General features: G+C 49.9%; 2 protein-coding genes across 2 annotated transcripts in view; one reads left to right on the forward strand and one right to left on the reverse strand.

Moving 5' to 3' along the window:
* Nucleotides 1-4,508, forward strand: part of Insyn1 (inhibitory synaptic factor 1) — a 10,315-nt gene extending 5,807 nt beyond the window's left edge. Inside the window, exon 2 of the mRNA XM_059266938.1 lies at nucleotides 3,786-4,508. Within this exon, the coding sequence (XP_059122921.1) occupies nucleotides 3,786-4,508 (723 nt within the window). The remainder of the gene's footprint in view (nucleotides 1-3,785) is intronic.
* A 23,457-nt stretch (nucleotides 4,509-27,965) lies between these two features.
* Nucleotides 27,966-45,098, reverse strand: Cd276 (CD276 molecule). The gene is given in 11 exon segments (XM_059267998.1): nucleotides 27,966-29,639; nucleotides 30,897-30,932; nucleotides 32,283-32,324; nucleotides 34,520-34,654; nucleotides 39,527-39,823; nucleotides 40,015-40,207; nucleotides 40,209-40,339; nucleotides 40,874-41,134; nucleotides 41,137-41,176; nucleotides 41,354-41,688; nucleotides 44,819-45,098. Coding segments are annotated over 11 exon segments (1,572 nt in total). The 5' UTR covers nucleotides 44,898-45,098; the 3' UTR covers nucleotides 27,966-29,616.
* Nucleotides 45,099-71,701: the final 26,603 nt, after the last annotated feature.

The raw sequence follows: 71,701 nt of genomic DNA on the forward strand, positions 1-71,701 counted from the left end.
CTGGAGGGGAAAGGGGGTGGTGTTGGGAAGGCTCAAAAGTTTGGGGAACAGGGAAGGGCTGGAGGCAGAGGGGTGGTGTGGTCCTGATGCTGATCAGGAAATCTAATGCAGAGCAGGGATCAGCGCTGGCAGGAAGTTACTGTTGGTGGGCAAGGCTGAGATCAAGACAGAGGCTGGGGACACCCTTGGGAGAGGGCCTCGGTTCTGTCTCAGCCCTGTCCTCCCTCCCAAGCGCTCACCCTTGGCCTCTCTGGAACAGATGAGTATAGTTTGTAAGACGCCAGACCCAGGAGTCAGACTCCACTTCTGGCTTTAACTCAGCTCTTTCTAGGTGCTGGGCCTCAGTTTCCCTGTCAGCAAGGGCAATAGCACAGGTAGATTCAGCAGTCTCTCTCTAGACCCCCAGTCTAGAGATTTTTCTGGTTCTTCCTCCTTTCTCCCCCTCTTTCCTTCTGTGTATATAATTATTTCTCTGCACTCCAAGACAATCCCAAATTATATGTAGGCAAAATGATTATTAAATCTCGGAGAGAAATCACAGATTTCAAGACAGCCTGAGCAGAGAGGCAGGTAGCTCAGGCCTGTTCCAAACTTGCTCTCCACATTGACCTGGGAAACAAGACACCAGGGAAGGATTAGTGGGTTTATGAGCTAATCATGGCCCTACACAGAAGCTGGGTACTGCGGGCACATGGCTTCCCTTTCTCACCCTGACTTCTGGCATTTGTCAGGTCTTGGGGAAACCACACCTGCCTGTGAGCTCACAGCCATAGGCCTCATGGAGCTCTTCTAGTTCTGTTCTGAAGGGACACACCCACACTTCAGGCAAAATGGGCAGTGCTGGCACATGGGGCCATGGAAGGCATACCTACCATATCCTGGCATTTTGAACAGGCATTGAAACTTGCTCATCAGTGTGGCATTTCTTAGGTGAAGCCTGAGTCCCATCTGCTCTTGGGCCTGGGTACGTGCTCATGCTCACTGGTGCAAGGTAGATGTTGCTGTTTTACATTGTTCTGCATGCTTTCCCAGGGGCATTAGGTTAAGTCCTCACAGCGGCTCTCAAGCAGAGAGAATTCTCTTAGAATTCTCTGATGAAGAAACAGAGGCTAAAAGCGGAGTAACTTGATTAAGGTTGCGCAGCTCGTAAGTACTGAAGTCAGGGTTGGAGTCCAGCATTGGCTTCAGACTCTAGGTACTGACGGGTTTGTCTGTCCTGACGCTAGAGTTTAAAATATGGTGATATCTCATCCATCTTCATCCCCCTGAGCAAGGAGAGGAGTGTCAGAGTTAGAGACCACAATTCAGAAGTGGATTAACACCTGCCTTCAGTTCTCCTGCCGAGAGGGGGCAGACGTGAGACCTGAAGACCACATCCCTCTCTCCCTTCCTCCATACCCAGTGTAAAACCAAAAGAGGGTGCTAATGAAGAAGAGAAGGGAGCCAATGAGAAAGCCTCTAGAACAGGTGGCCAGCCAGGGCTTTCCCAGCGAGAGGAGCATGTCTGGGCTCCAAGGCTTCTAGGCTCCTGTTGGGCCTACCTGGGATATCCCTGCTGTCTATCCCTCAGGCCTGGGGCCTGATGGTGCTCTTTCCTGATGAGCTTCAAGAAGCTGGACTTCTCTGCTCAGCCTAGCCTCAGCTGAGTCTGTGGGATCTCAGCCAAGCCTTTCAACTCCAGCTTCCTCCTCCTGGCACCCCCAGCCTCAGGCTGCAGCAGCTGGTGACAGCTCTCACTGATCAGGGAGTCCCCTCTGAGCCTGTGACTGCCTGCATGGCAGAGCCACTCCTGAGGCTGCCCCAGCACCCAGGCCACCAGGCCAGTGCCTTTCAAAACAAGAGGCAGCCACTGGGAGCTGGAAAGTGGAAAACGTGGCACGTAGTAGGTGATCCAAGATATGAAATGATGTCACTTGGATACCAGGGTTCCTCTGAGTCCTGCCACCATCCTCACTGATCCCTACAAAGCTCTGCTAACTTTGGCCAGGCACTTGATGGAAATGATTTTGAGTTCCAGCAAGTGTATGTGACTTGCCCAAAGTCTGTCTCCCCCCCCCCACCCCCACCCCATGTCCTGACTCCTCCGATTTGCTGCAGGCCTCTTAGCAGAGAAGTTCTTCTATCCCTGGCATCCACCACCTAAACACCTTCTCATACTGACTCTTAAAGACACAGATTCCTAGAATCTCCCTTAGAGGTAAACTAGTTCACGCACTTCGGTTGAGAAACAGACCTTAAGAGGAATAGGGACGGTCAGGTCACTTGCAGCTAGAGCCCATCTCCCACCGACGCAGATGCTGCAGGCAGTGTCTTTCTGCTTTCCCTGGGGGCGGTTGCCACCTGCCCCTCACCGTGCATGCAACAGTGGTAGCAGTTCCCAGTAATGAGGACTGAATTAGGGCTTGCTTAGTTAACTTACTAACCGACCACCCTGAGCCCAGGCAGATAATGCCAGCCAGATGCTGGAGCTAGATACAGTTCCTGAGGTCTTTGTCCCCGAGTCTCTGTGACTCAGACACTTGTTCCCTCCACTGGTTTTTCTTGTTTTATGTTTGAGTCTTGGCCTGACTCTGCTCTCTTCATCCTCCTCATGCTCTGTCCTATCCCTAGGCTTTGCCTAATCTGCGCCCCCCTCTCTCGATGCATTCTACCCTGATGTATGTGCTGGCAACCGCACAGGCAAGTGTATATCTGCCTGCCGGGCCTGCCTGCTCAGAGGCCAAGAGCTTCCCTCTGGGTTGTTGGGAGATGGGCAGGCAGAGCAGGGTACAGTGACCTCCACAGATGAGCTGCCCCATGAGTGACTTTAACAACCATCCCTGGGCCAGGATGGATGGTCTCTTTATTGCTTCCCGAAGAATGCTGGCTTTATTCCTTTTCCCAACAAGCTGAGATTGATCTCCACTCATCAGTGGGCAGGGAAGGTAAGGAGGGAGGAGGTTCTGGAGCGTGAGGGTAGAGGAGGAGGGTGACTCAGCCAGTGCCACACACTTGTTGTTCCAGTCCCCGGGGTTGGAAAGAGATCCCTGAGTGAGTCACTAGCTGATGGGTCCAGGATGCTTTAGTAAGACTGGGCAGAGTCTTCTTTGTGACTACTCCGTCATTTCTCTCCACTGACTTCAAGTCCAGCTACCACGTTCTAGAGTCAGCCGGCGGGAGGCCTCCAGGGCTTGCTGGAGTCCCTCAACCCCTCCTATCTGACCCCCCCACCCCCACCCCCCCCCCCCGTCTCAATCAGTACAAGCTGGAGCCTTGTTCACTACACTGTCCTCATTCCAAATAGCAGCTGTACTTGAGAGAAAAGGATGTGCGAATGGACAGGGTGCCTGGTGGAAAGCAGTACCCCCCGCTCCAGTGGACAGCACAAGCTGTCCATCCTTGTCCAACTTGGCCTTGTGTATGCTTGAGACTGAGTCTCTCACTGGCCTGGAACTTGCCAAGTAGGCTTGGCTGGCTGGCCAGCAAGCCCCAGGGATGCTCCTGTTTCCACTTCCCCGGGGCTAGGATTATACGCATGCACCACCATGCCCAGCTTTTTTTTTTTTTTTTTTTTTTTCCAAAAGGTGGGTCCTAGGAGTCAAACGCAAGTCCTCATGCTTGTAAGGCAAGCTCTTCACCAACTGAGCTGCCTTCTCGGCCCCAATGTGGGCTCTTAGCAGCCAAACCTGTGACTTCAGTTCAGCCACCATCTTTCAGAGTCACCTGCCAGGAGGTGTCCAAGGGCAGGGCAGAGGCACACATACACACACCTCGCCCCTCTCATCTCCTCTCCCTTCCCTGGCCAGGTGGTGAGTCAGATCGACAAGCTAACCTCTGACTTTGACTTTGAACTGGAGCCGGACGACTGGACCACGGCCACTGTGAGCAGCACCTCCAGCAGCGACAAGGCGGGAGTGGGCGGCCCCTTTGACCTGGGCCACCTGGACTTCATGACAGCCGATATCCTCTCAGACAGCTGGGAGTTCTGTTCTTTCCTGGATGTCTCTACCCCGTCAGACTCTGTGGATGGCCCCGAGGCACCACGGCCAGGCGCAGGCCCTGACTACCAGCTCATGAATGGTGGTCTGCCCATCCCCAATGGGCCACGCGTGGAGACACCAGACTCCTCCAGCGAAGAGGCCTTCGGCGCTGGCCCTGCAAAGGGTCAGGTGCCCCAGCGGACCCCAGGGACGAGGGAGAGGGTGCGGTTCAGTGACAAAGTACTCTACCATGCCCTGTGCTGTGACGATGAAGAGGGGGATGGTGAGGAGGAGGAGGCAGAGGAGGAGGCAGGCCTAGCCCCAGAGCTGGCCCATGTGGAGCCACACTCAGGCCCCCTCAAGCCCTCCCCAGCCCCCCACAAGACCAGGCGCTCTCCGTTGACTACCCGACGCTTGGGCCCCACATTGGCTCCAGAACAGACCCGGAGGGTCACAAGGAACAGCAGCACCCAGACAGTGTCAGACAAGAGCACACAGACAGTGCTACCCTATACGGCCACCAAACAGAAAGCCAAGGGCAAGAACTAGGGGCTGGGGAGGGGGGAATGCATAGAGCTATAAATATATATATATATATATTTAAACAAACACAGTCATAATAAAATTCATAAATACTAAGGATCCGGGCCCACAGGCCCCAAAGCCTTCAAGAAAGCTCATCCTAAAACAATTAGAGGCCCACGATTTCCCTTCCCCTCCATAGGGCAGGGTTCCTGAAGGGAGCTGAACCCTACCATTCCCACTACAAGTCCCCAGCACCATAGAGGTCTGTGAGTGCTGGCCTGGGCCATGTCCTAGAGGGAACTCAGCAGCTGGAGGCAAGCTAAAAGAAGCTCACCTGGAAGACTAGGAACTTGGAACACAGGGTTGGTGTCACTGTGGCTAGATGCAGAAGCTCCTCTGTCCTCCTGGGCAGAGCTACATGGACAGACAGCCCCACCTCACACACGCCCCCCACCCCCCATCCTGAATCTTAGGGTTGCCCCCAGACACTGAGAAGGACACCCTGCCCTGAGGCAGACTGCACTACCAGGAGCCTGGCAGCCACGGAGCAGATCCAAAAACCCAGTCCACTCCCGATTCTTTCAGCTCCCATTCTTAGCTCTGAAGTTCAGAATTCTCAGATCTTGGCCTTGAGCAGATCCAAGGTGTGTGGATAGTTGATAGCAGCCATCAGAGTGCTGGGAACCAAGACCCAGATGTACTTGACCATCCACACTATACAGGTAGAGGGGAGGAGGAAATCCACTGTCTTCTCCTGGCTCCTACTTCTTCATGCCCAACCCCTTAGCTCACCTTAATAAGTCCTGAATAGCAGCAACAGCTTCATCTGCAGTGTGACCTCCCAACAAGTGCATTCAAATGTCTTGAGGGTGATAATGTTAGGCACTGGTCACATTTATTGAGCAGACCACTGTGCTGAATGCACCATATAACATTATCTTATTGCCCCATTTTTCAGATGAGAAGACAGGTTCAGAGAGGTGAAGTAAGTGGCCCAAGGTCACCGAGCTTCTGCTTTCCTGTCCCCAAGAACAAGTACTTTACAGGCTATGCCTGGCCCTGTCATATAGCAGCCATATCACCTTGGGCAAATCCATTTGCCTCTTTGAACCTTTCTACTCCAGCTGTGAAATGGGTCTGATAGTCTTGACCACCTCAGTTGCAGTCACAGGGATTCAGCAAGTGGTGAGTGTACACACTTGAGATAAATTGGAGGCACTAAATGCCTACTGTGGTCAGTGTGGGTCACCCCACATCTCCAGTGACTTCCACCGTAGAGGGGCTGAGTAGAAGCCATTCACACCCGGTCAAAAGCCATCCTGAGTCAGAAGTATCACATGGCTTTGCCCCTACAAACAGCTTGAGGCCAGAAGATAGCCACAGTGTGACTCATTACCCTGCCTGGAGCAGACAGGTAAGGTCGGTGAACCAGTGAGAACATCAGTCCTGAGGCCTTCCTGGGGCACATTTCTATTAATGCAGAACCATAACCCACCAGGAGGGGCCTTAGGATCTGCTAGTACCCGCTGCCCCTGCTTGGGGAGGTGCTGTGTAACCCGAGTAGGGACTAGCAGGCTAGTCTAGGGGGAATACAAGGACATGACATAGGATGAGACCTGTCCCAACTGTAGTGAGGTCAGAGCCCTACAAAGCCCGTGTGGTGCAGCCACCAGAGTAGAAGTCCAGTGATGGCTAGCTGGGGCTAGCTGAGACCAGTGGGCCAGCAAGGTCCTGCCCTCCCTGAACTCAACAGTTCCCATTTATCCCATTCTCTCTCTGAGGCTGGTTTTTTCTCATCAGTGGTGAGATTGTTTTTCTCATCTTTTCAACCATTATGGCAACGAAACCTACAGGGCGGTTCTCATTTCACAGGGGAAGAAACTCAGGCCCAGGGCCAGGGTCTCTGAGAGTCCTGAGTGAGGGATTTTTTTTCTTCCTTCCTTTGACCCAGGTTCATATGACTACGTTAGGTCACAGATAACCTCAACCACTTGTGTGCCCAGGTGGGGCGTAGAGTGTGTGTCCTGGTTTTGAAGTAGATAGAAGTCCACCATGGTAAAGGCACAGAAAGCCCTTGACAGTGGGATAGGATCACCAGGACTTTTCATGACTTGAAACACAGACTGTGTCCACCCAGGGAGAAAAGGCATTCTGCACATCAAAGCAGGTGCTCCTGCCCTTAGAGCACACAAAGCCATCCTGGGTTCCTCCTCCACCAGGTCAGCCATGCCTCCTGCTCCTCCCTGCCTCCAGGCCTCTGCTGGTGTCTGGTTTTTTTCATGGGGAGTGCATCTGCTTCTGGGAAGTCAGACTCAGCTGCCACCTGCTGGGTGCACTTTCTTGTGCTGTAGGTGCTCTGGAGGAGGGAGGAGGGATCCAAGGTGGCCCTTGTAACAGAGAGGAGGCTAAGCAAAATAAATAGCTCCATTTAATGGGCACATACTATGCACTGGAATTGTGTAAGCATGTGCCTTATCTCATTCCTCACAGAAATTACAAGACATGTCATTTTAACTTGTGCCTATTTTCCATCTGGGGAAACTGAGGTTCTGAGAAGTCAAGTCACTTACTAAAGGACATACAATATGAGTTAGGGAACCAGTATTCAACCCTAAACTCAGCTTCTTAGCACTCAAATATGTACTGGCGTAAGAATAGACATTAGGTGTCCCAAGAACCAGGTGAGCCTTGGAGCGTAAGAAATGTGTGGGAAGAAGGAAGCTGGTGGACCTTCTGTTTGGGGAGAATTTGGCTACTGTCAACCTGTGTGTCAGAGGCCCTGACTTAGCCTGAAACTGAATGGATCATAGATTTGATAAATATTTGTCAAATGTATTAATGATCCCCCCTTGTTACAGGGACATCCACTGTGCATTCGTTCAGTCAGCCAACATTGAAGACCTCCAGTACGCCAGATCTCACTTTGCTTGCATGTGCATGCATGCACAGACATACACATGCATACACTCCCACATGCACATAATCTCTCTCTCTCCTCTGGGATAGTCTCTCCTGTGGGATATCTGGAAGCTGGACAGGAATGAAGAATATGAAGTTTCAGCCTTGACAAGTCAGAGGTGTTTACTGGGTCTACCCTTGCCAGGGTGCCTAGGGGAAAAAAATGTCAGAAGCTAGGGGGCGCCACTTTGGTGAGGAAGCCACTCAAACATGTCCTCAGGGCTGGAGGCTCCTCAGGCTGACCACTTTGGTAGGATAGGCACACTACAGTGTCCTTGAGTGCCTGAGAATAAGGAAGATCTTTATCTCTGTTTTCTAGATGTGGGAACAAGGGACCAACTCTGTAGCAGACAAGAGGTGGTTTGATGAAACCAGGCAAAAAACTGGGCACGTCATTCAAAGACAAGGACAGAGCCAGGCCATGTTAACAGGGGAAGGGGTTGGGGTGGGAATCCAAGAGGCAGCAGGCCCAGCCCTCCACACCCCCTCTTGAGTCCCCTTTCTCTGTCCCCACCTCTCCCTCCTCCACCTATCACCCATTTCTCCTTCCAAAACCGAGACATGAGTAAGAAACCCGGCATTTATTGACAACCTGGTGCATGCCATGCCTTTTAACCAACACTAAATAACAGATTCAGCTGGGCCCTGTTCAGAACAGGTCGTTCAATACTTATTTATTGAGCAAATGGATTAACCACAACCGTCATTTTACAGGTCAGGCAGGGAAACAAGTGAACAAAGGCGGACTTTTCAGAGGTACAAAGCAGGATCTTGGTGTTACTAGAGTTTGTGAAACCTATGAGAACAAGTGTTTATGGCTCTTCCCTTGGAATGGGGTCTCCCTGGGTACCCAGAAAGGGGAATGAGGGTCATTTGGGGCTGCTGGAACTTTAAAACAAAGATGGCTGGAGTGACCATATGCTAGGTAACAGAGTAAGGTCTTATTAAGGCAGAGAGTAGATGCTGGAGCAAAATAAGGCAAAATGGAAAAGCTGAGGGGCACTCTCTGTTGGGAACTTCAGACCCTGTGGCCCTCACCAGTCCACTCCATCCTCTTGGCAAGGGCTGAGGCAGAGAGGGAGAGCATCTGCCTAGTCTGAGATGAGAGCCTGTCTTTAAGACAAGTCAGTAACTATCCAGTGGCCTATCACGGTAGGGATTCATTCAATGCATAAATGAAAACGTTACAGTTAGCACCTTGGTAATGAGGGTATACTAAAGCCCTTGAGAACCACTGCATCCTACCGTCTGTCCCCCACAGGCCAGCTAGGCAGGATGCGGAGGGTGTATCCTTCTGATACACATGAGCCAGCTGGCATTTTCATGCGACCTGACTCTGCCCACCGGCCTGCCCTGCACCCCAGCCACCATTATCCTTTACCTCTTCTCCGACACTGGTCCCCAGCAACCAACTGAGGTGCTTGGGAGGGGGGGTCTCTTGGTTAACCTCAGGCCAACATGGCTTAAGGCCTGGGCCCCATGCTGATCGGATCTGACTCCCTGCCAGGAAAACTTAAGCTCACACACCTGCCTGAGGCCTTGCTGTCTCTCCCTCCTGTTTCTGCTGGGACAAGCAAGGGTCAGGAGCTCTGTGAAACAGGCTCACCATGTGACAGGGACTCACTATGGGGCCTCTCTGCTGCCACCTCAGAAGTGCGACAGAAACCCAAGCTCCAGATGGCTGCTTCACCCATCTTCTCCCCAGAAGACGGCAGAGTGGGGCTCACTGCAGGGTACAACCACCCATGGAGGAGGTTTGGAAAGAGGTCTGGGGCCCTGATGCCTTTTGGTTCTTTTTATTTCATTTCTTTAAAAAAAGTTTTTATTAACATATGTTAATTATACATAATAGTGGGTTTCATTATGACATTTTTATACATATATAATGTATTTTGATTAATATATATATAATGCATTAATTCCTCATTACCCTCGCTTGGCCCCTCCTCCTGCTGATCCCCTTACTCATCTCAACTAACCCTCCTTCTACTCTCATGCCCTTTTCTTTCTTCAAGATTTATTTATTATGTAGACCGTGTTCTGCCTGCAGGCCAGAAGAGGGCGCCAGATCTCATTATAGATAATTGTGAGCCACCATGTGGGTGCTGGGAATTGAACTCAGGACCTCTGGAAGAGCAGCCAGTGCTCTTAACCTCTGAGCCATCTCTCCAGCCCCCTTTTCCCTATTGTTTTTCTTCCTTCCTTCCTTTCTTTCTTTCTTTCTTTCTTTCTTTCTTTCTTTCTTTCTTTCTTTCTTCGTGTGTGTGTGTGTGTGTGTGTGTGTGTGTGTGTGTGTGTGTGAGAGAGAGAGAGAGAGAGAGAGAGAGAGAGAGAGAGAGAGAGAGAGAGAGACTCGGTTTAATTAGGTCTGTTGACAGGAGCATGGGAAATTTACCAGTGGCTACATCACTGGAAGAAAAATGTTTCTTACTCACCAACCATTAGCTACTTTTAGATCCTAAGGAAAGTCTGGGGCTCCATGAGCCCCTCTGGGAGCCGCAACCTTCGTGGGGTTTTCCATACTCATCCTAGTCAGGAATGCTCCTGTGAGAATGGAGAAATGACTGAGCCCACTGTGGAGAAGGTTGATCACGTCTTTGTCGTTGACGGTACACCTGAAAAAAACACCTGAGGGAGAGGGAGAGTTTACTTCAGCTTACAGTTTCAGAGTGATTCAGTCCATAGTTCCCACTGAGGCACAGACGGAGAGTGTCGTGGGTTGCTCATCTCAGGGCAGCTGGGGAGCAGAGATAAACAGGAAGGGACCACATACAAGATATACCATTCAAAAGCAACACACACACACACACACACACACACACACACACACACACCCCACCGGCAGCCTACTTCCTCCAACCAGGCCCCACCTCCTAGTTTCCAGCAACCTCCAATAATGTCATCTGATAATGAGTCTGTCAGTGTCACCTCTCAATGATTGGATCTATCAGCTGTGGGCCAAGCCTTCCACATGTGAGCCTTTTTAGTACGTGTGCTGTGGAAGCAAGTACAACACATGAGCCTTTTGAGGGGACACGTCGTATCCAGACTGTAATAAGAAGCTAATAGGTGACCCAGGAGCTCGGGAAGAGTTACCCAACCCTGGTGATCCCCCTCCCCAGAGTCAGCAGTCTAAGTACGATCTCTGTTCCTTGTCCCCTGAAAACTGACAGTGTCTGGCATCATTGCTAGGAAGAGGCCCATTTGCCCCAAGCCTCCGGGGTGGAGAGGGGAAGTCACCTGTGAGGGCGGGTGAGTCTGCAGAGTGATAAAGCAGCCTGCAGGAGGTGATGGTTGCCAGTGGCCTGAAACCCCAGAGGCCCCTAGGGGACATGGTCAGGAGCAAGGCCGGAGCTCAGCTTGGGAACTCCCACGTGGCTCCAGGACTGTTCCCAGGGGTGTCCAGCCTGCGACACTTTAACAGGAGGGCCCACTGAATTGTTTCCAGAGCCTGAGAGTAGGACAGTAGCTCCTGCCAATAGAGACTTACCTCCAGGCCAGGTATAAGAAAGAGCAGATCCCCAGACATGGAGTCTGCAGTGCCCACCAGCATGTCCATCTGCCCTAGGGGTTCAGCTTCGTCAGGAGGCCCTTCCCTCAGGCTTCCTGACACACTTAAGGGCACCTGGAAGTAGCATCAGGGTGGTGGTCTTCCTCTGCCCCATGGCAAGAGGACCCGAGAGCCCCAGGAACTCAGACAGTCCTTGGTCAAGCTAACCATGTTCTGCTTCCTGAGCACATCCCTGCCCCTCAGTCAGAGTTCACACACTGGAAGCCTGCATACCTGTTTTACTTCCTGGTGGGTTTGTTGTTGTTGTTAAAGACAATTTTATACAAAAAAAAAAAATTTAGATTACCTGGGGAGAGGGAATCAGTATATGTGGCAACCCTGGCGTGCCATTCTCACACAAAACCAGTCAGACGGAGTAGGGCGGGAGACCCCTCAGGTGAGCCAGGCACTCACCAATGTCCCTACGCTGACTGATAGCCCTTTCATTGATGCTGGCACCCTGGCCATGTGAATGCGATTCTCCCCAAATGTTACCATCACTGCTTGCTTCCTTTCTGCCCCGGCCATGTCTGAGCATCCCTGACACCCACGCTCCTCACTTAACGGAAGTTCGTCTCCCGTACCCCAGCTGTCTGAGGGCAGGAAAACCGGTGTACTTCTGGGAGCATGACAGGTTCCCGGTGAGCCCACATTCAATAAGCTCCCCTCTTGTCTTGACTCCAGCCTTCCATGCAGAGTCATAAGGGTTTTCTGATTCTGGGAGATTTCCTGAAAAGAAGGAAATGCCATGTTGAGGCTTGAGGGGCGTGGAGCACATGAGGCCATGTTGCCTGAATCTCCTGCCCTTTGAGATGGGAATTTCGGAAGCCCACATCCAGTCTGGAATTTTGATTGGTTGGGTTTGTTTTTTTTTTTTTTACTTTTCCTTATTTGGCTTTTTTAATTTTTCTTTTAGTTTTAGAGCATCATCTCAGGGCTGAGAAATGGTTTTACATATAATAATAATAATTTTCGATAATAACTAAAACTCACTTCAAACCCTTGTAATTCTGCCACCCACTAGAAGACCAGCCATGTAGATGACTCATTCCCTAAGCAATCGCCAGTCATCAGGGATGGGATGGGATGCAGTGAAGTGAATGTGAGCTGAATCCAGTGCTTTTGCCCCATGAGACGTCTGTTCTGAAGCTCCAGACAAGCAAAGGCTAGTTAAATATGTCCAAATGGCATCCTTCTGCTAGTTAAATACGTCCACATAGCATCTTACTGCTAGCTAAATAAATCCACATAGCATCCTTCCGCTAGTTAAATACATCCAAATAACATCTTACTGCTAGTTAGATATGTCCACATAGCATCTCTCTGCTAGTTAAATATGTCCACATAGCATCTTACTGCTAGTTAGCTACATCCACATAGCATCCTTTCACTCCCACAATGCTGGTGGCCTGGGAGGCTGTTCCTAACACCCTCTGAGACACCTCACTGAAAAATCTTTACCCATTCCCAGATGCCTCTGCCTCAACCCTATCAGAACTGCCTTCACTGGGAGTATTAAGGGTCCTATGTGAATGGCCCTCAGCACAATGTCCCATCAGGTGCTACATAATGATTTTTTCCAGGAGTTGGGAAGCTTAGGGATTCTAACACCTGCAAAGATCCATAGTCCCGAATATAAGCTGATACTACCAGAACAGCTTGGATGTGAGAATAGGGTGTCCTCATACAGAATCCTTCTGTGGTCCAGGTGCCTTTGGCATCCTTGCCCTGTGCATGGTGGCTGGGAGACATTCTAATAAGAAATAGAAAGGAAAGAGGGTTGTTTCTCTTGCTGAGTCTGTTGCTGTGATAAAAAATATTCTGGCAAAACAATTAGGGGGAGAAAGGGTGTGTTTCAGCTTACAATTCCAGGTTACAGCCCATTATTGTAGGGAAGATAGAGCAGGAACTCAAAACATCGAATCTGCAGTCAGAGGCAAAGGGAGACAAAACGTATCCTTGCTCGTTTGCCTTCTTGCTATGCACTCAACTTGCTTTCTCTACTCAAGATGACCCAGGGTGCAGCCTAAGAGATGGTGCCACCCACATTCAGGGGGGATCTTCTCACCTCAGTAAACAATCAAGACAATCCCCCCTACAGACATATAGGCCAACCTGATCTGGATAATTCCTCACTGTCTATGTTGTGGCAAATTGGCAGCCTAAGTAACCATCACAGAGGGGTCTACTGAAAAGGTCCTTACCTCAGACTGGTCCCAAAAGGACCATAATTACCTCCCCACTCCCCCAGCCCTAGACTTTGGCTAGAACTCATCCCAATGTTTCAGATGCCAAGAGCAGGTGCCATGACAATTCAGATCCGGCGGATCTCTATCCCAGATCGTGAAGTTCACAATCACCGATTCTCCATGGCCAGAGTTAGAAGCTGCCTGTAGCCTGGACCAGGAGGTAAGAAAGCTACAACCTACATGTGACCCACTGCTAGAGTCCCAGACACTGGATCCAGAGAGACCTGAGTGTGAACGAGGATCCGACTCCTGCTAACTCTGCGCCTGGCACTGGTTACTTAACCTCTTGGAGCTTTGATTTCTTAATGTCACAAGACCTATCAACAGCCCTACTGTGGAGGCTCAATGGCAAGTTACATGTAAAGACCCTTGGAGGGACTTTCAGCTCAAAGACTCACTGCCTCCCTGCCACATTGGCCCTAGGAAATGTCCTGAGCTCAGGATCCAGCAGAACATTCCTATGGCTGCTGTCAGGGTCAGTGAACTAACACACCACACACACACACACACACACACACACACACACACACACACACACACACACGGGAGGGGGGCAGTTGTCACAGTGGAGGAAGGTAAGGCTGGAGCAGAGTCTCTCAGGATGGCTGAGCTTTGCTGATGACGGACTCCAGGGGAGGGACTGACTTTAACTAGCTGTCGGTTAGAAAGGGTTCACACCTTTCCTTATCCCTGGAGGCTTTAGGAACTGGACAGAAACCTCCTAGACTTGTGATAGACAGGAATCTGCACAGAGGCGGGCAGCCATGGCCCAGGTGAGCCACAATGAAAGGGAAAGTAGGAACCATGGGACCCAGAAAGCCAGGGACATCTCTAGCACCTGCCACTCCAAACCCTCCTGCTGCCCCAGCTTTGTGAACGTCTTACCTACCCGTCGTTAGACGGGATATTTTCTAGTCACAAGGTCTGACTCTACCTGCAGCTTCCTCTGACAGGAAGAATCCTACTGCCTCTGCCATGCTTCCTAGGGCCTGGCCAGTAGATGCCAGCACAGGCTTGGTTTACCCTACTGAGCAGGGTCCCTCAGTCCTGCCCTCATTGAGACCCCATTGGCCTGGGGCTGAGGTCCTGGAGCATGAGCTCTCCTGGAGGCCCTGCAGGTAAAAGGCCAGAGTGCATATCACCCAGGCTGCAAGTGCATCCTCCCCAATACCCATCTGGTTATTGGGGAACTCTTAACACCCCATCCCAGTGAAAAGAGAAGCTGAATAGTCAAGGAACTCACATTCATTTCCTCTCCTTCCTCACGCATGCTCCTCCTCCTTCTGTTCCACCTCCATTTATCAAATGCTAAGCAAGCGTTGTCCAGTCATCCTTCACCTCCTAGAAGCTGACACTGTTTAAACTGCTTAAAGATGTGAGCTCTGGGCTACAGACACAGCAGTAGTAAAGGCAGCACTACATGAATCATTCTTTTGCCGGACAGCCTCCATCATCAAGGGGTCATCAGGGGCCTTGATGGTTCCAGGATGGTTGCAAGAGTTCAGTTCCAGGAAAGGCCTGTGTCCAGCCAGAGTGCTCAGGGTCAGGCCGAGGGTAGGATTCAGTGGAGGGTAAAGGCCAGGCCCATTGTGGGACAGTCAGGGCGCAGTGTGTGGGAAGCTCAAGCTTAGGGTTTGGTGGAGTTGGAGCTTAGTGTATAACTAGGATCGGAACTCAGTGTGTGACCACATCAGTGCAGGGGTCAGTGTGTGACCTGGATCAGGGCTCAGTGTGTGACTAGAGTTCGGGCCAGAGTGTGATCAGAATCAGGGCTCACCGCATGACTACAGAGAGTTTGGTGTGTGACAAGGGCCAGGGCTCAATCTTCTATCAGACTCAGCTCTCCAATTTCTATTTTAAACCATTCTTCACATACAAAATGCAAAACAGCTTGTTTCTCCCCTCTCTTCAAAAGATCCTATGGAAGAAAGGAGTGAAAATGTTCAATGGTCGCCTGGGGCCTTTATTGCCACACCTTGGGGAACACCATTACCTTCCATAACCTGGTGTCTGGTGGTCTCTGTTCTTGTTGCCTCCATCATGTAGCCTTTTGTGCAGGGCCTCTGAGCCACTGACTGTTCCCAAAGTGACCAGCTGTTCCCGTGGGACTGCCCCTTGCCCCTCTGCTGTGATGTGTGGCCGTCAGGAGCTGAAACTAGAAAGGTAACCAAAACTGGATCCCAACTCTGTCCCCATACCTCTCTCGCTAAGGGACTTTGGATAAACAGTTTAACCTGTCTTTACACAGGGGACTTGCTCATCTGTGGCTGGGTTGCTACAAGTCTTCACACGGGGCCCCTAGAGCAGTGGTTCTCAACCTTCCTGACTCTGAGACCTTTTAGTACAGTTCCTCATGTTGTGGTGACCCCCAACCATAAAATTATTTTCATTGCTACTTCATAACTGTACTTTGGCTACTGTTATGAATCATAATGTAAATACCTGATATGCAGGATATCTGATATGCAACTCCCGTGAAAGGGTTGTTCAATCCCCAAAGTAGTCTCGACCCACAGGTTGAGAAACACTGCCTTAGATGGTTAGACGGTGTGGCTGGAAAGCTAAACATACAAGCTCCTTGCAGCTGAGGTTCCTTGTGTGAAATGGGTTCTGGGAACTATATATATAATGGTGAAGTTTGGAAGGTGGAGTTGGAGGCTGTCTATGGCTGCTTTGGGCTACTTTCAGCCGGCAAACCTGACCGTGGAAATGATGCAGTGTTTCTCTGTTGAGTCTTCATTGCCTGGGTGTGGGGAAGCAGGATCTCTGATGTTTGATCAGACTAAAGCTCTCTTTGTCTTGAGTCTCTCCAGCTCTGGGAATTGGGGTGGGTTGGAAGCATATTCTGATCATCTTGCCTCTGCCTTCCAAGTGCTGGAGTAGCATGTGCCCCATGCCTGGTTTGATGTGGTGTTGGGGGACTGACCCCAGAGCTTCATGCACAGTAGGTACTCTACCAACTGAGCTACATCCCCACCCCGGAAGCATGTTCTTAAATTCAGTGGTTCCAGTGATGTCTCCCACATACTCATATTCTTTTGGCTGCTGTAACTAGTCACCATGAACCCTTACAGCTCTGCAGACAAGTTCAAAACACTTCTGCTGGGCTAATGTCAAGGTCTGAGCAGAGGTATGCTCCTTCTAGAATTTTTTAAAATTCCATTAATTCTCTTTAATTCTCAAGGGAATATTTTTTTTTAAATCCATGTTGACACCTTTCCAGGCTCCAGATGCCACCTACATTCCTTTTCCTCCATCTTCAGCCCAGCTCTACTTTTAGTGCCTACTTTCCTGCCTCCCTCTTCTAGGAATACTTATGATGATACTGGGCCCACAATGGATAATCCAGGCAATGTCTTAAGACTTTTCATCTACCCAGGCAGGCAAGTCCAGCCTTCTGACATCACAATATTGACAATATTGTCATCTATGAAGTTTGCGTTCAAGAACCATATAACATATACAAAAAATATTTCAAAAATATCTCGTAATGTTTTAAGTAAGTTTGTGATTCTTGCGTTGGCCACATTCATAGCTATCTTGGGGTACAGGTAGCTTGTGTTGCAGATTGAACAAGCTTGAATCTCTTTTTCCCTGTAAGGTGCCTCCAAAGGCTCTAAGACTTCCAACATGGACACCTTTGGAGGCTGGTATTCAACCTACTACATCACCAAGGTAGCAGTCTTCTAACTGGTTCATTCTGTGGTATTCTGGGCTCTGGAAGGCATTGCTGGAGACCCAGTCCCAAGCTCCTTAAGATCTAACAATCTTCCTTTTCTTTCCTAGTTCCTCCTCCTCTTCCTCCTTCTTCTTTTGGGGGAACAGGGTCTCATGTAGCCCAAACTGGCCTCAAACCTCATATGTAGCCAAGAGTGACCATAAGCTCCTGCCTTCACCTGCCAAGTGCTGTAGCCATCATCTTCAGAATTGAACCCAGAGCTTTGTGCATGGTAGGCAAGCACTCTACCAACCAAGCCACATATTTAATCTCCTCTAAGACTTTTGAAAGCCTCCAATACACTATATTAAAATCCTTTTTATTTGAAATTCATTGGCTTCTATTTACTCCACCCAACTATGACTGACATGCCAGTGCCCTTCAACACTCAATTCAAACATTGCCATGCCCAGAAAGTCTTCCTTAATTCTTCTGAAGTTCTCTGTTCCTACCTCGAGGGCCCATCTGTGATCAAACTAGTATAAATATGTATTCATCTACTGGTTCATGACTTACCCTCTACAATAGCACAGAACCCGACATAAAGGAAGGCTGCATGGAGAAATTAGGTAGGAGGGGGCAATAGCTTGAAGCAAGTTATCTTTGGCTGAGTATGGAGCTCTTGGTGCACAGAAGCAGGGGGTTAGGTTGGGATAGGAAAGCCATCTCAACCTCACCAACTATCCCCAAGGCTGGACACATGCCAAATCATGTATTCTTCAGCTTCTAGGCATGTACCCAAAATGTAGAAACAGCATATGACAGACCCAATACACAGAAGATTATCAGAGGTTAAATCTAGTAAACAACCAATCAGCAGAAGGTCAGCTTTCTTCTTTCTTTCCTTCGTTTCTTCTTTCTTTATTATGTATACAGTGCTCTGCCTGCATGTATGCCTGAGGCCAGAAGAGGGCACCAGATCTCATTACAGATAGTTGTGAGCCACCATGTGGCTGCTGGGAATTGAAATCAGAACCTTGAGAACAGCCAGTACTCTTAACCACTGAACCATCTCTCCAGCCTGCAGCTCTGTTCTTTAACGTTTGTCCATGTGTGTGTATGTGTGTGTGTGTGTGTGTGTGTGTGTATGTGTGTGTGTGTATGTGTGTGTATGTGTATGTGTGTGTGTGTGTGTATGTGTGTGTGTATGTGTGTGTGTATGTGTGTGTGTGTGTGCGCGTGTGCGTGTGTGTGCGCGCGCGCACATGCATGTGTTTGAGCATGTGTTCTGAAAGCCAGAGGACAACCTCAGGTGTTATCTTTAGAAATGCTGTCTACTTGGTAGTGCACGCCTTTAATCCCAGCACTCAGGAGGCAGAGCCAGGTGGATCTCTGTGAGTTCGAGGCCAGCCTGGTCTACAGAGTGAGATCCAGGACAGGCACCAAAACTACACAGAGAAACCCTGTCTCGAAAAACCAAAAAAGAAAAAAGAAGAAAAGAAATGCTGTCTACCTCCATTGAAACAGGGTCACTTAGTGGCCTGGAACTCACCAATTAGATTAGGCTAGCTAATCAGAGAGGCCCAGGGATCCACCTTCTCTGCTCCCCCAGCACTGGGATTACAACTATAAGCCAGCATGCCTCATGCAGGTCCTCACACTTGGAAGGCAAGCAAGTTACCAAATGAGCTGTCTCCATGGCCCCCAGATGAACATCTTTTGATTGAGGGCAGGAGAAGAAACTGGTAAGAAGATGTCCTTAGTCCCTTACAACTCAGTAAGCCCTGAAGGTACGTCAACTGAAACAAGCTAAGTGTGTGACCCCAGAACCCAGAAGGACATGCGCAAGCCTGGGTGTAAACAGAACAAAGAAACTCCTCCCTCAGCGTATCAGATGGAGCTGGGAGATGCCTCAGTAGGTGAAATGCTTGTCTTACAGGCATAAGGACCTGAGTTAAGATTCCCTTGAACCCATGGACTCTCAGTGCTGAGGAAGCTGAGGCAGGAGGATTCCTGGGCCTCACTGGGCAGCTAGCCTAGTCCTCTAGGTGAGCTCCAGGTCATTGAGAGACACTGTGTCAGAAAAGGTGGGCAGCACTTGAACGCATGCTTGCACACCCAGGGACACAGCCACACATACACACACATGAACACCCACAGTCATACATATAAGTGTATACTCACAGAGGTGTCAGATGTATGCAGCAAACTGAAGAAACGTGGCCATTTTAGATAATATGGATGAATAGGTGCCACTCAGTGGTAGAGCCACACCTCTCTCAAAGGTCATCTCCTCTGACAGGCAAACACTGTAGGAAAACCCCAAATCAGAAACCTGAAGGTCCTGCTCATGTACGTTCTGACATCAGGCAGACCTCTGCCCTCCTTAGGCCTCGGTATCCCGCTATCCATCTAACGGGAATAGGAGGATCTGTCCTCATGAGCACCATAAAATGGGGAAAGAATGGTGCACAGTGAGGCATTAGGAAGATCAAGGGAGTGGGTGATTGAATCCAGGGCTGGGGCAGGAAAGGGGCTCCAGCAGGGGAGGGGAGATGGGAGGTGGGAAGTGTCAGTAACGAGGTCCCAGCAGACAGGCCCGGGCGTGAGCTTGGAGAACCGACCCTCCTCCTCCCCAATGCTCAGTACACTTCAAATTAATAATTAAAATGCTTCCTGTCAGATTCCAGCCTGACACATAATTAGAGCAGCTCTGGGCTTCAGGGGACAGGGAAGAAAACAGCTCTCATTAGGAAGGGTCTTTCCTGAGGACCAGGAAGGTGAGGGTGGAACCCTCCTCCCCAGATTCTTCATCAGGGCCCCTTCTGTCTACCTAGGGATGAGGTTTTCCTTCTGGCTGGGGAGAGGTGGTGGACCTTAATGTTTCCACCTGTCCACAGAGATTAGATGAGATGCCATCCTATATGAATCTGAAAGTTAAGTTCCAGGAGCTATGCAAGACAGAGGGTGCCTAGAAATTGCATAGAGCTTTCAAAGGGCAGAGAGACACATCTGTGACCTCGTGCAGATCCCCAGCCAACGCCACAACTCATATTCAGGAGTTGTTATTTGGACCCTTCCGGCCAGGGCTACTGGAGATAGCTGAGCCCAGCCACCAACTCTTCAGGATTAAGACCACCCTGGACCCCTCCCTACCAAGCCACAGCACCCACCACTTCCTTCTCGAATACAGTCTTTCTCTACTCCTACCCACCAAAGCTGTGGGGTCCAACCTATCTCAACCCCTAAGGACTACAGCCAGGACTTGCTGTCCATGGTTCTAAAATCCAATCTGCAGTTCTTCCAGAAGCCTGGCTTGCCTCCCCACCCCCTCAACCACTTGCTCCAAAGTCTAGTTCTTGAGTCACACTTGTCACACTCCTGGACTCCTATCCCCACTGCCAGGCTGGGTAATGGAGAGACCTGAGTGCCTACCAAACAGGGCTTCAGGAAATGGGGCCACCTTCTCGAGCTGAGTAATGGAAGGGAGTCCGTGCTCAAACTACCTATTAGAAGAAAATCATTTTAAAGCGATGTTGTGTTACTTCATTGAAGTTGCCTTCATAAATATTTCAGAGGTGTTTATTAAGAAAACCACGGGAGCGGAGAGGAGGTTGTTGAGGCTGGGAGGAGAGATGGCTGATGGGATTTCAACTGTTGCTGCTGCCACCACCAAATGACATGTTTACTCCCTTAGAGGAGCTGGCCCTGGGGGCTGCAGGGGGTGTTAGCAGCTCAGACACCCCTGCTCTTGTTCTTTGGAAGCTCAAAGCAGAGTCCCAAGGACACGGTATTGAGCTGGGGCAGGTACCTCCTGGGTCCTCTCGGTCTTTTCTCCAATGACAGGGCAATTCCACCCTTCCCCTGAGCTGAACCCCATAGTAGAGAAGAGACTGAGGTGGCCCTTCCACAGCAGGCTGATGTTTCCAGAATTTTCTATGCTGTCCCTGGCCCTTCTCCCTCACACTCCTGCTCAGTGCACGTGCCTATCCAAGACCACCACATGAACCAGGAGCAGCAGAGTAGTAGCCTTATAGGCCAGAGCACCATCCCTAAAAGGCCCTCAGCCCGCGGCCTGCCTCATTCCGCTCACAGGCAGGGGAAGATCCTGCCTGGGGCCAGGAGAGGTCAGTAGCCTGAAGGCCATCATCATTCTCCTTGGAGGGACGACAGAAATGGAGGTCCAAAGGCCATCTTTGACGATGCTCCTCTCCTCAAGAAAGCTTTCTCTTCTCCAAGGCAGAGCCAACAAGGCAATTAAACTCTGAGCGTGTAGAATCGATCTGCAGGTCAAGAGATGACATTGATTTGTGGTGCTGATTCTCCCGGGGCCATGGCTGCTCCTCTCAGGTGCTCAGCCCTCTGACTGTCACCTTTGGCTTAGCAGCGGGCTTTGCTCCAACCTGCCGCTCTTCAGCTCCCACTCTATGACCGTGCACGTTACCTCCATCAAGTTCTGGTAAACCTCCTTTCTGTCCTGGCTTTGCCTGACACTATGCAGGTCATGCGGCCCCACGAAGGCTCTGCCCACTTCAGTCATTTAGGAAGAGGGGTGTTGCTGACCCCATTTTCCAGCTGCAGCCTACAAGGACACAGAACAATCAGTGCTCAGCTCCCACAGGAATAGCACAGGTAGCTGATCCCATCACAGGAAGTGGGAGTGGGCCATCAGCCTTCTGGAGCCTTCTCTGGTTAAACAATAATAATAATAATAAAAAGAATTACTTGCAATTACCATATCAATTGTTTCTAGGTAAATAAGGGGCTTCTAAAAGATTTCTCAAGTAGCTTATTCCTTTAAGTAGGTTAAGGGCCCTTCGGTCATCTCCTTTGCATTATTCATTTGCTGGGAAATCCTTTTTTTTTTTTTTTCGTGGAGATTGCAGAAGTAAACTCCAGCCACAGTCAATCAGTTCAGGGAACTGAATTAATATGGTCTGGGTCCATCTGGAGAAGGGTGGAACGAGGGGGTGGGGCACAGTCTAGACCAGCTGCTGGGGTGGGGGCGGGATGTCTCTGGGAAAACAATAGCCAGCGCTTTGTGTGGCCGGGAAACACTCAGTGCAGAGATGGGGTGGGAAGGATGGGAGGAGAGTATAGGGGTAAGAACAAGCCGAGAAGGGGGAGGGCAGTGCTGGAGGAGGGGAGAGCCTGGGTGAATGCTGAGAGACACAGTTCTGTGAATAAGAGACTTATGAATGTGAGTCAGGCTGCTTCGGCCACTCTGTGCTCTTGCCCTTCATGACCCACCTCCTCCGTCCCCTCAGTATGACCCCCCCAGATGGAATGGAATACAATCTCTATACTCCTCCTCCAATGTCTGAAGTGCTCAACCCAGGCCACTAGCACACTCTCCTGCTAGGCTGACCGAGATCTTCCTGGACACAGCCCACAGGACACTCAGAACAGAAGACAGACACCAAGGAAATCAGCACTCTGGCCATGCCTCCCAGGTCTCCTAAGGAGGCCGGGCCACCTCTACAACCTGGCCAACACCATTAGCAGTGACAAGGACCTTGATGCAGTAGCAAAAACCATAGGAGCATGGGACTGGAGAGATGGCTCAGCCACTAAGAGCACTTGCTGCTCTTTCAGAGGACAGTTCAGCTGCCCGCACCATCCCTCTTCTGGACATGTGGGCATCGGGCACAAAAGTGGTACACCGACGTACATGCCAGAGGAACAAGGAATAGTGCATCCACTGGGCTGAAGACGGTTCAGTAGGTAAAGCACTTGCTGTGCAAGCAGAAGGACCCCAGTTCGGATCCCCAGAACCCACATAAAAAAAGTAGACGTGGCAAAGCATGCCTATAACCCCAGCGCTGGGAGAGGCAGAGACAAGCAGATCCCAGGAGTTTGCAGTCTAGCCCCAAAGAGCAAGCTCCAGGTTCAGTGAAAGATCCTGCCTCAAAACATAAGGTGGAAAAATAATTAAGGAAAACATCCTAAAGCTACCCTCTGCCACTTGTGCATGCATGGCTAAACATACCCACATGCACACAAGTACACACACACACACACATACACACACACACACACACACACACACACACACACACACACACACAGAGTGCATTATTTCATTAGCAACAATTCCACTGCATTACCTTAGCAAATGAGGCTTTGCAAACGTGTGGGCCTCTCCTCACCTCCAATAGTAGGAGCAACACAACACAGGGACTTTCATGAAGGGGATATAGCAACCCAGGGCCCAGATGTAAACAGGCCACACACCTGGATCCATGAGCATGCTGACCTTGAACTATGGGCCTTGGTGGCAAGTCTGGAGCCTGAGGAGGAACTAGAGACCAGAGGCCTCCAGGAAGTTGAAGGGGTGGAGGCCAATTTCAGGGGTGAGAGCCAAGGAAGAAGAGAGACACTAAGTTCAGCCACTCGGGCTAGTGTGGGTCTATAGCACAGTGTGGAGCCCAGGATACTCTAGGGTAGGAACACCTCTGAGATAAGGGTCAGGAAGAGAGAGAAGGCTATTTCCCTAGTCGTGTGGGCACAGGCTCACAGACTGACGGTTGCTTACAGGAGAAAGACAGATGTTTCCTCCCCACACTGAGCATACAGTGCTGGAGGGAGGAGGGAGCCAGAATCAGCCATGTGACTGCACATCTGGAGGCCCGGGGGGGGGGGGGTGACAAAAGAGAGACACAGAGGGAGAAAGTGGAAGTAGAAAGGAGACCCCCATTTGCTATCAAAAAGCTGAAGAAACTTGGCCATCACACATGGCACCACATCCCTCTTCTCTCCAGGGCCTGGGTGCATGATCTGACTGGTGACAGGAACGTGGGGTTTCTGCTAAGCTCCTGGGTCCTACAACACATTTGACCACTTCCTCTGGTCTTCCCTACTTCAGTTTTCTGAGCTTCTGGCCACTGGAAAACAAGGATCCCTTGGTCAGCTGCAGTGATTGACAGAACAGCTGGCTTGTCTTGGTGCCTCCTCTCAAAGCTCTCTGCTCAGGGGTCTCTCTCAGAATTCCATCTTGCATTAACTTGCAAAGTCTGGTTAGAGCCCCTGGAGAATGAGCATCAAATATTCAGCAATGACCTCAACCAATTGCATCAGAACTTCTGGGGAAGGAGCCCAAACACCACTATTATTAAAAACTCCCTAAGTGATTTTAATGTACAGCCAGAGTCTACTGGACTAAATGGGGCCTGGAGCTTTGTCACTGGGAGCATAGTGTGCAGGATCAAGGAGGTTGATCTATTATGAGTGGACACAGTATGATCTCAGCCAGGGCCTCAATCTGGAAAGGACAATAATGAAAAGTGTTCGAGAAGGGCAAAGGAAAGTTGGGGGATGGGGATATTTTGCAGCACAGATGCTTGGGAAAGGTAGGAGGCAATGGTCTTTCAATCTAAGGGTTGGGGATCTGTCTACCCGACAAGACCTAGATTGTTTTGCTGCTCCAAAAAAGGCCCAGCCTCATTAGTAATTAAATAATATCTCTTAATAACCTGGAGCTGGTGGAGCCAAATGGCAGGTTATGAATGCCTTGGGATTCAGTGCAGGCAGAAGATTGCACTTCCCCAAGGCACCTGAATCCAAGATGCTGATGAGCCTTCTCATCAATTATGGTCAAGAGTTCTACACTCAGAGCTCACCCTGACCTACTCAGACCACAGGTCTGCATCCACATATCCAGTGGGTGGGTAGACATATTTGCCCAGGTTCAAGAGCCCAGAAATGCACACAGCTCCCAGGGAAATACTAAAGCGTCCAGAGAGATAAGAGAAAGAAGTGGTCACAAGCCCTGGCCACTGCTGATTGGGGCTCTGTCCCTTAGAGTCCTTAAGAGCCCAGGTGAAGCATGGATTCTCAGCACTGTTCTTGACCTTTCTAGAATTTATTTTGCCAGTGACCCTGTGTTCTCCTCTTGTAAGGGCCTAGCTAAAAAGGCAGCTCAAACAGCTGGCAACTCCACCAGCATTTCAAATGGACTCAGAGCTAGGGATGTATCTCAACTGATAGAATTGTTTGTGTAGCATGTATGGAGCCCTGGGTTCTATTCCCAGCACTGTATAAAGTGGGCACAGTGGTACACACTATCATGCCAGCACTTGGAGGGTAGAGGCAAGATCAGAAGTGTGAGGTCACCCTTGGCTATATAGTGAACTTGAGGCCAGTCTGGCATACAAAGTGTTCTGCCCCTGCAACCCAAATAAAATAAAAGGTGCCTAGAAATCCCACTTGCAGAACCTTATTGTATGGAAGCCTGTATTAGTTGTGTCCAAAGTACAGGAACTGACAAGACACTTCTAGAACAGGCGCTATGAGCTCCTACCTCTCCATTTACAAGGAATGAAGGAAGTCTTTGCCAGAAGCTAGATACAAAATAGCATCAATGTAGTATTCAGCTACTAAGTTCAAGATGCAGGGCTAATCCACCCAGAAAGCAGCCAGATGGTACCCCTGGGTGGGGCTGTTGCCTGCAGAAGGACATAAGGGAACTTTGTGGGGTTCCAACATTGTTCTAGATCTTGATCAAAGTAACAGTGACACTTGTGTAAAAATGCATAAACCCACATACTGAGGAGTTGCAGAATTTAGATGCTAGGTGTGTCCATTATCAGTGGAAAGAGTAAAGAGGAAGAAGGAAGAGGCTTGGGAAAGGGTAAAGAAAGTCAGGAAATGTCGCAGAGTAACATTCTCAGATGTATGCTGTAATTCTTTTAACTATGTCACCTGGAGAAAAGTCTGGAAGAAGAGCAAACCGTTTGTCTGAATGAAGGGCGGTGGAAGGACAGCCCAGTTCTCCACCTCTGCGTTTGCATTTGTGCCTACCAGCACCCCAGGACTCCAAGGAGGTACCCTAGCCTGGCTCCTGCTTCTCTCTAGAGTCCCTTGAGAAGTCTTGGCTTCTCAGGACAATGTTGGCTTCATGGTGCAGCTTAAGACTTGGCTTCACTGGCTGGAGAGATGGCTCAGTGGGTAGTGTGCCATACAAGAGTAAAGACCGGGGAGTCCAGACCCCCAGACCCTTCATTAAAGGTGACTTGCCTATAGTCTCCCTGGGGCAAACGTCCTAGTAAGACTAGCTGAAATGGTGAGTGGAGTCTCTTTCAGTGTGACCCTGCCTCAGCATAGAAGGTGAAGAGTGACGGAGGAAGACACTAGAGGCCAACGTCGGGCCTCCACGTGTGAGTGCACACAGGTGTGAGCATGCATATACACACACATTTAAAAAAAAAAGATAGGCTTTGCATCTGGAGCTCTAGAAATTGCTCAGCTTGGAATCGTCCAGGGTCTCTGCTCATGGGCTCACAGGTTCCCATTCAGCATCCACATCCTGGAACTGAACAAGCCCAGGGGCTGCTCTGGGAACAGCCCACCCCTAGCCATCATTCAACTCGACATGCAGGCAGAACCATCTGTAACAAGCCATTAGGAGAGACAGGGGGCTCAGGGCCCTCGACACACCATTCTGACTCTTCCTGTTCCCTCCCTGTGAGTGACTGAGTAGCCAGATCCACTAATTGGTCTTCACAGGCCAGGTTACAAATGGTGCTAGGGGCGAATTCCGGTCACACCTCCAACCAGGCAAATGAACCCTTGCTCTGTCCTCTCTTTAATATGAATGTGACACCTGCAGGCTACAGCTTGTCGCACTGTGAGAATTATTTCTCCATTAAAATGCAGGAATTGGAGCTTTGCCCAGGAAGGGCGGCTAAAAATACTGCTCTCCAAGGCACTTGTCATCAGGGGACTCAGTGGCCACTTTCCTCACCCTTCAGCTTCCAGGCCAGTCCCACACCCGCTGGGTCTCTTCTCAAGCACGGGATATTGTCATGTCTGATCCTCACCTCAGCCTGACGGGAAGAAAAGACACCAGTTATCTCCTATACAGATGGGAAAGCAGGTGCGGACTGCTGGCCCGGGGTCACTGCACATCCCACAAAGTCAGCAACGGTGTAGCACTGGCTGCAGGGCAGGAAAGCCTCAGTCCTCACAGGTGCCCAACATGTTTTCTCCGTCAGTCTTGCCTGAACCTCACCACAAACCTCCGAAGCTGTTGTCCGACCCTGGGTGGGGACCGAGGTCCAGGGAGGGGAACAGGGTGCACAAAGGCACTGAGGGGCAGGGGATGTAGAGCTTGGAAATGTGAGCACCAAATGTGAGACATCAAACAAGGCAAGTCTTGTTACTGGAGCCTTCAATTTTATTACAACCTTCCAGTTTGGGATGTTTCTGTTTTGAGACAGGATCGCATGTAGGGCTGGTCTCAAACTCAGTATGTAGGTCAGATGACCTCGAACTCTGATCTTCCTGCCTCCAACTCCTGAGTGCTAAAAATACAAATGTGCACCACCGTGTCCCATTTAAACAGTGCTAAGGATCAAGACCAGGGTTTTGTACATGTTAGACAAGCATTCTGCCACCTGAGCTACATCCCCAGTCCCAAAGCATCCAGTTTGTAAAGAACGTTACCTGCTTTTTGGACAGGACTCTTCACCCCTATTCAATAAAAAAATCATCAGTGTTCTAGGGTAAGAGGGATTGGTTGTGGAGCCAGAGTAAAAGTTCTGTAGCCTGAGCCCCCCTGCAGTCCGGCCTCCTGTCTGTGGCTTGTGATGCTCTGACTAGGCCTAGTGCTGAAGCTATGGCCCAAGGAAAAAGGATGCCAGGGTATGTGTCGATGCCAGGGCATTCTGCAGACTCCCCTATCCCTGAACCTGGCTCTCTGGAAATCTGTTTGTCCTCCAAGTTCACTGTCCTCTCAGACTTCCCAAGTGGAAGGTCTCCAGAAGTAAGCCCCAAAAGTCAATGTCCTGCTCAGTGTCACAAAGCAGAGCCAGGTCCTGAGCTAGTTCCCATTCCACTGGGGTCAGCCAGGAATAGTGTGTGTGTGTGTGTGTGTGTGTGTTGTGTTGTGTTGTGTTGTGTTTTTCTCCTCAGCTCAACAGAAGCTTGAGAAGTGGGAACCACAGTGGAGAAAATGCTTTCATGGTGAAGCAGGTAGCCCTACCCCAGCCTGAAATGCCCAGGACAGGTTCCTCCCTCCTAGCGCCAAGCCGCCCCACTGTTTCACAGATATCACAGGCAAGAAGCTATTGAAAGACAGAGGCATTTATTTCTCCCAAAATACACCCAGTTTACAGAGTCCCATGTTTATTTTTTGTTGTGTCTTTTGAGATGGTTTCTCTGTGTTGCCCCAGTTATCCTGAAAGACACTCTGTAGACCAGGCTAGCCTGGAACTCAGAGATCCTCCTGCCTTTGCCTCCCAAGTGCTGGGATTAAAGGTGTGCACCACCACACCTAGCCAGAGTCCATCTTTAAATTATCCTCACATTCTGCAGTACTGGGGTGGGAGAGATGCCTCCAGGGGACACCAGAAGGTCTGCTTTGCCAGAAGGCAGGACTGTCAGAGACAAGCCAGGTACAAGCCCCAGCTCCAGAATAGCACCATGGTAAGTAAGGAGCAGTCCTTTCTTTCCTCAGGCCCTCTTGGCCTGGCCTTGGCCTTTCCCAGGCTCCAGCTGTTGAGGAGGTCCCAGTATGACATAGGCTGCTATCCCCATCCAGGTCTGAATGGCTGTGGCCACCTGCCTTCCAGTCCACATCTAGAAAGATTCTAGAAAACACCCAGTTCTCCAGGTATGGCAAAGGACTGTGCTTTCTCCGGGTTTCTGCCTCTACCCCAGGCCCTGGGTCAGGAATAGTGTGGGCTGAGGGTGAGGTATCCAGAAACTGTGGGCACAGGTGGGTACAGTAGGAAGCAAGGCCATTTCCCGCTGGAAGGTAAGGTCTAGAGGCAAGGGACTCTGATTTTTCTGCAGGCCCTTGGCACCCAGCACAGTGCTGACCCCCGTGGTTGCTCTACAGACATTAATTTACTAGGAAAGTAAAAGTAACAAAGATTCCAAACATGGGAAAGCACAGGGATAAAGGCCGACCCCGTGAGGGGCCCTGAGAACCAGGGCAGCCAGTACCAGCTTCCTGTGGGGAGAATGGGCACAGCCCAGGGCAGCCAGAGCAGACCACACAAGGCAAGTCTGTACGTGTTCCAGCACGTGCAGCTCCGAGTATCAATGTACCTGTGCGGATAGATAGGGAGTGTGCCCCCATCACACTTAGCCAGGGAGGGAGATAACCAAAGCCAAGCCCAGGGCAGGTGAGTCAGGATGAAGACTTGGAGATGCTGAAGAGATGGGATCCACACTAGTCAGAACAAAGGCTGAGGGGCGGTAAGCAAGATGTACCAGGGCCATGGGGAAACCAAGAGGTGACCATGCATCTGGCTTCAGATAAATAAGGCAGGGGTTCGTCTGAATAGTTATGTGCCTTGGAGAATAACAGCAGTTACACGGTCTGTGTGGCTTTGGAGGAGCAAGGAGGTGGGGATGGTTTGCGTGTGTCCATGAGGAACAAGGCCGAAGGAAGGTTCATGTGTAGTGTCACTGGAGAAACAAGGTCACTGGATGACTCTGGAGGAACGTTGAGGTGGAGCGGTCTGTGTGTCATGTCCATAAGAAATAAGGCCGCAGGATGGTTCATGTATCGTGTCACCGGGAAAATAAGGCTTCAGGATGATGGGAATTGAGTCCATCAGAGAAATAAGGCTGTAGGTGGCCTATGTACCAGATCCTTTGGAGAATGGGGAGACCCCCAGAGCAGAACCCATGCACTGGGGCAGGGCTCACATTGAGGCTCAACACAGCCAGAGGGTGGGTCCCCCACCTGGGAAAGGCAGCAGCTCCCAGTCAGGCTATTTCTTGTCCATCATCTGCATTTCATGGTAGGATGAGAGGAAAAGGGGGAAAATGCATTAGAAGCTGGAAGTTCTACTCCTGGGGACACATCTGAAGTCACAGATCCAGGTTGGGGGTGTGCACCCCTAGCCACTCTCCTGGAGGCTAATATGTGTACAGGACAGGTAGAATAAGGAATGTGTCTTCTTACACCACTACACTGGAGGCCAGTACGTACACAGGAGCCAGGTGGGAGAGTCACCCCACACACTCCCTCCCACTGGCCTGCTTGGTCCATCTGACTCACCCTTCAAGGCCTGGCCCAATTCCCTCCTCTGGCAGGAATGCCTCTTCCCATCCTAATGACCTGGAGAGTAACGTTGCAGGGAGCCTTCTCCCTCTGACTTTGCCTCCCTACTGAAGAACATCCAAGTCTGACACCCCTGGCCCCGCTCCACATCCCAGCTTGCACCAGCAGTTTAGAAGGCCTTGGGCATGCTCTTCCTTCCTTTGGGTTCTGTCTGTGTCCTCAGGAAAGGAGCTGTCATAGCCTGCCTCTGCAGCCATCCATCTTGGACACAGACTAGAGCCAGGGTACCTCCCTGGGGAGCAGGGAAGCTTATTGTTTCACCTATGAGGCTACTCGGGGCAGCAACTCCCTCTTCAGACACCCGGCCGACATTATCATCAGCAGGGCTTCACTCTTTGTTGCTCACTACTTTCCAATGACAGGGAGGAGACCTCTCATTTCCTGTGCTTCCTAGTGAACCCGTGCATGTGAGTAGTAACAACTGTCGTACTGACTAGCCACCTCCTCTGCGCCAGAAACGTGGCTGCCCAGATGAATGCTACATTTCTAGCCTCACCTGAGAAACAGGTCACGTGACTAGGCTCTGCCCAATGGGATGTATCTAAAGTGACAGGAGCTATTTTTGGCCAAGCCCTAGAAAGATGTTCCCTGCCCTCCTTCTCATCCTTTGCCTCTGGAGGGGGGCATGGCAGCCACAGCAACCCTTTGGACCCAAGGATGGAAGCTTCATGTTGCAGGGGACAGAATCCAGGCCCCCAGGCTACCTGCCTGGTGCAGGTAAGCCTATTGGAGGAGCTGGGACCTGGTTCCTCCACCCTCCACCATCTCTCCAGGAGGTGAGTGGATGCTATTCTTCTGGGGAGGAAGCACAGGTCAGTAGCGGAAGGGTGATGATGATTGCCCCGCTCCCCAGCTTCCTACACAGACACACACACACACACACACACACACACACATTCCATTTCAGGCAATATATCATTACCTTCTTTGTTTTCAGAGTGCTTCAGAGGCCGCAGAGCTGAAAAAAAGGAAGGGGCTTGTGATACGAGAAAAGCCCTATGGAGGCAGGGCAGAGGAAGCAGTAAGGGTGAGAACGCAGAAGGAATGGGCAGGGATGGGCAGTCTGGGGGCACCATCACAGTGCCGGGGGAGGAGGCCCAGAGAGCTAGCCCAAGCCTCACTTCACAAGTCCCACCTCCACCGTCTCTGAGTAAGTCCCATGTGTCCTCCCTCTCTGAATCTCAGGCCCCTATTACTACAGAATGGGGACAGGCACCTGTCCCCAGACAAGCTGGAGATGTGGCAGCACACAGAACCCAGATCATAAATGAGGTGAAATCAGGATCAAGGGAGGCTGGCATGGTTGCAGGTGCCTCCAGAGGCCCAGAGTCACATGGCCTAGAGGCTGACTAACTCTCTAGCCCATCCTCTCTCCTCTCCCTCCCATCCCCTTCCTCCCTCCCTCCCTCCCTCCCTCCCTTCCTTCCTTCCCCTCTCTGCCAACATCTGCCTCTGAGCATGAGAAATGAGGCTCCATCCCAGGCCCATCTCCATGCCTGCCACACAAGCACCAAACAGGTGGAGAACTAATTGGCGTGATTTATAGCCGTCCCCAGGCATCACTCCTGTCCTGCCTTCTATGGGGGTGGGAAGGAAGCTGGTGTCAACTGGAACAGTCCAAGATGGCTCATGGGAAACTTGCTTTTCTCAGCTTGGTCACTCCTGGTCACTCCTGCAGCTGTAGGGCACTAGGACCTCAACACCCACCCTAAAACCAGATCTCAGCCCAAGACCGTCATTCCTTGTCACACTGCAACTCTCAGGTGCCACCAGAACAGGGCCAAGATGGTATTTTACATGTGAAACACCAAAGCCCGGAGGAGCAAAGCGCTTCATTAGTGTTCATAGCCTCTAAGAACTGTCCACAGTTGTCCGCTTTATCACAATAGGGCACCACTGTACGCTCTTAACTAGACACCAAGCACGGTACTGTCTTCTATTATATAGACTATCTCATCTAACACAACCCAGAAAAACCTAGAGACCTGTTCTCATGCCCATTTTTCAGATATGGGAAAAATAGGCCCAAGAGAGTTATTTGCCGAAGGCTCCTTTGTCGATAAGGCACTGCCCCTCTCCTGCAGCCCTCCGCCCACCCCTGGGAAGCACCCAGTTGCTACAGTCCTGATGGATGGGTTAGGGTAGGCAGGAGACTCCTGTGGTAGGCTGGTGTTCTGCCTCCAGACCTTCCCTGTGTTGGGGGCTCCATCAGACGGTACTTCATTCCAACCTCAGAGCATGAAGTCCTGTCTCCCATCCCGGATGCCGCCCCCCCCCCCCCCCCCCCAGTTAAGAGGGCCAGACTCACCCGTCTTGGATCCTTCTCCATCCCCATCCTGGTCCTCAGCACCTAGAAGGGAGAATCACAAACTTTCTCAGGGTTGTCTTTCCCACACCTCCACACCTGGGGACTGAGCAAATTGGACTTCTGGTCTGAATGCTGAATTCAGGGTTGGAGCTTGAGACCAGAGCAGAGCCGAACCTAGGATAGGATGGAAGGGCCCCAGCAGGAAGCCCAGCACTTATCTGGCCAGGGACCACTTATCAAGCTTTCTACCCACCCAGCCTATGACTCCACACCCACTCACTCGCAACCCTGCCAACATCACATCTGCACCCCACTTCGTTTATTTTTGTATGTGTGTGTGTACGGTGTGAATATGTGCATGTGTGCGTGTGTGCACATGAAAGCCAGAGGTTGGCATCGGGTGTCTCCCTCAATCACTCTCCACCTTATTTTTTGAGACAGGGTTCCTCATTAAACACGGAGCTCACTGGTTCAGCTAGACTGGCTGCCCAGTGAACGTTAGGGATCCTCCGGTCCCCCTAACCCCCAGTGTTACAGAAGCAAGCTGCCCTGCCAGACTTACGTGGGTGCTGGGGATCCACTGCGGTCCTCATGCTTGTAAAGCAGGTACTTTACTGACTGTCATCTATCTCCCAGTCCCTCCGCACCCCACTTCTGCCTGTCCATCCATCCTCTCCAGGCACACACAGCCCACTTAACCATCAAAGTCACAAGCATCACTTACCCACAACTGACCAAACTCTCCTCACTTCTTCCCCATACCTAGGCACCTTCCGGCCTCTACTACCTGTCTGCTCTCATACCTCCGTCTATTCCTGTGCCACCCAATGTCCACTCACCCATCTACAATCACCAATACCAATTCACAACCCCCCTCACCAGCAGAAGGTAGCGCCATGAGGCTCTGAATACTTCCACTCCGAGGAAGACACACACTCTTTCTGGGGACACACCAACTAAATCCTCACAAGGCTCTAAACCTTTTCTCACTCACAGACACACCCAACGAGACTTACACACTCAGTTCCATACTTGTTTGCACAGACATACTCATCCCCTGTCACACTGCAGCCTTACACACCACCATCTTCGTGACAACTCACACTCTTGTTTACGCCCATCTGCCAAGCTCATGCCCTGACAGGCAGGTGAACACTGATTCAGAGAACAGTTAGCCACGAGGTCTCAGGCTAGGGCCCTCTGTGCACCCCCTTCCCGTTCATTCTGTCACGGACACAGCAGCTGCTAGGTTTGAATGTCTGTTCCCTCCCAAATGCACACTGAAATTAGCCATCATCAAACAATATCAGGGGGCGGGACTTCTGGGCTGGAGAAATGGCTCAGTAGTTCAGAGCACCGTCTGCTCTTGCAGAGAACAAGATTGATTCTGTTCTCAGCACCCACATGACAACTAATAATCAATACCCTGTAACCCCAGTGCCAGGCATACATGCAGGCAAAACACCCATACACAAAAACTTTAAATTTAAAGTAAATTTTCATTTTAAATTAATTTCTTTCTAAAGAGGCGACACTTCTAAGGGGTGATTAGGCTCTGGCAGGTCCACCCTTGCAGACAGCACTGGCTCTGTGACCTTTGCCCTCTCACTTTCCACCAATGATCAGTAAGGCCTCACCAGATGCTGGTGCCTGGATATGGCATTGACTTAGTTACTTTGTGCCTGTGTCTGAGTGTGTGGTATTCATGCATGCCTGTTTACATGTGTGTGGGTGCACTTGTGAGCGCACATGTATGTGGAGGCCCAAGGCTGATATCAGGAGTCTTCCTTGATCCCTCTCCATGTTATTCATTAAGGCAGGGTCTCTCAATCGAATCCAGAGTTCACTGATATGGCTAGTCTAGCTGATCAGTTTGATCAGGGGAAGCCCTGTCTTCTTCTAGGAGCTGGAATTACAGACAAACTGCCATGCCCACTAGACATTTATGTGGGTGCTGAAGTTCCAAACTCCAGTCTTCATTCTTCCGTCACAAGTGATTTCTCTGCTCTCCCTGCTGCCTGGATATGATACTCCCAGCGTGAGAAACATAAGCCAGTAAATTTCTGTTTTTTACTGGAACCTGTCTCGGGTATTCTCTTACAGCTGCACCCAATAAACTAAAACAGTGACATGCCCTAAGACATGTGGGCATGTATGCACATGTGCGCACCTGCATGTGTATACACACACACACACACACACACACACACACACACACACGAGTCACTCTCACTCACCTGCATTCTCCTCCTCACAGCTCTGCTTGATCTTTCTCCAGCACACGAAGGCCAGGGCCACCAGCAGTACCACAAGACAGACAGAGAGCCCCACAGTCACCCACAGAGCCTCAGGGGGGAATGTCATAGGCTGCCCTGGAAGAAGACAGAAGAATGAGACCATCTTGTTCCAAGGTGTGAACAGGGTTTCCTAGTCTCACTGTACCCCACAAAGGTGAATGAAGCTCACTCAGGCTCCCACGGCCATAGCTCCATTCACCCTACCAAACCCTGCCACTGCGGCTAGGGGTGATGGGAACATGCCCCAGAAGGAGCGGGAGCAGTGGAGCTAAGAAGCCGGAAGGTGATTAATAACCATGGCTAGGGCCCACTGGCTAAGGATAATCTCACTAAGAGTGGCTCAAGGCTCTCTCAGCTGACCCAGCTTCTAGTCTCCCAGCTTTTCTGTCTGACGCCAGGAAGCCTCCTTTCAGCCATTCTCCACAGAGTCCCTGACTCCTCCCAGCCTCTGCAGAGTCCCTGTCATTTCCCCTTCCTAGCAGGGATGCCCAAATTCCCCACCTGGCCTAAGAGCCACCTCTCCAGAGGCCTCCCTGATGGCTGCCGTCCCCTCCTGGTTTACATCACCCTGAGGGTCAGACCTCAGCCAGCTGCAGCCCATGAGCCAGATGGTGGCCTGTTTTTAACGATCTATGAGCTAGCTAGTATTAGCTTTTATTTTTGTGAAGAGCTACAAAAAGAAAGGATAAAGAAAAAAAGAAGTGTTGGACCCGAAAATTTAGGGTCTCAGGTGGGCGTCCCAAGAACCCAGACTCCAGTCCAGTTGATGCAACAGCACGAGGATTTTATTAAAGAAACATCTGTACAGATGGGCAAACTCTGCTCCAAAGAGCAAGAGTCGCATCTTACTGCAGCCCCATAAGGGCTTTTAAAGGAAAAACCCATAAAACCCGTAAGATTACAATTCCCATACAATTTCATGGTCTGATCACAGGGTGATCACAGAGGGGGTACAGTTACGTAAACCTCAAGGGGGGTATCAGGGCGGGAGTGGAGCTTACACACAGGTCACGGTGGTCCTTCCTGGAACACCTGCAACTATCCCAGTCACAGTTGAGCACATCTCTTAACAGAAATCTTTTTTTTTTTTTTTTTTTTTTTTTTTTTTAAAGATTTATTTATTTATTATGTATACAATATTCTGTCTACATGTAGGCTTGCAGGCCAGAAGAGGGCACCAGATCTCATTACGGATGGTTGTGAGCCACCATGTGGTTGCTGGGAATTGAACTCAGGACCTCTGGAAGAAGAGCCAGTGCTCTTAACCTCTGAGCCATCTCTCCAGCCCCAACAGAAATCTTTTTACATTGTTATATTGTTACAGGGGTGATTGAGTAGTGGCTGAGTCAGGTTGCCCTGGGAACTAGATTTTTAGTTTCTCATGTCCTGGTGCTTGAAGTTGCTCTCTTTCTGAGGCTTGGGGGTGTAAGCCTGAAGGGCTAGGGTCTTTCAGAAGAAGAAAAGAAACAAAGAAGACCAGAAAGAAAAGCTACAGTGTTCTGGGGATGTGGCTCCGTTGGTAGAGTGCTTGCCTAGAATACATGGAGCCTGGGGTTCGATTCCCAGCACCATCGATATAAACTGGGCATGGGTTCCCATGCTACCTGTGATCCCAGAACTAAGAAGGTAGAGGTGGGAGAATAAGAAACTCAAGGTCATCCTCATTACAGATTGAGTTCAAGGTCAACTGAGACAATGAGATCCTGTCCTGCCAACAATAAACAGACTGATAAACAAACAAATAAATAAAATCATCAGCAGAAAGACGGCACATGGCCCACCAAGTATTCATTCTCTGTCTCTTTACAGAACGTGTGCCTAGTTCTAAACACAGCTGAGGGCCTGGGGTGAGAGTCAGATCTGGGGGAGCCTCACCAAGGGAATAGTCACGTGCAGCCCTGAGGCTACCCCTGTTAGATACATCATGTCAAGAGAATGAGTGGAGGTCGAGGAGCTCAAGGTGAGGTTGAGGCCAGCAGGTGATCTAACCGCATCCCCACATGACTCCAGCATAGATCCCACCCTCAGCTTAGTGCCATACTGGGTGCTGCGCAGAGCCCTGGAGGGGGAAAAAAAATCTAATCTTTTTGCTCTTTGGGGACAACATGCAGCCAGGGCATCAGCAGCCTCTGGAGCACACAAGCAGCAGGGCCCTACACCCTGCACCTGCAGCGGCCCAGGCCCAGAGGAACTGTGGTAAGTCCTTTGCAGCAGACATGCTTTCCACAGGGACGGGCTTAGGGTAAGGCACACGGCTGCTCTGGACCCTGGAATCTGAAGAAGCCATCATCTGGGAAAGCAGAAGAGGAGCAGAAGGCCACAGCTGAGGCAGACAGCTGGGCCAGCCTGGAGCACTTGTGAGAGACCTCTGGAAATTTCAAGACAAGGTTCCTACGGCCGTGGACAGGGCAGAGCAGCAGAAATACTCAAGGGACTCCACCGCTCCCTGAAGAGCTACAGGCAGCCAATGGTTGCTAGGGGAGGGGGAGACATTTTCTTCAGTGATGTAACCTCTGGATAAAGTGCCCAAGCTCCTATAGCCGATCCCCCACTTGTGCTCCTGGAAGCAATCCTCATGGAAGTCATTGTGTCACAAAAAAATAGACGTTAAAATGGGAGGGGCATGCCACGATGGCTCAGCTGGGAAGAGTCTGCTCTGAATGCCTGACAACCTGAGCTCTAGCCCCAGAAGCCATGGTGGATGGAGAGAACCGGTTCCCGAAAGTTGTCCTTTGACCTTTATACACACACAATAAATAAGGTTTTAGAATAATGAAAACAGGAGGGGACTAGTTGGGTGGAGGAAGGGACTCGGCAGGAATGAAAGGGGGACATGAAATGGTATTAGAGGTGAATATCATCAAAATGCATTCTATACATGTAGGAACTGTCATAATGAGTCTATTAAGTATACAATTAGTATAAATGAATGACTCAAAGGAAAGTCTCCCTGTGTTCGCCCCTCAACTGCCTGAAACATGGTCAGACTTCCTTCATTCCTTAGCAAAGGACACAGTCAACTGGGGCTCAGACCTATATCTACAGTTTTTGATCCAGAAAACCCTCTCCAGAGAGGCCTAGCCCAGCACACTCAATGTCACTCACCCCCATCAGGTAAGGGAGAGCAGCTAGAGGACTGAGCATCGAAATCCCAGAATGCTGTACAAGGCAGAGCTGCCCGGAGCAAAATGCAGGCCAAGGGCTCCAAGGTAAGCCGGCTCCGCTCTAATGAAACAGGAGGCCAGCCGCGGGGACGAGGGAAAAGTGGGCCAAGAGGCCAGTGCTGATTCAGATCCTGGGTCATCTGCTTGCTGCAGAATGTGGGAACCAGGAGCCAAAGTGGTCCTCAGACAGAGTTCAGAGAGGCTGGGGACCCTCCAAGCTGGGGGCAAACCATTGCCTTTATCACCTGTCTAATTTTCAAAGTGTCTGGCCCCCAAAATGTGTGTTAGCCTATGGTGTGGGGAGAGTCCCTGTTCACTGGGCCTCAGTTTCTCGTATGAACTGTGCTTGGTAACGCTGGCCCAAATGAAATCCTTTCAGTGCTAGCTACTGAGGTATAAAGAATGTTCTCTGAAGTGGGGCAAATATTCTTTCCACATACAAACCCTTGCTTTACAGCATCAGTACTACAGACAGCCCAGTGCCCCCTGGTGCAAGATCGCCATGAGTCCTCTGTCCTTCCTGATAAAACCTTCACATGTGTGCCCATCTCATCCCGCATTTCTAGGTCTTTCTTGTGAACAAACTGCTTTGACTTTTTAAAAAGGATTGATTGTGCGTGTGCGTTCACACATGTATGTGAGGGTACCCACCAAGGCCAGAAAACGGCATCTGATCACTCGGAGTTAGAGACACTTGGGAGCCACCTGATATGGGTGCTGGGATGTAAACCCTGGTCTTCAGGATAAAGCAGCAAGCGTTCTTAATCACTGAGCCATCTCTCGAGCCTCAGTGAAACATTCCCCCCCCCCCCCATGGTGTTCTCTACAAGATCAAGGTGGTACTCAGAACATGAGAGAGCAGGAAGGGACTCCCTTAGATGATGATGCTCTCTACAGAGAAGCCTAAGGTTTACACAGACACCGGCAACCATCGGAAGTAAAGAGCTGGGTGGGCTGCGGGCGTCAGGCAGAAGTTGTGGGAAGAGAAAAGACAAGGACCGGTGATGGACAACCTGCTTCCTGATCTCAGAGCTGTAGAAGGTCCCTGGGAAAGCTCACATGGCCCAGAGGTAGGGCCTCGGGAGCTAGACCCAGCACACAGGCCTACCAAAGGACTGAGCTGAGACATGTCATGGGCAAACACAGAGGGTGACTGTCCACCTTGGCATGAAGGGGAGCCTGAGCCCTCTTTACAGCCTCAAGCGCTGAAGGTGCCTACCTGGACTAGTGCTGACTTGGAAACCAGTCAGACGGACTTCTCCAATATTAGAGGCTCAATCTAGCATTTGACCACATGGGGGCAGTAGAGACAACTCTGGCCATCAACTGTGGCACTCTAGTCTGCAGGGAGAAGGGCTGCCCTTGACCCAGGTGAGTGGGATCCACCTGGGAGGCCCCATGGTCTCCCAGGGGTTCGCAATTGTAATTCCTTCACATGAAAGAAGTGACCCCTAGAAAGCACACCCTCATTCACCATGTCTCTAAGCAAGCCTCATGGCTGTCCAGAATTCTACCCACCCCTCTAGATTCCAGGCAGGTACTTTGTGGTCCCTGTAAGTTAGAGGCATAAGTGCCGTGGCAAGCATGCTCAGGAGAACAAACATTATAAATGATTTTCATCAGCTTAAGAGAGCAAGTACTTTAAAGACTTCTCACTGGGGAGGCTTTGGGATGCTTGAAATCTACATGAAAATGAGTATTTTTATATTGATATTCCAGCTTAGGGCCTAGAAAAGGGTTAGCTGCTCCCTTAGTCCTTCCTCAGCTAACCCCCTCCCCTTACCTGTGATGGTGACTGAGCCGTGAGTGTCTTGCTGCAACACCGGGTTGCGTACCAGGCAGCTATAGGTGCCGTTAGCACCCAGCACCACCCTCAGCACGCTGTGAACATCAAACAAGCCCCGCTCATTGGCCATCTGGGATGTGGTCACATTGCCAGTCAAGGGCAGTCCCTGCCCATCCTTCCAGAACACCTCAGCCTCGGGATAGCCCTGGTAGCTGGAGCATGTGATGGTCACCATGTCCCCAGGACGCAGGTCCTTGCTGGGCTCCAGGGTCATGCTGGGCTTCGAGTAGGGGGCTGGAGGGTGGCAAAGGGTAGAGGTCAGTGACAGCTCAAGAGACACAGTGGAGAAAAGGACACATGGGGTTGTTAGTTAGGAGTCAGCTCGGAGGCTTTCTTTGATGGTGGAATCAGCAGTGGGACAGCGGATGGGCTGCATGCAGACTGGGTAAGGAGCGGAAAAACGCTCCCTCCCGGTACTGAACTGCCACCTGCCTGCAGGCTAGCAGCAGCACTGCCAAAGTCCAGGATGCCCACAGAGCTGGTGAAGCTGCCCTCACCAGCTACATCCGTGCACTGTATCCTCAGGAACACATTACCCTACACCAGCAGGTCAGGGAAGAGAGCTGTACTCTTGGGGTAGGTCCTGCCCTGGGCCCGGCCCTTGGGGAAGCTGTGCACCTTGGGGAAGCTATTTGGTATATATCAGTTGCCAAATGAAATTGAACTGTGCCAGGCTGGAGCCAGGCTTGGTGGAGGAACAGCATAGAATGATGTCACTGTCCACCAGGGCCACCACAGGATCTTCCGAACCTAGACCTCCATGCCTCCTGGGTCAGAATCCTAGAGACAACACAGTAAGGGGCCTCTCCAGCTGCTCCACAGCCTCTTCTACAACGGGCCGTGTTCCCTCTCATTCTCCCTAGACAGATGGAGTCTCATACCTGCTTTTCACAGCAGGCTGGCCTTGTCTGACCAGAGCCATCCATCCCTGCGGTCCAGACTTGACACAATGGGACTGTCAAGAGCTCCAGCAAGAGCAAACCCCTTCCCCAGCAGAGCTCCTTTGGCTCTCCTGTCCCGTGACTTTCTGCTGACCCAGATGCATCGCCATCCTTCCCAGAAATGTCTACAGCCTTGGAGTCGGGGCGGAGTCAAGAAGGCCTTCCATCAGTGACTGACTCCACACGACTTGGAGTCCCCTGCCCCATCGTTCTATCTCTCTCAGGTATCTCCATTGTCTGGGAGATTGAAGATAGGGAACTAACTTCCTTTAACTTCAAATGCAATTGACAGACTATAATAACCTCCCTTTAAGGTGCCATTTAAGACCAAAACAATAAAAACCCATGGGGCTTCTGTGGGTTGTCATGGTGACTGAACTGTATACATCCTACTGCAACACCAGGTTGAGGATCAGGCATCTGTGGGTGCCATTAGCACCCTGCACCACCCTAAGCATGCTGTGCACAGCAAACAAGCCCTGCTCCTTGACCATCTACGATGTGGTCACATGGCCAGTCAAGGGTATTCCCTGCCAGAACACTGAAACCCGAGGACAGCCCTGGGAGCTGGAGCATATGACCGTCCCCTTGTCCCCAGGTTGTTGTTGGGCTCCAGAGTCATGCTGGACTTGGAGTAGCAAAGGTACTGGAGGGTAGCAGAGGGCAGGGGTTACCAACATCAGTGCAGGAGATACAGTGGCAGAAAGGACGCACGAGGCTGGTCGGAGCGGAGCGGCATTTGTGGTGCAGCAGTGTGTGAGCGGCTGCACGCAGGAGAGTGAAGGGTGGAAGCGGAAGGCGCCCCCTCTCCATACTCACCTGCCACCTGCAGGCTAACAGCAGCGCTGTCAAAGTCCCGGATGCTCACGAAGCACGTGTAGCTGCCCTCGTCGGTTACTCGGACACGCTGCAGCCGCAAGGATGCGTTGCCCTGTACCAACAGGTCAGGGAAGAGTGCTGTGCGGTTGGCGTAGGCACTTCCTTGGTCCCGGCCTTCGGTGAAGCTGTGCACCAGCTGTTTGGTGTCGGTCAGCTGCCAGATGAGGTTGAGCTGTGCCAGGCTGAAGCCGGGCTCCGGGGAAAAGGAGCAGCGTAGAGTGGCATCAGTGTCCACCAGGGCCACCACAGGGTCTTCAGAGACCTGGACCTCCACAGCTCCTGGGGGTGAGTCGGAGGGGCCAGGGCAGTTAGGAAAGGTGGAGTTTTCAGGGTCTCTCTCCTTCCACAGCTGTCTCTAGGCTTCCCACAGCCTTCCTTTTAGGTCTGAGGCTCAAAGTAACTTCCAGATCTATGCTCCTCATTGTGAGCAGCTATCTGTCAACATGAATTAGGAATGTAAAAGGCCCAAGACCCGGGTCGCACACTAGAGCTTATTTACATCCTAATGGTAGAGACAGGCAGTTTGTGATGAACACAGATATTTATCAGCTCGTGATTAGACTATGGGGGGGAGGGGGAAGGGCTATGGATGTGCCTCTGTGTTAGAGCACTTGCCCAGCTTTGGATCTACTCTGTTCCAAAAGAGGGAGGGGAGGAGGGAGGGACGGAGGGAGGGAGGGAAGGAGGGAAGGAGGGAGGGAGGGAGGGAGGGAGGGAGGGAGGGAGGGAGGAGAAAAATAAAAAGAGGGAGTACCATAAAAGAAAAAGAGAAAGAAAGAAAGAAGAAAAGAAGCCAGGGACTCAAAGCAAAGAGGAAGCTTTCAAGCCCAGCAGGTACCCTCCACCTGCCAGGTCACTTGCATTCCCCACAAATACATACTATTCACGTAATTAGAGGTACACATATAATTAGAGATGCCTACAGAAAGTATACACCCCATGTTCTTAGTGATTGTCTTTGGGTGAGAGAACTTCACGGGTACTTTTTCTTCTCTTCACTTCCTAAATAAACATACTTAACTTCTATACAAGAAAGAACAGCCATGCCTTTAAATAAGGTGGGAAGCATGAGCTCTGTGTAAACACAGAGCGGGTGCCAGGGAGAGGGACCAGCAGATAGAAAGGCCCTGAGGTAGGGGGCCAGTGAGAGCGTATGGGAAGGTAACCCAGTGGGAATCCCACTGGAGGCGGGCCAGACAGGGCTTTGAGAGACACTGGAAGAAACCTGGGGTTTCCCTGCCTTTGAGGGCATAGCACTAAGGAGGGCACTAGTTATTAGATGCCATGTGGGTAGTAAAGCCTGCAGTTCACCCTGGCTCCTCTACAAAGGGAGACTATATTGTAAGAGAGTATGAGGGTGAGTGGTCAGGGGCCACCTCAGAGGTCTTTGTAAGAAGTGATACAGTGGAGGAAAGGCCACAGGAGGCGGTTAGCATAGGAGTCAGATACAAAGTTTCAATCCCAGCGCTCAGGAGGCAGAGGCAGGAGAGTCTCTGTCAATTCAAAGCCAGTCTGAGCTACATAGCAAGTTCTAGGCCAGCCAGGGCTGCACAGTGGGACCCTGTCTTTAAAAAAAAAAAAAAAAAAAAAGTGAAGAGTGGCGGTAGAACCAGCCAGATCTGAGATGCAGTCAGAATTATCAATGTCGTGGTGGTTTGAATGAGAACAGCCCCCATAGGCTCATATGTTTGAATGCTTGATCCCCAGCATTGGTGGAACTGTTTGGGAAGGATTAGGAGGTGTGGCCTTGTTGGAGGAGGTGTGTCACTGGGGGTGGGCTTTGAGGTTTCCAAAGCCCAGGCCATCCCTCGCTCTGCTTTGTGCTTGTGGATTAGATGTACGTTCTCAGCTACTGCTCCAGTGCCACACCTGCCTTCCTGCTGTCACATTCTCCGCCATGATGGTCATGGACTCACCCTCTGACACTCTAAACAAGACCCCAGATGAAATGCTTCTTTTATAAATTGCCTTGGCCATGGCGTTTTGTCACAGCTATAGAAAAGCAACTACGTAACAGAATGTAAATCATAAAATCCCAAGATGACTCCATCCTGAAGGAAACCTCCCAGAGAAAAGGGCCCTGGAACAGGCTCCTCTGTGGCCACCTGTGCCCTCTATCCCCGACTTCCCAGCAGCTTCCCTGCCAGGCACCTCTATCTGGACTCATCTCTCCCTCAGAGACTCTGAGAAGTCAGGAAGGGGCTGGGGAGTGTGCCGTGTGGGGTCACAGTGAGTAGGTGAGCACTCTAGGCACCCATGGGAAGCAGGCACACTCAATATATGTGACGCACAACCTTCAAATGAAGCTGACTGAGTACAGCACCCACAGAAGGCTTTGTAAACTGTGTTTGTTCCGTGGTAAGTGTTTTACCAGGAATTCCACACTTTCTTAGTATGTGATGTCTAGAGGTTGAAGCTGGGCCTGCATATCTTTCAGTCACCCCATGAAAGCTTAGACTAGTTCTCCTCTTTGCCAACTAAACCAAGGTATCCCTTGCAAGGGACATCTGGGACATGGAACTTAAGTCACCCAAAGTCCTTTCTTTCTAAAGAAGTGAGAACCAGGCTAGGCACACGCTTTTAATCCCAGCACTCAGGAGGCAGAGGCAAGTGGATTTCTGTGAGTTGGAGGCCAGCCTGTCTATAGAGTTAGTTCCAGACAGCCAGGGATACATAGTGAGACTCTGTTTCAAACAAACAAACAAAAATAAACAAAAAAATCAACTCTTAGGGTTAGAGATGAGTGTTGCCTCTGGTGACCACTAGATGGCACCAGCCACTCAGCTTTGTTTTCTCCATGGGTTGAATGCGTACCCAAAGAGGGCATTTACTTAGCCAAGCACTATGTGGGAAGTACCTTCATTTACTCATCATGGTGACTGAGCACTGACAACATAGCAAGCATCCATCCCATCCCTGAGGATAGACTCTGTCTTCTGAGCAGGAGAACAACAGCCAGTACACAAAGAACCATATGTCAAGTGGAGGGAAATGCTAGGAAGGATGTCATGGACACAGGATAGGAAGGGAGAGGATGCTATGCTGTTTTATACAAAGTAGCCAAGGAAGCATGCTGAGGACATGTCATCTGAGCAAAGGCTTTCAACAAAATAAAGAGTGGACTCATGCCTCTCTGTCTGAGGGCAGAAAATTCTGGGCAGAGGAAGCCCTATGTAGAAGGGTCCTGAAGAGAGATTACTCAGTGTGTTCGAGAACCTGAATTATCGTAGTACGCAGAGCTGAAGTCCCATTTCACAGATGGGAAAGTAGAGACTAAGGTGAAGAAGGTTGCCTGTGGATCCAGAGATGGAAATCAGTATGATTCTTCATGACAGAGCTAGCCTAGCAGGAACCCGGGAAGGAGTAGGCATCCCCATGCCCTGCCATGACCACAAGCCCTTCCCTTCACCTGTGAGGCAGAAGTACAGCACTCCCAGGGCCGTGCGCATACACACAGCCACACTGGGGCCACGCCATCCACGCAGCATCTTCCTGTGAGGCAGCTGACAGCTGGGCTCTCCGTGGCGGATGGCTGCTCCTGCCTGTGGAAGAGGAAGAGAGGCCTTTGTCTCCAAAGTTCCTCCTCAACACCTTCCGAACTCCTCAGGACCATCCAAATCTGAGAGAGAAGTTGCCAGGCAGCCAGCAAGACAAGGCTGATGAGCTTGGGGTCCAGGCCGTGACCAGGTCACTTGGTCTGATGGGAGAGTAAAAGAGCAGGTTTTAGAGAAACACAGGGTTCAGCTTGAAAAGTATACTCTATCCTAAGCCAGGCAGTTGTGGCGCACACCTTTAATCCCAGCACTCGGGAGGCAGAGCCAGGCGGATCTCTGTGAGTTCAAGGCCAGCCTGGTCTACAGAGCGAGATCCAGGATAGGCCCAAAGCTACACAGAGAAACCCTGTCTCGAAAAAACAGGAAAAAAAAGGGCTGGAGAGATGGCTGAGTGGTTAAGAGCACCGACTGCTCTTCCAGAGGTCCCAAGTTCAATTCCCAGCAACCACATGGTGGCTCACAACCACTTGTAATGAGATCTGGTGCCCTCTTCTGGCCTGCAGGGACACATGCAGGCAGAATACTGTATACATAATAAATAAATAAATCTTTTAAAAAAAAAACAAAAACAAAAACAAAAAAACAGGAAAAAAAAAGTATACTCTATCCTAAAGGGAGCTGGGAGCCACTGAGCGTTCTGGAATAGAGAAACGGCATTGAGAGGGCTAATGAGATAGCATCTGCAGAATAGAGAGAAGCCAGCCAAGGGGCAAAGCAGGTGTGGGTGAAACAACAGCACTTAAGAGTGTAGGAAATGGGGCTGGAGAGATGGCTCAGAGGTTAAGAGCACTGACTGCTCTTCCAGAGGTCCTGAGTTCAATTCCCAGCAACCACATGGTGGCTCACAACCATCTGTAATGAGATCTGGTGCCCTCTTCTGGTCATACATGCTGTATACAAAGTAAATAAATAAATCTTTAAAAAAAAAAAAAAAAAAAAGAGTGTAGGAAATGAGGAAGGCACCGGTCAGGACGGTTGGTTCTGAGCCCTGATCACTGAGACAGGAAATGTGGAGCATTTGGTCTAGGGTGTGTTAGGTTAGGAGCGTGTGTGCAGAAAGCCCAGGGCAGAGTTCTAGGAGCAGCAGGATGTATGGATGTGGAGTTTGGGAGGGACATCTGCTACTTTAATGCATGGGTACCAAGCAACAAGACCCAGCAGGAACGAGAGAGGACAGGGGCGGGGCTGGTGTCACTGTCAGAGCTGAGCCAGAGGTGATGTGCTGGGATAGATCAGGCCTAGGCCAGAGGTGTCCCAGACTCCCCTGGGTTCAGCTTGTACTCTGGCTTCCCCCAGGTGCCTCACTCAGGCCGGCCGCATGCACCACTTCTTATATCCTTCACTGTTGCCTGCTCAAGCCATGTGACCCATGTCCATCTATCCCACCTAATGACGATTAGCAAGAGCATGAACATTTTATACCCTCCTGGCCACCTCCAGTGACAGATTATATGCCTTGGTCACATTTTTGCAGGGGAAACAAACAAATAAATACATAAACAAACCCAAACACATGAGTTTCTCAGTGTCACATCAGCTGTCACTGAACAGAGCTGCAGCAATCCCTTTCTACCCTTCTTGGAAAAAAATCCTGCCTACAGCCAGGCATCTTATCTAGCCTCAAGTAGCCCGGGACAGCCCTTCCATCCTATCCACACACACCTTCCCCCACTCCCGATGCCAGGAAGCTGCACAGAGGGAGTCCCTCAGCCAAACCCAGCTTCCTGGCCAGCCACCCCCTTCCCTGGCTGTCCCCAGTCCACTGCGGAGAAGGCCTGGGCAGCCACTTCCTCTCCAGATGCTTCCAGTCCACAGTCTGGTGGCCTCAAAGCTTCCCTGTCTGGCTGCTGAGTCAGCAGCTCCGATTCACAGAGGCACCCTTGGGGATACCACTTCCTGCCGGACAAAAGGGCCACAGTCAGCCAGCAGGAAAACCTAGCAGGCAGCTGCCTGGACTACTGGCTATGTGCCATAGGAAGCCAAAACCTACAGTTACCAGCTTCTGAATCTTCTGTCCTCTTCCAGACAGAAGCAAAGCCTGGGAGCCGGGCCGTGGCTCTGTCGGTTGAGGGCTTCCCTAGCGAGTATGAAGCTCTGGGCTCAACCTCCAGCCCCTCATACAGCAGGGGTGGTAGTACCTAACTGTAATCTTACAACTCTAAGGTGGAGGCAGGAAGATCAGGAGTTCAAGGTCATCCTTAGCTACATAGTGAGTGCAAGGCCAGCCTGGGCAACAAGAGACCCTGTCTTGAAACAAAAACAAACCCGGAGTCTGTCAATGCTTCTTGGACTCCATATCTCTCAGCCTTCTCACGGCTGTGTATGCCCGTCATCTCTTCACTGACCCCATACGTCCCACACATCACCTCCTACCAAACTCATTCTCTCAGGGCCCTTCTTCTCCTGAGACCTGAGACAGGACTCAGGCTCATGTCCTTCCCTGCTGGCAAAACTGTCACGGCTCCCCAGTAGTTACAAGAGAAGACCTCCATTCCTCTACCTGACACTCAAGGCTACTCTTAGGATGCCTTCCCATGCCTCAAGCTACTTCCTGTTCCTGGGGCTCACCCCCAGGATCACTTGCGAATGTCTGTTGAATGTGTGGGAACCCAAGAGTTCTCTCCTGATCATACTAATTATGTTTCCCCCAGAGCATAGCGGTCCCTCACTCCAGAGGGTCCATGAGAGGCTTCCAGAGTGGACACTAAGCTTGCTCCCTTTCATCCTTTTCTCCATTCTGGACCCAGGAAACCCCCCATTCTAATTTCAGCCTAGAAATTCCATGGAGCCCCCCAAGAAAGACTTCTGAGAACCTTGGCCTCCTGGAGAGACACTGTAAGTCAGGGGCAGCCGCCTTCACTTTGAAGCTACTGCAAGTTTATCCAAACCCAGCAGAATTAGGACCCAAGGGCACTCTTAAGAAATCACCTAAGACTCATTACCCCATACATTCAGAACAGCAAACCTGACTGCCAATGGGCTCTGGGCCAAGAAGCCCTGGGCCCGGGGGTACTCAATAGGGAGTCTGCCCTCACCATAACCACTGGCATCACCCCAGTCTCTTTTTAAAGGATTGTTGTTATTATTATTATTATGTTGTTGTGAGCCATCATGTGGGTGCTAGAAAGTGAACTCAGGTCCTCTGCAAGAGCAGCAAGTACCCTTAACCACAGCACCATCTCTCCGGCCTGATTTGTTTTGGGGGATGTATAGCTGCATGTGGGTTTGTGAGCCTTCGTGTGAGTGCTGGGAACCAAACTCAAGGTTCCCTGCAAGAGCAATACATGCTCTTAACTGCAGAACCATCTCTCTAGCCCAACCTCCCATAGAAAGGACAAAAGTGGGGGCTGGAGAGATGGCTCAGAGGTTAAGAGCACTGACTGCTCTTCCGGAGGTCCTGAGTTCAATTCCCAGCAACCACATGGTGGCTCACAACCATCTGTAATGAGATCTGGTGCCCTCTTCTGGCCTGCAGTCATATATGCTGTATACATAGTAAATAAATAAATCTTTAAAAAAAAAAAAAGGACAAAAGTGAGAGTCACAGCGCCCTAAAAATGTCAGCTAAGTTCCTGGATCCAGATAGGCCTCAAGCAAGCTGCAGACCTAGATGGGCCGATCTCTCCCCCTTAATCCAGGTCTAGCTAAGTTTATGTGATGGGCAACTGAAGGTGTCCTTGTACACAGTAGGTTCATCTGTGCATTGGACAATTCCTTTAATAGTGCATGGAATGCCTGTTGGGGAGGCCATGGGGACAAAGGTGACCCATCTGTGTGTGTGTGCTCAAGTAGCAAACCCCAGCACAGAAGGTAGATCTGCCTTTCAGTAGAACCCACTTTAAGATACCATGAGGGCTGCTCCGTGGCACCTGAGAGCCATCACAGACTCCAAGTGTGTTCTGAGGGCCTGGAACAGCTCTCCAGGGAAGGGTGGGGAAGGTGAGACTCATCTCAGCCCCATCTGCTGCCTCTCAAGCAGATCTCCTTGATTTGGCAGCAGATGAAGACCAAGGCCTCAGAAGCAGGAGGAACTGAGTTTGGTCATCAGGACCCAGGGGTGGTGGGGTGGGAGTGGTATTTATATACCAGTCATGGTGGTAGGTGCTTGTCATCTCAGGGCCAGGGAGATGAAGACAGGAAGAACCCTAGGCTCACTAGTGAACCAAGCGCGCCTATTTGGTGAGTTGTGGGCCAGTGAGAGCCTGCCTCAAAGCAAGAACAAACAAACAAAAACCAAGGTGGGTGACAATTGAGGAACAACAGCCAAGGCTGTCCTCTGGCTTCCACAGCTAGTAACCACACAGGCACACAAACCTGCACACACACATAGAAACAATGGCAGAAAATGAGCGCAAGGTTTGGGATTCTGATCCTAGCTCTGACACGTCACTGTATAGTCTTAATAAGGTCTACCACTGTGTTTGTTTGAATGAGGATGTTTGAATGAACCATAGACTCATATAGTTTACTTAGTCTCCAGTTGGTAGTTGTTTGGGAAGGATTAAGAGGTGTGAGCCATGGGGGCTGGAGAGATGGCTCAGCGGTTAAGAGCACACACTGCTCTTCCAGAGGACCACGGTTTAATTCCCAGCACCCACATGGCAGCTCATGACTGTCTATAACTCCTGTTCTGGGGCTCCGATACCCTCACACAGACATATATGTAGGCAAAATACCAATGCATGTGCGTGCGCGCGCACACACATACACACACACACACACACACACACACACACACACACACACACAAAGAGGTGTGGCCTTGTTGGAGGAGGGCTTTCACTAGGGGCAGGCTTGAGGTTTCAAAAGATTGGTGCCATTCCCAATGTGTTCTCTGCCGCCTGCTCGTAGCTCAGGATATAAGCCCTCAGCTGTTCCTGCCACCGTACCCTCACTCTGCCATCATGGACTTTAAACTCCCCGGATTGTAAGCCCAAGTAAATCTTTCCTTCCTCCCTTCCTCCCTCCCTTCCTTCCTTCCTTCCTTTCTCCCTCCCTCCCTCCCTTCCTTCCTTTTATTTATTTATTTATTTATTTATTTTATTTATTTTTTTTTTTTTCGAGACAGGGTTTCTCTGTGTAATAGCCCTGGCTGTCCTGGAATTCACTCTATCGACCAGGCTGGTCCCATACTCACAGAGATCCACCTGCCTCTGCTTCCCAAGTGCTGAGATCAAAGGTGTGCACCACCATACCCAACTCGTAAGCCCTTTCTTTTACAGGTTGCTTTGGTCATGGTATTTTATCACAATAGAAAAACAATAACTACACTCACCTTTCTTTAAAAAAAAATTACAGGGCTGGAGAGAAGGCTCAGAGGTTAAAAGCACTTGCTGCTCTTGCAGAGGACCCAGGTTCAGTTCCCAGCACCCACAACCATCCATAACTCCAGTTCCAGATCTGACCTCCTCTGGCACCAGGCATACACATGGTGCACATACCTACATGCAGGCAAAATATTCACACACATAAAATAGATGAATCTTTTTTTAAATTTTGTAATTATTTACATCCATTTATTGTGTGTATTTAAGTGCATGCCACACACATGTGTAGAGGTGAGAGGACAACTTGTGGAGATTATATCTCTTCTTTTACCATGTGGGTCCTGGGGATTGAACTCTGGCCATCAGGCTTGGAAATAAGCACCTTACCAATCTGAGCCATCTTGTCAGCCCAACTTCCTCTCTCTGAGTCCAACATTTCTAAAAGAAAAACTTTGCCAAACCTAATGGACCTTCCTTAAAATTTTAATCCTTATGGTGTACTATCATGCAACTTACATTGAAATTCATACAGCCACGTTACCACAGAAGCCACTAATTATTTCCTTAAATCTGTTCTCACCTTCTGTAGCGTTTAGTCAGGCACAGGGCCACTCAACTAAAGACTACAGATCCCAGACTTCCTTTCGGCTGGGTGTGGCCACATGATCACTTTCTGGCTAATAAGATTTCAGAGGAACTAATATGTACAGTTTCTGGGTCATGTCCTTAAAGATGGAGGACGCCCTCTCTTTCCTCCTCCCCCTTCCAATGCATGGAATAGGGACGTGGCAAGCCTTGTAGGACCACACTGCCAGGGCAACCCCAAGCATTACAAAGCAGCAGGACAGAGGGTCCCTGGGGCTACGGCTTCAGCCCTGGATATAGCCAGATGGTCACATGGGGGAGAAATAAGCATCTGTTCTAGCATAAGTCACTGTTATTTCGGTCTTTCTTATGGCATCTGAATGAACTAATTTAAGGAGCCATCCCTCGGTTTGTCTCTTCTTTCTCTCTCCACCCTAGGAAAATCGTTAGTGCTCAGAGCCACAGAAGAAACCGTCTGAAATAGGTGTCTCAACATTTTGAGCTACAGACAGTCTCAACAATCACCAGTGGATGTCAGAGCCCAGCTGAGAGATATTTCAAGGACAGAAGTGACCCAGAGATTGTACGGAAAGAGAAAAGAATAATGCTTAGAAGAATTGGGTGAACGGGAGCCCACAGAGTCCATGTAGAGAAGAAGGAGCATGCTTTGGGGGAAGAGAAAGATCACACTGAAATTAAGCTAGGTTCCTCCACAGCAGAGTGAGAAACAGGGGAAGTCATGCACACACTGGTGACCACAGAAACCAAGGCTGGGATCCCTGGGGGCACCAATAGGGTGAGAAGAGACCCCAGGGCAAAATCTGGAGCAACTGCAGAAGTGGATGATTAGGTGTCAGAACAGGGACCTGTCCCTGGCCACCCTTGCCTGCTTGTATGCCTTCTCTGGGGATGGGAACCAGCTTCGCCCAACCCCAGGCAATCTGCTTGCTTTGAGGCAGCTCTCATTGGTGGAAAATGCTTCCTTACTCTGAGCCAAAATTTATCTCCCAGGACAGCCTATATCGGTTCTCAAGAAGTCCCTACGATCACACAGAACAAGCATGTGCCCTTTCTCATGGCCCTGCAAGGATTTGCTCTTCCTTGACAAGGTCGCCACCGGGCAGCTGTGCCACAATTCACCAAAACAATACATTATCAAATGTGTGGCTCAAAACCGTAAGTCCCTGAACTCAGGGCCACCTTCCCATGTCTAGCCACCGGCTTCTGAGGAAGCTGGAGGGGACTGGAGCTTTTAGGTGCTCTGTGTTGCTCCGCCAGTTCACTGGGCCCATCCAAGTGCATCCCTCCAATTTCCACGATTGATTGGGTTGGCTGGCCAGCAAGCTCCTGGAATCTACCTGTCTCCACCTCCCCAGTGCTGGGGCTACAGTAGGGGTACCCCTGTACCCGGTTTTACTTGGGTTCTGGGGACCCAAACTCAGGTTCTCATGTTTTGTAAGGCAAGCACTAAATTAACTAAGCCCTCTTCTCAGCCCCTAAAGTACTGTATTTTCACAATACACATAGGGGAAAGGTTTGGGGAACAAATGTGTAATTTAAGTATAATATGACCAGTCCTGTGGTATAGATGCATATAGGCAATATGGACATGGTGGATTAGCAATTCCTTGACAGCTTTCAGGGAGGCTTAGGAAGGACTGCTCAGGAGAAGGGGGCATTCCTCTGTCTGGGAGAGGAGGTGGCAGAGAAGGTGATGGAGGAGTGAACGTCACAGCATATTCTGGGAAGACGGTGCTCTGGAAGAGGCTGTGGGAAGATGAGACAGGGGTCACTTAAGGATTCCAGGTTGCTTCTGTGCAGTGGGGAGCTGGGATGCTGTGGCCCACACCTCCACCCCCTCTCCCCATGTTCTACCCTAGACTGTCTTGAAATATCCCTGACAGCTTCTTGGAGATAGTGAGTCTAAGTTCGCTCAGCACAGGGACAGCCATTCCCAGATTCATTTAAAACAGACCACCCCTTCCTCACCTGACGCGCTCACTTCCTCCTGGACATCTGTGCTTTCCCTCCTTGGCAATGGAGTAACACACACACACACACACACACACACACACACACACACACACACACCTACCTCTGAAGGGCTAGTCGCCACGTGGATGTTCATTTTCTCCAAAGACCTTCTGATACCAGGGATCAGCCTCCTTGTAGGGAATCCAGCCCATATGGTACAGGGAGGCTGTGGCTCCAACCTCAAGCCTGGGCTTGTGACCAGATCTGACTCAGGGAGAACCCTTGCCCCACCCCCAGTTCAGGGACGGGAAGTGAGCCAAGCCATAACCAATCGGAGTCTTTCCTCAGCTTTTCTGCAGAAAAACCTCAGTAAAGACTTCCTTGCCGAGGTTGCTAGGAAGGATCTGGTCTAGGCTGTTAGCAATCAATTTGTCAGCTATCAACAATCTAAAGGAATTGATCCAGGGGTGGGGGAGATGGCTCAGTGGATAAAGTGATTGCCACACATGCATGAGGATCTCAGTTTAGCACCTACATAAAAGCAAGGTGTGAGCCAGGTGGTAGTGGCACACACCTTTTAATCCCAGCACTCGGAAGGCAGAGGCAGGCGGATCTCTGTGAGTTCGAGGCCAGCCTGGTCTACAGAGCGTGTTCTAGGACAGGCTCCAAAAGCAACACAGAGAAACTCTGCCTCAAAACAAAACAAAACAAAACAAAAAAGCCGGTGTGGTGGCATACCTATAATGCCAGTGCTGGGAAAGGGCTAACAGGTGAGCCCTGGGGCTCCCCGGCCAGGGAGGCTTACCAAATCGGTGAGCTCCAGGTTCAGTAAGAGACCTTGTCTCAGAAAGCAAGGTAGATAACAACTGAGGGAGACACCAAGGTTGACTTCTGGCTTCCACTTACTCACACACATGCATGTGCCCATACACACACTGGCACCTACATGAACACACTCACACGCGTAGACAAGCACTCAGAAAACATGCACTGTATCCAATCACCCCCTTCCACGGGGAACGCAGGCTCGCTCATGCACTTGAAATAACGGCTCTGCTCCGAGGGAGCCCTGTCTGACCTGGCACTGCCCACCTTCCCACATTCACTTCCCCCCACTTGGTGAGCCGCTTCCAGCGTCTGCACACAAGACCCTCTCTCCTATTTCATAAGGGGTTGTTTGTGCCACTGCAGTCCCTTCTTCTGAGGTGACATGGGTACTACCTCTTTACCCCGAAGGCACCCGTGACAGCAAAGCCAGGACAAAGTCTGACGCTCGAAAGAGGTCCTTGCCATTCCCTGCACCTTGCCTGATCAGCACTTCAGACCCTCCTGAGGAGCAGCCATGTGTTCTTCCTTTAACTCTTACGTCCTTAATCCTAGCCAAGGCTTGGCCCATGGTGAGCTCAGTGCTCTCTGCTCAATGGTGGATGAATGGGTGAGTGCACCTGTGCTTAGACAGACAGACGGATGAACAGACAGATGCTTACAAATGAAGAAAGGATCTAGAAGCCTGATGGTGAACCCACCCCCAGAATGTGGGAATGGGGGGTCAAGTCCGCTTTTGTTTTCTACTTGATTACATTCTGTTTTTTGTTTGTTTTACAATGCATGTATAAACAAATGAATGCAATAAACAAATGGAAAAGAGAAAACAGTAATATCAGAGATGTGTGAGGCTTTAGGTCCTGGCTCTACTGCTTACTTGCTAGGCTCTCATTCTTATTCCCTAAGGGTCCAGGTCACTGACCCCTGCTGAGATGACAATTACATGCTGGGCTGGTGACATCATTGAACATCTGGTGGAAGTGGGCCTTAGTGTCTAAGAAGGTGGCTTTGGAGTTGGAGGTTCAAATCCATACTCTGCCATTCCCAAAGTCATGTGACTTTGGGGATCTATGCTGGTCCTCAGTTTGCTCATTCATAAAATGGGAATAATAACTCCCGTCCTCACAGGGCTTGGCTGAGTGAGATAATGTGAACTGACCTAACCAACACCAGATGCTCTGTAAGTGGGTGAGGGACTTGGGCAAAGGAAGAAGGGTCTCTAGAATTCCCTGGGGAGGTGCCTCCAAGATGGCTTTCTTTTCCTGACCATGAGTCAGTTCAGGCCTTTTGTGTCCAAGGCTACCCACTGGATACTATGCCCCAGCCCTGTGATTCTACCCAACAGAGCAACCCGACTTCCTCTCAAAATGACTGTGTGAGTCAAGACTGTGGTTAAGTCATCAGAACCCGCTCAAGGTCTTTCCGACATCCTCGACATCCTCGACCTGTTTCCCCATGCCTGCAGGAAGCACACAGAAGAGGGAGACAGAACACAGGACGGGGTGACTGGCCTCCCCAACCACATGGTCATTACCACACAGAGGTCAAGGCTTCAAGCCCACAGAAGGTAAACCACAGGCCTTGGTAGGTAGTGCATGCATGCATGCATGGTGAAGCATGTACGGCAGCGCTGGCCCACCGTTCTCACTCCCTTCTGCTCAGGGAGAGGCCCTCATGTGAGCATCTTCGAGGACCTAGCAGCCACGTAGAGCAGCGTGATGCCGGCTTGAACTCAGAGCCACCTGCAGAGGTGAGACGCTGACCTGGGCGTACACAGAGGGCACATATGTGCACACAGTCATACCATCAGAGGCTCAGAGACCTGAACACATTGGAAGTCATGCTGGGCTCAGGGAAGGACCAGCCAGCATGCAAAGAAAGGAAGAGATGGGTGCATAGGAGCCCAAATCAGAGGGCAGATCCTGGGCCAGATGCTGGCAGACCATGAAACATATACCTGAATTCATTCAACATCTGTTGAGCCCTGACAGGTGTCCATCTTTTATGCCTGGCAAGGCCAGCCCAGCCAGACTCCACGTGCATTCTATTCAATGCCTCTCTGCCTCGAAATCCTTTCTGTTTCTGCCCTGGAAGAAGCTCTGCCTAGCAGAAAATCACCCCCCTCCCCCAGCTCTCTCTCTGGAGCATGCCCCACTGCCTCTACCAGGGACAGATCTCAACAGGCTCTGCCAGTCCTCAGAGGTAGGAGGTCCTTTGAAATACACCTGGCCTGGGGCCCACAGCCGGGTTCATATGAGAATGTGAGCCCAGAAGAGAGGGTGCTGCCCTAGGGCCCAGAGTCACCCATGCCAGCAAGGGTGACTAATGAGTGTTAGAATTGGCTCATGAATGCCCCCAGGCCTGGATTCCTCACCTATTAGCTGGAATTGCCAGGCTGCTTTAACTGCCCAGGGCAACAGCATAGGCTCAGGAGTAGCCCTGCTAGAGTGACAAACCAATGTCAATGACAGTGACTACCTATTGAGACTCATCTATAAAACAGGACAGACATTTCCTAACCCACCAAGTTGCCATGAGAATAAAGACAACAGAGAAAGATCGATTAAAGTGTTGAATGCCAAATCGGTGGTAAGTTTTATTGTGTGTGTTCATGTGTGATGCAGGCACACTGGTGTCTCGGCACATGTGTGGAGATCAGAGGACAACCTTGGGTGTGTGTCCTCACCTTTCACCTTGTTTGAGACAAGGCTAGCTTCTGGGAATTATTCTGTCTCAACCTCCATCTCACCACAGCAACCCTGGAGTTGCAAACACAGCCCGATTTAGCGGTTTGTGGGAATGCAGCCTCAGCCTCTCTTACTGGTTTTGGTTTGTTTGTTTGTTTGTTTGTTTGTTTGTTTGTTTTTCGAGTCAGGGTTTCCTATATCTAGGTCTGGCCTGAAGTTCATTATGTAGCTGAGGCTGGCCTTGAACTCCTGATGCTCCTGCCTCTACTTCCCAAGCACTGGGATCCTAGGTATATATCATATGCCCAGCTTCCCAGAGGTAATGATTGTCATTACTGTTATTACAGCCACAGGCATGGAGGACTAGACCTCCCGGGTCCTTCTGCATGTGCTTCCTCACCTCTTCCCAGCCAAGACCTCCTCTACAGGGCTATACATCCAGGTCCTGGGGACTGTTGGTCCTTCTGAGTGCTCTCTTTCCCACCTAGACCCCACCATCACCGGTCTCCAGAGCAGCAAACATAGAGTTCAACTTCACCTTTAGGTCTGGCTTCTTCTATTCCCCTTTCCCTGTGCTCATCCCAGAAACTAGGTCAACACTTCATGCATCAAGGGTTCCAGTCCCTGTTGCCCCACGGTTGTCACCCGCCAGGTCAGGGTCTCTTCATAAGCAAATATTCCAGTGTTTCCCCGGGGAGGGCGAATGCCAAAGTTCTGAAGGGTGTGGAGGCATCTTTCCCAGGACCACAGAGAAGCTGAGAGGGAGAACGGGGGCTGCTGACTGGAAGAACTAGTCAGAACCGGAGGGCATAGACAGGTCTCTTCTCTAGAGTTGAGAGCATCAGTGTGACAATAACTAGGCCTCTGACAGGACAAGAATATTCTGTCAGGGTCCACAAGTCTCTGTGGTCAGGCTTGTTCTCTCCCTGGCTCAACAGATGAGTTCTTTCTGCCCAAGGGGACCCTTGGCACATTTGCCAACGTCCAAAATGAGTCAAACCTAAGGCTGCCTCTGGAGTGGCAGAAAGAACCAGTTCTGAAGGCAGACAATATAGATTGCTGTCACCATTTGCTTATTGTGCGTCTGTGGGTATGTGACTTGCCCTTGCCCGGCTTGGGTTTCTTCTTCTCTTCAAGGATGTTAAGATAATCACATGATGTTCATCCAGCATAGCCTTACCCCTGAATCCTGAAAATCCAATGCTCCTACCCTGAACACTGAGGACCGCTTGGCTGGCCTGCAGGTGGTGGCAAGGACTGTGTATCAGCACATGTGGCCCTCTCCCATTGTGTGGCCATGCTGAGCCCCTCTCCCCAACCAAGGCCCTTCCCCTTTTGCGGGTAGATTTCCCTGCCACTCCTGCCCCAGGGTGTGGGAAAAGGGACCGCAATCAAAAGTCCCCACCCACTCAGAGGATAAGCTTCTGGGCAGTGACATCACCCTCCCTGCCCTCTTCCTTCTCTCCCAACCCTATGACTCAGATTCACAGCTCAATAGCCCCCATGTGGTCATAATCTCAGAGGATTTGGGTTGTTTTCTGCACATAGCCCAACCCAGAAGCATCCGGCTACAGGTCAGACACTCGCTCAACACTTTCTAGGAGTCTCTCTGAGGATGTGGAATGCCAACTCACAGCTCTGGGATCACACTGCATCCCAAACTAGATTTCTCATCTTGGTGTCCAACCCAAATCCCACCAAAGAGAATGAAGGCTTCCCCCTAGAGGTCAGCCTGGGAGGAGGGTGACTCTGCAGAAAGCGTCAGGTGTGGCCTCTCCAGAATAAGGATGCAGGCTCCCCAGAGGACTGTTCTGAAAGGCCAGCACTTCTATAACTGTTCTGAAGATAAACATTAAAGCATCCAGCCCAGCTGCCAGGCACCCAGCTGCCAGGCATCTGAGCATCTTGGACATTCAAGTGCCCTGTTCCCATCAGGTGCCTGGACAGAGCTTAAGGGGGACAGGGATGGAAAAGAAAACTGGGTCAAAAATCCCAACTCTCCTCTGACGCTGAGGCCGGCCTGAAACCAGGCTTCCTCCCTCACAAGATGCAGGGTCTATCCTAGTGTTGCACAAGTCTGGAGTGCGTGAGCAATATTCTGCAAGCAGGAAGAAGCCACCACGGATGCCAGGACCGCACAGAACTCTGTAGACCAGTCATGGGACCAATGAAATCATCACCGAGGCTACTCCGTGCATGGAGAAACACTCTCTCTCTTTACTGTCCCTTTGCTTCATGACACTTGGTGGCAAAACTGATGTCTACAGGACCAACCTAAAGTGATGATGTAATGAAAAGCCTTTCTTTTTTGAAACAAGTCTCATGTGTCCCAGAAGAGCTTTGAACTATGTAGCCTAGGGTGACTTCTGGGCCTCCTGCTTCTACCCCTAAGCACTGAGATTACAGGGACGAGCCACAACAACCAGTTTATGCACCGCTTGTTGCTGAGAATCTAACCAGGACTTCACGCATGCTAGGCAAGCATTCCATACACTGAGCTACATCCCCAGTGACATGATGAAATGTCAGTGACATCAGGATACTCTGTGTCAGCTAACTGTGATGTATTTGTAACACCAGAGGGGAAGACATCCATGGGCCACAATTAGTCAAGAGTTAGTGCTTCAGAACTCCAGCAACCAGGAAAATGCACACATCCAAAATATTCTTATTCCCAACCAAGTTGGAAATAGAGGCCACCACTCCATACGGCTTAGCTCCCCAGCCCCCCATGCTTGCCTGCCGGTCAATCAGCCCAGCCCATAAGGCAAGTTTAGGTTACGATTTCAAGTATTATTTGCAGGTCCCCAAACTGCAAGGAATGCTGTTGCTCAGCAGCAGCCCTGGGGATTTCTGGGCAGTCAGAGGGGATGAGAAAGGAGCCTCAACTAAATAAATAACTCTCACACAGTTCAAACAGTTTCATTAGTTTCTCAAACTCAAAGTAGCTACACATACACTTAAATGGACTTGAGCCTGACATGGTGGTGCATGCCTTTATCCCAGCACTTAGGGAGGCAGAGGCAGGTGGATTTCTGTGAGTCAAGGTCAGCCAGGTCTACAGAGTGAGACTCTATCTTAAAAAAAAAAAATTTTTTTTAAGGACTTGGGTTTAATTTAATCAATACTCATTTACAGATGATCATCCACAATCAATCTGAAAGGAAATAGTTTTTCACAATTAAGTCAGAGCCTCCCCAACACATACACAAAACCCCCAGACACACAAATACAAACATCTGATTTAATATTTGCTTAATATTTCCCTTCTATGAGATAAGCTCTCAGGTCTGAGTCATCCATCATGCATTTCTCATTAGAGCAGGTTTGGCTTAGAAATAAAAACCCCCTTTCTGCCAGGTCACTGCCTTAAACTCCCAAATCTGCAACTGGTAGGCTCCGCCCTAGTGAGGAAGCACCCGCGGGAACTGGATTCAATACTCTGTCCTCTGGGTCCCACCCTGGGCCTTCAGCTTCTCTCCACCTTCCTCTGGATCTCCTCTCCATCCATCTCCATTTAGCTAAGACATCTCAAACTGCCCCATCCCTATTTCCACTTCAATCTTTAATTTTGGGGGGAGTCTTTAAAGCTGTTCCCTCATGCTCTTCTGCAGCTTGTAGAAGTCGGCCGGTCATCTACACCTCCAGAACCAAGCACAGGGGACCACCTAACCTCGTGCTCCCCTCCCCCGCAGCTTCCCTTCTCAGACCTGGCATTCATGGTGTTTTCCTCCTCAAAGTCGGGGGAATGCTTCCCTCCCAGTCTTGACTAGCAGCTTCCTTACGCTTCCAGAACCATCAACCCAGTGACCTACCTGCCTTCATGCCCACTCCACACCCAGGGCCTGAACAGTCACCCACCCAGTCTGGGGCCCCCACAAGTCCCAGACTCGGGGAGTCTTCAGATCCCACAAATCCCAGCGGGTCTCAGCCCCAAGAAGGGAGCGGCCAGGCAGCGGTGCTCTTAGCTCCTCCGGGCCCTAGAGCCCTAGCGGTGTCCTCTGATCAGGGTGCTGGTGCCTTGTGGGAAAGGGCCGCGGGCTCCCAGCCCCATGCACCCCGCGCCTGAGCGCGCACGGTCCAGGCGCGGCCGCACACAAAGGCGGCCCCAGCCCGCGCCGCCCCGCGCCACGCAAGCACTCACCGCGCCGCACCGACTCCCGGGACTCGGGGACACGGCGGGGTGCAGCCCAATCGCCGCCACCATCGGTGTTGCCGCCGCCGCGAGGCCCGGCCAGACTAGGGCCGGGGGGCGGGAGTGAGAGGGGCGGGACGGCCAGAGGAAGCTGCGGGCCCGGAAAGGCCACCCGGGTGCGCCCCAGAGGCTGAATTGGCCCCGCGGAGGAGATCCGACGACAAGGCCTGAGCCCGCCTGCTGGGCAGGGCCCCAGGCCTGGACCCGCCCCCGACCCGGACCCCAGCTCGACCCCTGCGGGGGGAAGACCCCGGGCACCGAGGAGGGGTTGTTGGACTACTCACTGCCCATCCCCCACAGGGACTCAAACACTTCCAAGCAAAGTTTCTTTTTCGGTGAGAGAGGACAGGTGACTGGCCATTGACCACTCCCATCCTCCAAGCTGTTGGCTCCAAGCCCTGTTGCAATCCAGCTGTCCCATCTCAGTCCTGTATTTCTCCCCTCGACACCAGGCTGGCACCGCGGCTCGGAAAGGGTTAACCCGACAGTGAAGAATTCCAGAGTTGCTGGGAGCTCTCTATAAATACAGTGTTGTGGGCGCCTGAGCCAACCGCAGGGCAATTTCCACTGAGATGGTTTTCCTCTTTTTCTTACACCCACAGACACCGGACCAACCCTGCCCCCAACCCCGTCCCCAGCCCCATGGCAGCTGTTGGCCGGACCAGGTTCCAAAGGGAAGAGTAAGCCTGGCCGGCCCCTAAGCCCCATCTTTACCACCTATCCATTCCCACCCCATTGGACCAAGGCCTTAAAAGATCTAGCTCCAGCCTGCTACAAGAGGAGGACAGAGGGGGGTGTTTAAGCCTGCTTGAAATTTGCCAACATCACCACACCTGGGTTTGGATCTGTCCATCACACAGACAGGAAACAGCAGCAGTGGAGCTGGTCTTCTGAGGGCTCAAGCCAGCCTAGCCAGAAAGCTCTCCATGCCGGCCTCTATAGATCTTCCCAAGGCCCCCACCAGGTAGATATTATTTCCATTTTGCAGATGAAAAAACCAAGACGTGGGGGATGCACAGAGCTAACCTTGTATTGCTGCCAGACTTAACCCAAGTGACCGCAGCTCTCGGAGAGGGCTTAGGAAGTAGGCAAGAACCCGTGTGAGCCTCTGCCTGTGTGCTACTGTCTCAAGCTCTTCACAATTTATCTCGTTTAATCTTCAAAAGTCAACGAAGTGCATGTTGTTATTCTCATTTTTACAGATAAGGAGATTTAGACACAAAGAGATTTTATAGTAACTTATCTGAGGACACCCTCCTATTAAGGGAAGAGCCAGAACTATTTCACCTCTTGGAATTGGTGTGCTGAGGTCAAACATAGCTATGTCTATGCTTCTGAATATAAATTTGGCATTTCAAAAACTGTGTGCGCATGTTCCTGCCTGAGTGGCACAGCTCTCATGTAGAGGTCAGAGGATGACCTTGGGTATCAGTCCTTGACTTCCACCTTGCTTAAGACAAGATGCCTTTGTTTTTCTGCTGCGTGCACCAGGTTGGTTGGTCCATGAGCTTCCCAACTCAGTCATGATAGATGGTGAAGGAACACTTTATACTGGGGAGGCTTTTCTCATCCGTGCTCAAGAGCACAGTCCAAGAGGGAAGAAAATAATGAGCATTGGTTCTCAGTCCAAGGGGCTCTGACACCCCCAGGAAAGGGAAACAGCTTGAACAAGGCATAGATGGTGTGTCTAAAGGACCATTCAGCTGAAATTCACTCAGTTGGCCACAGACATAGAAAGATAGAGTGACTGTTTAGCAAACAAGAGTCTCTTAGTTCAGAAGATGTTGGTTTGGTATTTCTGGGAGGTTGACATTGTGGGGTGTTTCTGACAGAGTCCCACCTGAAGCAGAAACATTCAGGATAGAGGGTGTTCTCCACACATTCTCTCTGGAGAAATTGTTTGGGAAGGGTTGGGAGGTGTGGCCTTGTTGAAGGAGGTATGTCACTAGAAGTGGGCTTTAAGGTTTCAAAAGCCATTCTAGTTCTCTCTCTCTCTCTCTCTCTCTCTCTCTCTCTCTCTCTCTCTCTCTCTCTCTCTCTCTCTCTCTCTCTCTCTGCCTCCTCCTTGTGAATCTGAGGTAGGCCCTCAGCACCTGCTTCAGTGCATGCCTACCTGCCTTCCTGTCTGCTACCATGCTCCCTCCATGACAGTCATGGACTCTACTACCCTCTGGAACCATGAGCCCCCAAATTAAATGCTTTCTTTTAGACATTGCCTTAGTCATGGTGTCTCTTCACTGCAATAGAAAAGTAACTAAGACAAGCACAGAAACAGGTGATTCAAAAAAGTCTGCAGTTTTGCCTCAAAGTCCCCAAGGAAGTCACAAACCAATCCTGAAAGACCCAGATTGAGACAGAAAATCCTTCCCCACATTTTCTACCTATACAGCCTGCAGGCTCCCCAGACTCAACAATACAAAAGTAAACTATCACCTGTCCTTAAAACCTGTTCCTTCTAAAACCAAGAAGGACCTGAGACCCAAACCAGGACTCAGTCTACACTGTTCTTACCTCCTTACAGCCAAAACCCAGATAGGCACTAAAGGACACCCCCCCCCCCCAAACGTCTCCAGAGTCCATCCCTTCTCTGAATACCTTATTCCCTGCTCACCCTTCTGGGTCCCCAGTATTCCTCACTGGATTGTTGTGGGGTCTCTTCACTGATTCTCCTGAACTTACTCACCAATTGTCACTTGCCAGAGATTTTTTTAAAATATAAATTCTCCTACAATGTTCCTGTTCAACTACCAGCCCTTTCTCTGTTCTCATTTGCCCTCAGGCTGCCAATTGTCACCTAAGACTTATTCTCCTCTTCTTCCTTAAAATAGAGTACAGTTTCTGTTCTCTGAAGTTCTAAGTCAGGCTTGTGGATGTAGCTAGGTTGACACAGTGCTTGCTTACTGTACACAGACTCCTGGGTTTAATCCCCAGCATTATATGAAAACCAAATTCCAGCACTGGGGAGGGCAGGGGGAGGATCAGAAATTCAAGGACGTCCTTTGCTAGATAGTAAGTTTGATTCCCATCCTGGAATACATGAGATCTGAAGAAGAAGAAGAAGAAGAAGGAGGAGGAGGAGGAGGAGGAGGAGGAGGAGGAGGAGGAGGAGGAGGAAAGAAAAAAAAGATTCTATGCCTAGTTAAAAAATGTTTTGTTTTTTTTTTTCTTAGACTTCCTTACAGCTAGAAGTGAGCATGTGACCCAGTGTAGCCAATCAGATGAAAGTGAAACTCTGATTAGAATTAAGGGGAAAAAAGTTTATTAAAGTAGTAGGCTTGTATTTGGGGGCAGGTGGAGTTCCTAAACAATTGAAACAGGATTACATAGAATCCAGGAATTCTACTTCTGAGTTTATTCCCCCAAAGAATTGAAAGCAGAGTCTCAAATCAATGCCTATATATTCATGTTCACAATAGCATGGTTGACAATTGCCAAAAGCAAACCAAATTTCCACTGATAGTTAAATGGGCAAGTTAATGTCATTCCATACTATGAAACCCACTCTCGTTACTTTTCACAGGTACTTTCCTTGAGAGCACGAGTGTCCTAGACAGGTCCTAATTCAAGGTGTAGCCCCTACCTTGGCACTATTGAAAGGTGATGAAAACGTTCAGAAATAGATCATGGGGGAGGTTTACACCCATTCGAGGCAAGCCTTCGAATGTGATAATGGGATTTCCTCCAGGTACTTACCACCATGGTGTGCTGTACACCACTGGCTCAAAAGCAATGGGCCGATTGACTATGGACAGAAACCTCTAAGACTATATGCCAAAAATTAACCCTATATCCCAGGCTGGCCTCAAACTCCCAATCCTCCTGCCTCAGCCTCCCAAATGCATGCACCACAACACCTAGTGAACCTTTTCTGTTTATAAGTGTCTCAGATGTTTCTCATGGTAACAGAAGGGTAATACACCAAGGCAGGTATGAGTTAATGGCAAAACTAAAAAATAGCTTCCCTTGGCATCACATGTCCTTCAAAAGGGCAAATGCCTCCCTTATCTATTTAAATTCACTTGAGAAAAATGGGTTCCTTTATCTCGCTTTAAAGTGAAGGCTATGAAGACGTTTCTGGCTCTTTAGAACATCCCACCTTTGGGTGGGTGGTTGGTTGGTTGGTTAGCTGCTTGGTTAACTGGTTGGTTTTTTGAGACAAGGCCTCGTATAGCCCAAGCTGGCCTCAAACTTGCTATGTAATCAAAGATAACTGTTAATTTCTGATCCTCTGTGCCTTTACCTCCTGAGTGCTAAGATCACAGGCATGTGCCATCATGCCCAGTTTTATGCAGAGCTGGAGATCAAACCTAGGGCTTTGTGTATGCTGGGCAAGAATTCTACTACTGAGCTACATCCTAACCCAGAAGCAGTCCATCTTAAAAAGCCTCAGTACTCAAAATCTATTTGTTTTAGCTGCTTCTTTAAGAAAGAAAAATCAAGCCTTGGCAATGCCAGAGCCCAAGGCCCTGTCTGGGCATTTTCTAGAGAATCTCTGTGACACTTAGCCAATACTTTGGCCCTGGCCTCCAAGTTCAGCCTGGAGTTGTTTACATTTTCAGGCCTCACATCCTTGGAGTTTTGGCAATGGCCACCACTCCACCCTGTGAACTCAAGTAGGACCCACAGGACTGCACTCCAACATCCAACCCAGACCGAGGCAACCACATTTCTCCAAATGACCAAGACCAATGCAGGACTGGAAACAGTAAGTGGTGGCCACTGCAGGCTCCTTCTTTCTGGCTTCCTATTCCTGGGAATTGAATCTTGGAACAGGCTTCAAGTGTCTAGATACAAATGCTTCCAGCTGGAAGCAGCTGGAAGGCAAAATAGCAGAAGCAACCTCAAAAAAGAACTGATTGCCAGGCAGTGGTGTTGCATACCTTTAATCCCAGCACTCGGGAGGCAAAGGCAGGTGGATCTCAGTGAGTATGAGGCCAGCCCAGTCTACAAAGCGTGTTCCAGGACAGCCAGGACTATTACACAGAGAAACCCTGTCTTGAAAAAAAAGAGAGAGAGAGAGAGCTGATCACCCAAAGAGGATCATCTGAGATACTCCACTCCACCTCAGTACATACACTCAAAACAACAAACTATAACCCAGCTTGTGTAGCCAGCTGCCTCCGTCTGACTCACTGTCCCCTCTTCTTCCTTGTTCACCCTCTCCTATAGCTGTCCTCCTTCCCCATCCTCCGTGAAACCATTCATTCAACCCATTCTTGCTTTCCCCAAGAGTTTTTCAGAGCTCAGGCTGACACTCCCCACACCAGGAATCTATTTTAGACTTTCTTGGAGGTTCTACCACTGAAGGTTTAGGACATCCTCCAAATCAGAGCCTTAGGACAGTGGAGAGAGAGAGAGAGAGAGAGAGAGAGAGAGAGAGAGAGAGAGAGAGAGAGAGAACAAGCATTGAAAGATGACTCCGCTGGTTAAGTTTGCTGTCCAAGCATGAGGACTTCAGCTCAATCCCCAGCACCTACATGAAATGCTCAGCACATCATTGTGCACCCATAATCTCAGTGCTGGGGAAATGGAGACAGAAGGACCACTGGGGTTAGGCCAGTCTAGCCTAATTACTGGGCTCCAGGTTAAACAGGAGACCTAGTCTCAAAAATGTAAGGTTGGAAGTCAGACATGGTGGCACATGCCTTTAAACCTACCACTGGAGAAGCAAAGGCAAGCAGATCTCTATGAGATCAAGGCTAGCCTGGTCTACATAGAATTCTAGGCCAGCTAAGGCTACAGAGTGAGGCCTTATCTCAAACAAAACAAAAACAAACAGTCTTAGAGTTTCTATCACTGTGAAGGGACACCATGACCATGGCAACTCTTATAAAGGAAAATATTTGATTGGGGCTGGCTTACAGTTTCACAAGTTTCATCCATTATCGTTATGGTGGGAAACACAGTGGCGTGCTGTCAGACACGGTGCTGGAGAAGGAGCTGAGAGTTCTACATCTTGATCGGCAGGCAATGGAAGTGGAAGTGACAGCAGGCCTAACTTGAGCAACTGAGACCTCAAAGCCCGCCCTCACAGTGACGCACTTCCTCCAACAAGGCCACACCTCCTAACAGTGCCACCCCCTATTAGCCAAGCATTCAAACACATGAGTCTACATGAGTCTACGGGGCCGTTCCTGTTCAAACCACACACAAGCAAAAAACAAAATAATCAAATGTGTTTGGAAAGTGATTACAGAAGATGACTGATATTGATCCCTGGCCTCCATAGGCATGCACACACATGTACATGCACAACCCCATGCATAAACATACATACCATGTACACACACAGATACAACCAGACCAAAATGAAGTCCATACTATGGTGCAGGGGTGAAGCTTCCATCTTACTGTTGTCAGTTTCTAGTAGCTTCCGTGTATGAAGACTGAACTATTCCAAACAGGCTTCTCACTTGACCTGAAAGTGAGAACCTTCTGTGAGTTTGAACTCTAAGGGGTCTCACTTCACAGTAGTCTTGCCCTTTCTCATAGGTTTGGTCCATGACAGGATCCAAAAACACACACAGGCCTTAACAAGACTAAGACCAGGGGTTTGGAGAACAGAGGTCTAGCACATGAAGTCAACAATGGCAATCCTCTTATAGAAGGCAGTGGATAAGCCACAGGAAGTCCAGAAATCCTGACCTCGAGCCAGGTGCTAGAGCTCCAGAGCTAATGTTGCTGTGTACAGAGTCACAGGGTCCCTTTGAGTTAGCTGTTACCAGATAGGTCTGAGATACTGTGCTGGAGCATCTTTGGGCATCCTGCTACAGCCTTGGCCCTCAAAAAAAGGCACCAGGCTATCCCAATGGGGAGAACATTCCTAGTCCTCCCTAACAGAACACTCCTAACCTGCCAGTCCTCACACACTTTCCCTCCTACCCTACTCTGCCACCAGAAGTGGGGCTCTCTGCCCACTCGAAGTTACCACAGTTGATGTGGGACATTATTGCTTACCTGCTTCTTCCACTGTTGTGGTTAGCAGTTGACAATGAATACAATCTTACGCTTGTTTTCTTAAAACATAACTCTTAGCACAGTAGTGGATTTGGCATTTCTTCCTCTTTCCTCATTTCCCATGAGATCTTCACAACTGTACCTTCTACAGTTCTTACAGTCACTGTTTCAGAGGAAACACAGCCCTCTCCAGGCAAGCAGTGGGCCTCTGTACTCCTAGGGGGAACTTTAACTGTGGTGGACCTTTCTCCCCTAATTCTAAATATTCCCCCGATTAGGGACAGGGATGCAGCTCAGCTGGAGGACTGCTTGCATGAAGGCCTGAAGTCAATGCCAAGCACTGTATAAGCCAGATTGCTAGCACACCTTAACTTTGGCACTTGGCAGGAGGATAAGAAGTTCAAGGTCATCTTTGGCTACATAGCAAGTTCAAGGCCAACCTCTTTCACAAAAAAGTCCATAATCAGTCTCTTAGTACACTCTTGGGGTCTGTATTGCTGTTACAATGTGGCTTCCCCATTATCCCTCAGCACTCCTACCCCACCATAAATAACACAGTCAGTTTCCTCTCCCATCAGGGAAGAAGACTATCATTGATAGTCTCACTAGCTGGATAAATTCACTCCCCTTCCAGTCTTCAGGGCACAGGGGCTGTCTTAGTCACTTTTCTATTGCTGTGACAAAACACCAGGACCAATGCAACCTGTAAAAGAAAACATTTAATTGGGCTTACAGCTTCAGAGGGTAGAGTCCATGGTGGCAGTGTAAAGGCATGGTGGTAGGGACAGCTGAGAGCTCACATCTTGATCTGAAAGCCAAAGGCAGCAGTGTGGGGAGGAGCAGCTCAAAGCCCACCCCCAGTGACACCTCCTGCAACAAGGCCACACCTCCTAGTCCTTCCCAAACAGTTCCACCAACTCCGGACTACATAGTTAAATACATGAGCCAATGGGGGCCATTCTCATTCAAACTACGACAGCTCCCAAAATTAGCCCTGCTCTGTTCAGATATGTATTGTCCACAGTTCTCTGTTCTGTACTATTCATGTGACTTACCTGAGGGTACTGGGCCTGGCAAGACGGTTCGGTGGTATAAAGGTGCTTGCCATCAAGCCTGACAACCTGAGTCTGATATCCTGGACTCACACGGTGGAAGGAAAGAACCGACTTTGGCAAGCTGTCTTCTGAATTCCACATGTGTCATGGCACACACAGATACTAGTGCATGTGCTTCAATCCAAACACACACACACACACACACACACCACTAAACCACTAAATAAATATATAAATGTTAAAGAATTCCCTGATGGCAGGGACCCTGGCTCATCCCCTCCCTTCCCCACATTCCACCACAGCCTTCCCTTCCCCACTGCTAATGCTATAGCTGCCCCAAAGCTCAAACTCCGGAGGGAATGCCCTACCTTGGCTGGTGGAAATAGGGTAAAGGGTACATGGTTCAGCAGGCTGGAGACCAGGGTTCTAAGCTCATCTCTCAGGCCTGCTATGGAGGAGCTACATGGCCAGGAGAAAGAAGTGACTTAACTGTGCAGGACCCCTGTCTCCTTTTCTTTGGTGCATCCTCCCTAGACTTGCCTGCAGCCTGTTGGGTCACTGACCATTTCTCACCAAGAGCACCAGGAGGGTCTTTTCCTTGGCCCTGTAACATGAGACCCAAGAAACAGGGCAGCACAGTGGGCAGGCAGCCTACAAGGCCAGGAATAGAGTAAGTCTGCTTCCAACTTTCCCTTCAAATTCTTGCCAAGGTTGACTAGGGCACTTGCTCCCGTGAGTCCCCTAGTGGTGATAGGTGGAAATGCAGCTAAGGAGGGTTCTTTCTCACTCATGCTGAGGCACTGCTAGGTCAATCTCTTTACAACCACTTGAGACATCCGTATCTAGACCACAGCACTGGCTTGTTTTTCCGTTCACCACAGTGGTGGTTCTTTCTAGTTTCCTACGCTGGGCTCTTCTCTCCATAACCCCTTAGGTTGGGGAATCCCGGGACTGAGTACTCAGATTTCTTTTCTTTGGGGGTTTTTGCCCACTCCTTTGTTGTCCTGTGTGAGGCTTTGACTGAAATCACATGAGACTTCTCTAAAGAAAATCTCCAGCTAAGCAGAGTCACTGAGATTTGCATATCCAAAGGCCTACTTAACATCTTCACTTCACTTTTGTCCCCCAGAACTTTCACAGCCCCAACCACTGTCCACAAAACAAAATGAGCCATTTGCCTGGTGATGGCAAGCCCATTTTCCCAGCAGCTCAGACTAAATACTTTGCAGTCATTCTTGCTTTTTCTCTTTCTTGCCAAACCCACATTTACTACTCTACCTTAAGACTCTTAATGGTGAAGGGGTGTGATGATTAGCATATAGATCATGACCCAGGGCCGGGAAGAACCGCTCCTTACATGGGCCAGAGGGGAGGGTAGAAGATGGGTAATAGAATGTGAAAAAGGAAACTGATGGATGTGACTGGTAAGTTCTTTTATTTTTTCACCTCTGTTACATATAAGGAAAGATCACCATCTATCAAGAGCAAAGAAAATATGGGTTGAGATTGGGAAAACATGAAGATTTTGGGTAGCGGCTCTAAGAAGTGGAAGAAATTGATCTCCCACTACACATAGTACACTTGTTTTCTTTTGTTTTTCTGAGACGGGATCTTTCAGTGTAGCCAAGGCTAGCCTCAAAGTTACTATCCTCCCTCCTAAGTCTTCCAAGTAGCTAGGTTGATAGGCATGTGCCACTGTCCCATCTCATGGCATGGGTGGTTAAAAAATTATTTATATGTATGGGTATTTTCCATCATGCCTTGTGCCCAAGATGGCCTGATTGCTTGCCTAACATTCAAAATACATAATGCCTTGGGCTCAATCTGAGCACTAAAGAAGCTAGCAGGGGGTGGGGGACACTTTGTAATATATGAAGACAAAAAACTACTAGTAATGATAATGAAAAAAGAACATTATAGACTGAACTTGACTATAATGAATTGAAGATTAATTGAATCCAGTGCAGCAGCTGTCCACAAAAGCAAAAATCAATTAGTAGAGATGGCATTAATGAAGATGCATTCACATGCTAAATAGATATAGCAGAGAGTTAAATAAGTTAGAGACGTTTTCTTTGTTGTTAGGTTTATTTTTTGTGGTAATTTGAATGTACTTGGTCCCCATAAGCTCATAGTGAGTGGCACTATTGGGAGGTGTAGCTTTGTTGGAATAGGTGTGGCCTTGTTGGAGGAAGTGTGTTACTGTGGGGGTAGGCTTTGAGGTTTCTTATGCTCAAGCTACACTCAGTTTACTTCCTGTTGCCTAAGGATCAAAGATGTAGAATTCTCAGCTCCTTTTCCAGCACCATATCTGCCTGCATGCTACTGTGTCCCACCATGATGATAATGAACTGAACCTCTGAATTGTAAGCCACTCAATTAAATGTTTTCCTTTATCAGAGTTGCCATGGTCATGGTGTCTCTTCACAGCAATAGAGACCCTGACTAAAATGTAGATATGTTTTAACGTTTTGCTTGCATGCATACATGTGCCTGGTGCTCATGGAGATAAGAAAATGTCATTAGATTCTCTGGAACTAGGGTTATAGATAGTTATAAGCCACCATGTGGGTGCTGGGAACTTAACATGGGTCCTCTGCTTTTAACCCCTAGCCCAGATCCCCCCTCTCCAGCCACAAAGAACTTCAAGGGTCAGTAAGGACCAGAAACAGCAAAGCATCCATACACACAAAATAAAATAAAATTTTAAAAAATTCCATCTAAAAAACAGAAGTCAAGTGGAGAGAAATGGAGGGAGGAAGGAAAAAGGAGAGAAAAAGTTAAAAGAGCTGTATGTTCTCTGTCCTACCTTCCCCCATTAGTTTTCAGGTCCATAAAGGGTTGTAGGTAAATATTTTCATAACTTCAAAAAAAGATAATCCCTATAATATTTATAATAACAAGTTCCAAAACTCAACTGATTTTTCTGGGTCCACATTTATATATTTGTTTACTGACTGAATAATTGCTTAATTTTTGGTGCTGGGGATTAAACCCAAAGCTTGTATAAAACTATGACTAAATCACACCCTTTTCCTAGAAAATGTTTTAAAAATACATCTATTTCTTGGCTTCTCTAACTCAGTGAACTAAAAATCTCCAAAATTTGGCCTGGGAATCTTTCCCATAGGACCTTTTATTTTCATTTCAGAAGCTGTATTTAGTGATTATTTTAAAAATTGAAAAATGTGAG

This window comes from Peromyscus eremicus, chromosome 7 (assembly GCF_949786415.1).
Source record: "Peromyscus eremicus chromosome 7, PerEre_H2_v1, whole genome shotgun sequence".
In the NCBI taxonomy this organism is placed as follows: domain Eukaryota; kingdom Metazoa; phylum Chordata; class Mammalia; order Rodentia; family Cricetidae; genus Peromyscus; species Peromyscus eremicus.